Source organism: Strongylocentrotus purpuratus, unplaced genomic scaffold, assembly GCF_000002235.5.
Source record: "Strongylocentrotus purpuratus isolate Spur 01 unplaced genomic scaffold, Spur_5.0 spur5_scaffold_4, whole genome shotgun sequence".
NCBI classification, from domain to species: Eukaryota; Metazoa; Echinodermata; class Echinoidea; order Camarodonta; family Strongylocentrotidae; genus Strongylocentrotus; species Strongylocentrotus purpuratus.
This window is the reverse complement of record NW_022145610.1, coordinates 14735383-14794191: the sequence shown is the minus strand read 5'-3', so window position 1 is coordinate 14794191 and position 58809 is coordinate 14735383. Positions and strand designations below refer to the sequence as shown.

At 37.0% G+C, this 58809-nt stretch overlaps 3 protein-coding genes across 18 annotated transcripts; 1 reads left to right on the top strand and 2 right to left on the bottom strand.

Moving 5' to 3' along the window:
• The first annotated feature begins 1513 nt into the window (after positions 1-1513).
• LOC105446327 lies at positions 1514-10639 on the top strand. Of its 16 annotated transcripts, XM_030998165.1 has the most exons (6): positions 3447-3548; positions 4257-4371; positions 4644-4774; positions 5495-5584; positions 8418-8506; positions 10375-10639. In XM_030998165.1, the coding sequence occupies exons 3-6, from the start codon at positions 4713-4715 to the stop codon at positions 10461-10463; spliced, it is 330 nt and encodes a 109-aa protein (XP_030854025.1). In that variant the 5' UTR covers positions 3447-3548; positions 4257-4371; positions 4644-4712; the 3' UTR covers positions 10464-10639. The 16 variants fall into 16 exon arrangements, 10 of the variants coding, with proteins under 10 accessions (XP_030854028.1, XP_030854030.1, XP_030854032.1 ...); XM_030998168.1 differs by lacking the exons at positions 4257-4371; positions 4644-4774 and adding an exon at positions 1514-1915 and having other exon boundaries at positions 3434-3548; XM_030998170.1 differs by lacking the exons at positions 4257-4371; positions 4644-4774; positions 8418-8506 and adding exons at positions 1514-1915; positions 6205-6287 and having other exon boundaries at positions 3434-3548.
• A 1499-nt stretch (positions 10640-12138) lies between these two features.
• On the bottom strand, positions 12139-27953 carry LOC592288 (protein-associating with the carboxyl-terminal domain of ezrin). The gene is given in 12 exon segments (XM_030997588.1): positions 12139-14897; positions 15191-15906; positions 16449-16779; positions 17651-17791; positions 18669-18871; positions 20561-20692; positions 20695-20777; positions 21514-21619; positions 22179-22341; positions 23624-23740; positions 25488-25673; positions 27456-27953. Coding segments are annotated over 12 exon segments (2415 nt in total). The 5' UTR covers positions 27639-27953; the 3' UTR covers positions 12139-14843.
• Positions 27954-42142: 14189 nt separating this feature from the next.
• LOC586181 (D(2) dopamine receptor A-like) lies at positions 42143-52290 on the bottom strand. The gene is made up of 2 exons (XM_030997038.1): positions 52210-52290; positions 42143-43627 (listed from the first exon to the last, which is right to left on the bottom strand). Exon 2 carries the CDS (start codon positions 43599-43601, stop codon positions 42207-42209), a length of 1395 nt encoding a protein of 464 aa, XP_030852898.1. The 5' UTR covers positions 43602-43627; positions 52210-52290; the 3' UTR covers positions 42143-42206.
• Positions 52291-58809: the final 6519 nt, after the last annotated feature.

The window sequence follows — 58809 nt, the reverse complement described above, 5'->3', positions numbered from 1 at the left end:
AAATGCCTCAGAATGTAGGTTCAATATTTTTCAGACCCCGCACAATTTCATACATTTCACGCGCCCCTCACCCCCCTTTGAAAAATCCTGGATCTGCCCCTGGTACTTGAAAGCAACAACTCAGAATCAAGAACTTAACCCTTACTGTACTGGGCTATTTTGAGCACCCACTGACTGGGGGGGGGGGGGGGGGGGCCTGGGAGGCCCCCCCCCCTATGATCTCGGCCGTCGATTGTCCGATGAACACGAAAATTTGCATGTTTGTATATATCTACGTAAGGAACAAGATGGTATAATTAGTTTTTTCCGAATATGCAAATTTTTGTCGTTAGCCTAATTAATTATGCAAAATGCGCTAATTTTATGCGTTTTACAGAAAACGTGTCAAACTCTACTTTTTGAATGTGATAACTCATTATTCATATGAAACTTCCTTTTTAACACAAAAAAGTTATTTTAATGTAATTAATAATGATAATTTATGCAAATTTTGATGCGATTTTTATTTTTTGTTTGTTTTTTTGATGACATGCGCATACTAATTGTTATGTAACGCCTTACAGGTATATCTGATTTCGACGAAAATGGTATCAAAATGTGCGTAAGACTTGAGGGAAAAAAGTCATGAAACGACAATTCAAAATTCCAAGCGGTTGCGGCGCAATCTCCGAAAATGTCGAGGGGGGGGGGCCTCCCAGGCCCCCCCCCCCCCCCCCCCAGTACAGTAAGGGTTAAAGGGAAGGTTGAGTTCTGGGGAGAGTTGAAAAATACTTTGAAAGCATAATCATTGTTATTATGCAAGTGTGGAAGAACATCAGGGAAAAAAATGTTCCTTGAAAAGCAGGCCTCTTCGAATGCCTTCATGTTCTAAATAAGCAAAGTAAGGGCTTAAAAATGAGGCCCAATTGTTATTCTACATGTATGTGTAGTCCCATGTACCTCTTTCTGTGTACGGTGCTTGTTACTTTACCAAGACGGTCAAATTTCTTATCATTTTGACGACTCCTGGAATCTTGCAGTACACACCAATACTACATGATCAACTTTTTCTGATCTATTCCACACCGTTTCTTTAACAATGCAATCGCATGACCAGACCTTAACTTTATCTTTAAGAGAAACTCATGTAAGTCTTGGTAATTGTAAGTATTATGCAGAATATCCACTTTTGTTGGGTATGTTTGAATGTGGGTGAAAGAGTTGAAAATAATTTTTGAGAGATTAAGTGATGATACATGAATGGTATGTTGTCCAGGTCAGGCTGACCAATTGTGCTGCAGCATACTGCACAGGATTACTCCTCACCCACAGGGTAAGTCACTCTTTGCTCATCTCAAATTCAGCTCTTTACATTTCTGTGATGCCTCAGTCGCACCTTTGCGCATTGCCGAGTATCTATGGCAAGCCGTTTTAACATTTATTCCTATTTCTTGATATCAAGAAATGATCTTCCGTTGTAAAGCAATGGTAATTTTTTTATATCAATAAATTTTAGAACGGCTTGCCATAAACACTGGGCAATACGCAAGCCAGATACGCAAAGGTGTGACTGAGGCATATTGTGATGTAAAGAAAATATTAAGAAATCGAGAATCTGTTGCTGTTCTTAGACAGATGAATTTCTTCTTGTCTTAGCATATGCATTTGAAAAAAAAATAGTATTCATCCATTCCACCAAATGAGATGTAACCGAAAAAAGTTGAATTATTTTATGAAATACATATTGATTTGAGCTTGGGAGATGAGGGGGATCAACATGTGATGTACTTTTAATACAACATCTATTCTGTTAGGAAGGAAGTACATCTTTGGAGGTCACGTTGCTGACTACATGAAGGAACTCCAGAGAAAAGATGACGACTCTTACAAACGCCAGTTCTCTCCGTTCATCGAGAATGACATCACACCGGACACAGTAAGTACTCCACCGGCAACTTGTAACGTGCATGCAGTTTAAAACTTCTAGATGGGGATGCAAGTTGTAGTGTAGTAGCCCAATCAATTTCACAAATTTTACCTTATTTTTCTTATTTTACCACTTTGGATTATCGATACGATGTGAATGTGATAGACGTGATACCACCCTAGAGATAAGGGGGGTGTTTCACAGAACTTCTCATCACTGATAAATGACAGTTTTTGTTATAAGCTACTGAAATCCTTGCTTCTGATTGGTTATCGGCAGATTTGTCACTGATTTTTGTCATTTGTCATTGAAAAAAGGCTTGGTGAAACCGGTCCAAGGACGTTAGGCTTCATGACCTATCATTTTCAGGCGTTTTTAGGCTGGATATAATTTAGAACATTCAAGACTTTTAATGAGGATGATCACTGACCAATAAATCCGTTGATGAGATGCCAAAAAATAGCTGGAATTACCGTATGAAATACATTGATTCAAAGCTTTGGCGACTGAGGATAACTAAAACAGGAATGCCCTTATGACTCTCAGAAAATAGGTTGTGCTAAATAAGTTTTGTAGAATTTTTTTTTTTTTCTTCATCTTTGTTTATCATTTAAAAACATCTCTAAATCAATCCAAATGCAATCTATGTTATTCTTGTCATAGTGGTTTATTTGCAAGACTAGGGCTCAAATCTCGGTCAAACATTGAACAATTAACCAAAGTTTGCTGCTCTCCATCCAGGTGTAAATGAAGGAGGTGCAGGGCTTATCACATGAAGGAACTTCAGGGAAAAGATGACGACTCTTACTAACACAAGTTCTCTCATTTCATCCAGAATGACATCACACCGGACACAGTAAGTACTTCACCGGCAACTTGTTGTGTAAATGCTGTAAAACTTCTAGATGGGATAAATAAGGGAGTCGTGTAGTAGTTGGCCAATCGATTCAACACTACTGTGTGGGCTTTTTTTTGAGTAAATTGAGAGGCAATCCAGAACAAGGATAAACACTTAAAAAACGGAAGAATTTTTTTTGGTTAAATTAGTCATGAAATTGAGTGGGGGAAGGGATGGATGCCTTCTTCTGCCTGATGCGGGTCCGTGGAGAAAGGGCAAGGAATACTATAAAATGATGAAAGGAACAAGTTTTTTTTTCATCTGATACATTTGATTTTCTACATACTAGAGTAGGTGTATTTATAAAATTGTTTAGTAATGATCCACCCTATGATGAGATGCCAAAAAATAGCTGGAATTACCGTATGAAATACATTGATTCAAAGCTTTGGCGACTGAGGATAACTAAAACAGGAATGCTCATCTGACTCTCAACAGAAATTTGTGCTTTATAAGTTTTGTAGAATGTTCAATATTTCTGTCATCTTTGTTTATCATTTAAAAACAAGTTTAAATCAATCCAAATGCAATTTATGTATTCTTGTCATAGTGGTTTATTCTCATGACTTAGGGCTCAAATCTTGGTCCAACATTGAACAATTAACAAAAGTTTGCTGCTCTCAATCCAGGTGTAAATGAAGGAGGTGCTGGGCTGACCACATAAAGGAAGTTCAGGGAAAAGACGACGACTCTTACAAACACAAGTTCTCTCATTTCATCAAGAATGACATCACACTGGACACAGTAAGTACTTCACCAGCAACTTGTAACATGTATGCAGTGAAACTTCTAGATGGGATAAGGGAGTTCCATAGTTGTAGGCGTAAACGATTCAATACTTCTGTCTAATGAGCTTTTGATTACCGGTAGAGTGAATTGAGAGGCAATCCAGGACAAAAGATGATCACTTGAAGAAAAAAAAAGTTTTTTTTTTATTTTTTTAAAAAATTAGTCATGAAATCAGTTGGGGGAACGAATGGATGCCTTCTTATTCCAGATGCGGGTCCTTGCGTTAGGAAAGGCTATGAATATGATAGAAGGAACACAATTTTTTTTCTAATCTTATACTTTTGATTTTCCACATGTTGTAGTAGATGTACCTTCTTCACAAAGATAAAACTGTTTAGTAATTATCCACCCTGTGATGAGATGCCAAAAAATAGCTGGAATTACCGTATGAAATACATTGATTCAAAGCTTTGGCGACTGAGGATAACTAAAACAGGAATGCCCTTCTGACACTCAACAAAAGATAGGTGTGTTTTATGAGTTGTGTAGAATATTGAAAGTTTTTTTTTTTTCCATTTAAAAACAAATCTATTACAATCCAATGCAAGCTATGTATTCTTGTCATAGTGGCTTATTTGCATGACTTAGGGCTCAAATCTCGGTCCAATATTAACATCTTTTAGAAACAAAACAATTAACAAAAGTTTGCTGCTCTCCATCCAGGTGTAAATGTAGGAGGTGCTGGGCTGACCACATGAAGGAACTTCAGGGAAAAGATGACGACTCTTACAAACACAAGTTCTCTCAGTTCATCCAGAATGACATTACACCGGACACGGTAAGTACTTCACCGGCAGTTTATAGCGCATATGCTGTAAAACTTCTGGATGGGATAAGGGAGTTGCAGAGATTTCTTTTTGTTTAGTAATTATCCACCCTGTGATGAGATGCCAAAAAATAGCTGGAATTACCGTATGAAATACATTGATTCAAAGCTTTGGCGACTGAGGATAACTAAAACAGGAATGCCCTTCTGACACTCAACAAAAGATAGGTGTGTTTTATGAGTTGTGTAGAATGTTGAAAGTTTTTTTGTTTTTTTTCCTTTAGAAATAAATCTAAGGTAATACATCTTTGGAGGTCACGTTACTGACTACATGAAGGAACTCCAGGGCGAGGATGACGATTCTTACAAATGCTAGTTCTCTCTGTTCATCAAGAATGACATCACACTGGACACGGTAAGTACTTCACCGGCAACTTATAGCGCATATGCTGTAAAACTTCTGGATTGGATGAGGAAGTTGCAGAGATTTCTTTTTGTTTAGTAATTATCCACCCTGTGATGAGATGCCAAAAAATAGCTGGAATTACCGTATGAAATACATTGATTCAAAGCTTTGGCGACTGAGGATAACTAAAACACGAATGCACTTCTGACTCTCAACAGAAAATAAGTTTTGCAAAATGTTGAAATTTTTTTTTGCTTCTGTTTTTCCTTTAAAAAACTTTTGTCATAGTGGTTCATTCATATGACTAAGGGCTCAAACTTAAGTCCAACACTAACATCATTTAGAAACAAATCGATGAACAGAAATTTGCTGCTCTCCATCCAGGCGTAATTTTTTTTCCTGATATGCATGAGCACTAGATGTCAAGCTGATTGACTATAGTGTAGGAAAGTAAAGAATACTTGGAGTGTTAAGCAATTTTAGCTCCGGATTGCTCCAATAAAGCTCTGTGAAAAAAAACACAATACAATACAAGATAATAACAGATTTAAAGTGATTAAAATTGCAATGAAGTCTTGCTATTTAATAGTAAATAACAAAACATTTCATGTAGATAAAATAAAAAATATTTGGTATTCTGCTCGGCAATAAACAGATGGGATATTGGAGCACGATGAGAACTTTACAAGAAGCTTGCAATTACTATGGTAATGTTTTTGTTGTTTTCAGGTTGAAGCCATGTACAAAGAAGGCGCATGAAGCCATCGGGGCCGAACCCGACGCAAAGGCTAGGAAGGAGTTTGCTGGCAAGACCAAGAGGTGAGAGCTCCCTCCTCCCGTTTTGAACACCTTGTATTGAAATGAGATCAGATTCAGTAGAGCCCCTATAACTCTAACAAGGTTTTACAACTGTGCGAGGCCTTATTTCCTATACTAACCTCGAGCTCTGGACCCGACACTATACCTCACCCTAAACCTTTGCTGAAATAAAGCCTGGAGCAATTGTTGGAAACCTCTACTAGAGATTGAATCAGACCAGTTATGAAGAGAAATGAGAGTGAATTTTTTTTTTAAATTTATATACATATAGGACAGCAGTAGACTAAATATCTTGGACATGCCCTACTTGATTGGGAAGTGTGCTATTTGTTATCTCTTGAAATGCTGGAAATTCCCCTTGAATGAGTTGCTGTATCATCCACCCTGTGATGAGATGCCAAAAAATAGCTGGAATTACCGTATGAAATACATTGATTCAAAGCTTTGGCGACTGAGGATAACTAAAACAGGAATGCCTTTCCGTCTCTCAATAGTAAATCACACTAAGCTCATGTAGACCAAATGTATTTTGTATTCTGCTTGGCTATAATCAGATGGTGTGACATAGTACTATACAAGAAGCTTGTAATTACTATGGTGAATTTTGTTTTCTTCTTCAGGTTGAAGCCATGTACAAGAAAATGCATGAAACCATCGGAGCCCAGGTCAAGTCTAGGAAGGAGTTTGCTGGCAAGACCAAGAGGTGAGTCTGAGAGCCCCTGTTTGGAACCCTTTGCTGTATCATCCACCCTGTGATGAGATGCCAAAAAATAGCTGGAATTACCGTATGAAATACATTGATTCAAAGCTTTGGCGACTGAGGGAAACTAAGACAGGATTGCCCTTCCGTCTCTCAACAGAAAAAAGTTTTTTTTTTTTTCTATATCAATCCAATGCAATCTATGTATTCTTTTCATAATGGTTCATTCGTATGACTAAGAGTTCAAATCTCAGTCCATCATTTATATCCTTTAAAAACAACCAATTTACAGAACTTTGCTGCTCTCCATCCAGGTGCAAATTTGTATCTGTTATGCCTGAGCATTAGATATCAAGCTGAAGAACAGAAAATAAGATAAATGAAGCGATAAGCAATTTTAGCATAGATGAGTACTATACAAGGAGCTTGCAATTACTATAGGATATTTTTTGTTTTCAGGTTGAAGCCATGTACAAGAAGGGGCATGAAGCCATCAGGGCTGACCCGAGGCCAATTCTAGGAAGGAGTTTAATGGCAAGACCAAGAGGTAAGAACTCCCATTTTGAACACTTTGCTGTATCATCCACCCTGTGATGAGATGCCAAAAAATAGCTGGAATTACCGTATGAAATACATTGATTCAAAGCTTTGGCGACTGAGGGAAACTAAAACAGATTGCCTTTCCATCTTTCAACAGAAGAGGGTTTTTTTGTTTTTTTTTTCCTTTAAAAACAAATCTAAATCAATTCAATGCAGTCTGTTTTCTTGTTATAGTGGTTCATTCGCATGACTAATGGCTCAAATTTCAGTCCAATACCTACATCCTTTAGAAAATATATTTATAGAAGTTTGCTGCTCTCCATCTAGGTTTAAATTTGTATTTGATATGCTTGAGCACTAGATATCAAGCTGAAGAAAAGAAAACAAATATATGGAGCGATAAGCAATTTTAGCCCTGGAATTGCTCCAATAAAGCTCTGTGAAAAAAAAAGAATAAAAATACACAAGATATTAAAAGGCTTAACCCTTACTGTACTGGGGGGGGGGGGGGGCCTGGGAGGCCCCCCCCCCCCTCGACATTCTCGAAGATTGCACCGCAACCGCTTGGAATTTTGAATTGTCGTTTCATGACTTTTTTCCCTTAAGTCTTGCGCACATTTTGATACCATTTTCGTCAAAATCGGATATACCTGTAAGGTGTTACATAACAATTAGTATGCGCATGTCATCTAAAAAATGCTATAATTGCATATATTCATGTACAAGCAGAAATGCGAAGATATGAATTGATATCAAATTGCTTTTATATGTTTCTCAGAGTAACTTGATGTATTCCAGAACAAAAGAATACATTAGAAATAAAACAATAGATATAATAAGAAATAAAAAACAATAAAATACATAAGAGAATAAATAGTTGAAAATTGCATCAAATTTGCATAAATTATCATTATTAATTACATCAAATAACTATTTTGTGTTAGAAAAGAAGTTTCATATGAATGATAAGTTTCAACATTCAAAAAGTGGAGTCTGACAATTTTTGTAATGATTCTAGTTCCCTAATTATAGTTCCAGATTTGATATTCATGAATGCGTAATTTGCATATTCATAATTTATGCAAATTAACCTATGAATTTTCAAATATCATAAAAATAATGAAACCTCATGAATTTGAGATGAAGGAAACATTTATTCAATACATTTTCAAGATTCTTTACAAGTCTACGGACAAATATGTAGAGTTTTCTGTAAAATGCATAAAATTAGTATTTTGCATAATTAATTAGGCTATAACGACAAAAATTTGCATATTAGGAAAAAAACTAATTATACCATCTTGTTCCTTACGTAAATATCTACAAATATGCAAATTTTCGCGTTCATTGGACATTCGACAGCCGAGATCATAGGGGGGGGGGGGCCTCCCAGGCCCCCCCCCCCCCCCCCCCCCCCCAGTCAGAGGGTGCTCAAAATAGCCCAGTACAGTAAGGGTTAAAGTGATTCAATTGCAATGAAGTATTCTGCTTGGTTTTAATCAGATTGGAGCATTAGGAGCATCATGGTGTGACATAGATGAGTGCTATACAAGAAGATCGCAATTACTATGGTGAATTTTTTGTTTTCTTCAGGATGAAGCCATGTTCAAGAAGGCGCATGAAGCCATCAGGGCCGAACCCGACGCCAAGTCTAGGAAGGAGTTTGGTGGCAAGACCAAGAGGTGAGAGCTCCCTTCTCCCGTTTTGAACACCTTGTTTTGAAATGAGGTCAGATTCAGTAGAGCCTCCACAACTCTAATAAGGTTTTACAACACTCGCTTCTACGACTGTTGCTTGGCCTCAATTTCCTACACTAAGTGAAAAATTACAACCCTAAACCTTGAAATAAAGCCTTGAGCAATTGTTGCAGGAGCAAATGTTTCGTCACCAGCTCAAAACTTTCACCTACTAGAAAGAGGTGTACAAATTTTGTGAGTGGTTCAGTATTGAAAAGCATCATGCTGCAAATTTGTGAAGGCCTGCGTTCTAAATTTGTAATGGTTTCGTGCTGTGAGAAAAAAAAATTGTATTCGTATATTTTTTTACAAATTTAAGTTTCTGGTGTGACAATTGTACATACTTCTATTTGAGTACATTGTGTTGGAAGTTAGATCAGATTTATTACAGCCTCCATAATCACTAAAGCTGTTCATTGCATCATCATTTTGATCCTTGATGATTCTATTAGGTCCAGAGCCTTACTAGAGCTTGAATCAGACCAGTTGTGAAGGAAAATGAGGAAGAAAACAAATCTGGCAATTCATATACATATAGGATAGAAGTAAACCAATTACCTTGGACAAGCCCTACTCAATTGGGAAATGAGGGAAACTAAAATACAATTGCTCTTCTGTCTCTCAACACAATTCCAAGTGTTCAAATCTCAGTCCAACACTAACATCCTTTAGAAACAATCAATTTACCGAAGTTGGGTGCTCTACATCCGGGTGTAAATTTGTATCTGATATGCATGAGCACTAGATATCAAGCTAAAGTAAAGAAGAAAAAAAAAATATGGAGCAATAAGCAATTTTAGCATAGATGAGTACTATACAAGAAGCTCACCAAAGGTGATAATTTTTTTTTCTTCAGATTGAAGCCATGTTCATGAAGACACATGAATCCATCAGGGCCGGACCAGAGCTGGCAAGACCAAGAGGTGAGAGCTCCTTCCTCCCATTTAGAACATCTTGTATTGAAAGTTGATCAGATTTATTACTGCCTCTATAATCCCTTCAGCTATATATGACAACATCATTTTGTTTTGGATCCTTGATGAGTCTATCAGTTTCTCAGCCCTACTAGAGCTTGAATCGGACCAGTTATGAAGAGAAATTAAGGGGGGGGGGCATCTGGTAATTTATATACATATAGGACAGCAGTAGGCTAAGTACCTTGGACATGTAGTACTCGATTGGGAAATGTGCTATTTTTAATCTCATCAAAGGCTGTGAATTCCCCTTGAATGGGTTGCTGTATCATCCACCCTGTGATGAGATGCCAAAAAATAGCTGGAATTACCGTATGAAATACATTGATTCAAAGCTTTGGCGACTGAGGGTATTTTGATCATGAAAAACTTGAAAACTACAATGGTTAATTACAATAACCATTGTATTACATGCCATCTGTATTGAGATCCATGTGCTTGATGGGTGCCCTGCCAATTGCTCCAGGCTTTATTTCTTGAAAAGTGCAAGGTAAGGGTTAGAGTTGTGATTGAGTCGTAGGTTGGGCTTTATAGGGTTAAGTTTAGTGTTTGATCCAAGGTTTTGCTAAGAAATTTGGTTGGTATTTGAAATTGACCTAGCCCCCGTTTCCTAAAACTTGTTATTAATATCAAGTTACAATAACTGTTACAAGCTACTGATATGGTGGTTTCTGATTGGCTGAGAGCAAATTTGTGAAAGATATTTAACATTTGTTAATGATAACAAGTTTTATGAAACAAGGCCCTGGAATAATCATCACAGCAACACGTGTCGTACAATCGCTAGATACCTTGAAACAAATCATTTTCATTCCGATTTCTTAATTTTTTTCGCTTCAGATGGAACCAAGCTCTCCCAGCTCCAGCATAAGGACCGCGTCCGACTGAAGAAGAAATCCTTCCTCTACGCCAACCAATCTCACGACTAAGTCATCCACTCCTCTTCCCCAATGATATGGACAATCTAACCCAGGACGTTGTATATAGATACTGGCCAACAGTGAACGAATTAAGTAATTGACTCGTGCCTACAGAAGAGATAACATCGGTGACTGGCATTGGGCTGGTAAAGCAAAGCAAATAAATACTGGTGACAGATGTATATCAAAAACATTATTTGTGTGTGGTTTCATTTCATAATGGCAGAACTTCTTTAATCTGTAGTAACCTTTGTAACCGCAAAGAAAAGGCACTATGTCAAATATCTTTTGATTGATTGAATGATTGAATGATTGATTATTTTTGATGAATATAATCATTACCGATGCAATGTGTGATACATTACCAAATTAGTGGAAGTACTGGAAAGCAAGAGCCCAGAATACAGCACTTACAAGAAACTCTTGTATGTGTTGGTAATGGCAAGTGTTATGCGGAAAGTCCCTTTTTGTAAGGCATGTTTGAATGTGGGGTGAACGAGGTGAAAAAGAACTTCTGAGAGATTTAGTGAGCATACATGAAGCATATCTAGGTGAGAAGAGCAAGGCTATGCATTCCAAGTATAAAGAAAAATCTAACCTAAATAGCAAATCGCTCTGAAAGATGGTAACAAAAGTTAAAGAAGCAGATTGGTAAAAGTTTGAACAAAATTGGACAAACGACAAGAAAGTTATGAATTTTTAAAAGTTATTACCATTTTACGAAACTAAATTTAGAATTTGTTCCTACACACAAAAAGACTAAAATATAAATTTTTCAATACATGTATGTCCGACCCAGGGAAGTATGTATTCTGTTTAGAGGCCCTACACTGTATGATTTGTTTTGAGTAGTGGCCCAAGGGATTTGGCAAATTTGAACAAGTTGCAAATGTGAGAATCGCATAGATTTAATGATGTCATATTTCTTTTAATACATACATGTATATGTCCAATTTATTTCAAACCTTTTGCATTCTTTTTCTGCTTTTATATACTAATACAATTATTAAAAGGGCTGGATATCTATTTTGCAGCATGAATCTTGCCGAAACTGAACCATTTACAAAATTTGTAGGTTCCTGGGTCGGTGTTGAATTCATTCATGTCAGAAATACAAGTATGATAGTTATTTACTTTTAGGCTCATGCAAAATACTGGCTTAATCCACATACTGAATTGAATATGGCCTCTAGTTTTACAGTAAGGTGTATGAGTGTACATGTAAGAATGGAGCATGGATTGAAAAAGAATGAAAGATGTGGCAAAGAAGTCTAAGAGAGATTCAGTGATCTATGGAAAAGAAGAAAAATGTGTGAACCTCGAAGCAAAAACCAAATGCTGATTTCATTTAGATGTCACTCTCTATATGTTTTGTACACGGATATCATTTATGTGTGTGTGCAAAACATTTCTTCTCCACAGTGCCCCATATTAGTCACTGTAAGAGTTTTTTTCTCTGTGATATAAATTGGTTGTGGATTTAAAAAAAAAATTCTGTACAAAATAAATGCTTTAAAAAAGAAATGCTTCAAGGGGGGGGGGGGGGGGGGGAGTCCTGATTTGTCTCTTGTTGAAGAAAGGAAGCAAGATATAGAACAATTTTGGTGGCAAATTATTTGATTATTTTTTAGAAAAACACAAGAAACCTTGCAATTAAATAAACAAAAAACGTCCCACAAATCTTCATTTGGAAATGCCTTTAATATAATATTCATCTATTCATCTGTTATTTACAAAAATTGTAACATGTGCCTGCATTATCATAGAAGAGGATATAAAGGGAAAAGAAAGAAAAAACGGCGAAGTATATATTCTGGAGCCAATATACACAACATCTTTACTTTACTTTAACATGATAATGTCTTTTAAAAACATTATTTCCTTCTTATATACACAATTGACAATACAAAGTAAGAAACAGAAATTTGCTAGAATTAAAGTTCCATTGACCTAATTTCATCAATATAATATTTTCTGTATTTAAAGCTTAGGTTGAATGATGGTTGCAATACATGTACATATTTTTGAATCGAAGTCTGACTGTCTTTTAATAAACTTTCACAGAATCGAATGTGAAATTTATATTATATCAATATTATCACATTGAAAATTACAAATGTATACAGTGGAAATTACCTAAAATAAAAGAGATTTGACCATTAAAATCACCTTCTTATAACAGATACCTCGTTATATCAGAGATTTTTATACCGAGTTCACACTGTACCAGCTAATAGCTCAGAAATTAACAAATGATGTTGAAAAAAAATAAACCTATTTATCATGATTGAAAATAAAATAATTGTCCAAAAACACTTCAAAGTTGCAGCATTTTGATTATGATACTCCATGATTATGAGACTCCTTAGCATGAAATTATACAGCTTTACAAATAACCACTAAATTTTATATTTTGTACAGGAGATGTTGTTGTTGTTCCTTTCATTGGAGTTGTGTTAATAATAATTAATAATAGAAAATTTATATATCGCTTAATACTAATGTTTCTAAAGTGTTGTTCCATTATTGCCACAGCCATTTTTATGTACACCAACCTGTTGATACAATTATAAAAAATCTGCAGACTTTGTACAGAATGTTTGGACATACACTTACAACCTACATCAACAAGTATATATAAATAATGGGGAAGCATAACTTGAAGGCAACAAAATACTTGATTGCATTGACAAAAACACACATTAATATACTGTATTATGAAAATAAAAATGACATGTAGTTCATATTTGATAGTTCTTAGCAAGTCTTTGTTAAACCACACTTTTCTACTATTCATGATTACCAGAATTTTTCAAACATTGAAAGTAGTGAATTTCCCCAACACCAAAAATTAAAGCTTTCTCTGTACATGTATTAGTATCAAGTAATTAAAAAACATGGCATATAGTGATGTGAAATGCCAGGAATAAGTTTTTTAGTCTTCCTACATCTCCATCATGATATCTGGGAACACAACAAAGGTATTCTCTTGCTTGCAACACACAGGAGACTTCTTTCCTTTTCACCATTGGTGTACCTAATACTAAGTGACAGGTATTGTACTTCACGAATGAGCCATAAAAGGTTACTTCATTAACACTTTTTGGTTGCCTTCTCACCTATTTGCACTGTCGCTTCTTTGACACATGTGCAAGTTTGCACAAAAATGGGTACCAATTGACCGAAGGATTGCTTTGTGCTATACAATCATTTAACCCTTTAACACCTGTACATAAATCTTGCACTGGAAACAGATGAATAATCTTGTAGCCTTTGGTATATCGATCTAATGATAAACAATGTGGCACAGGGACACTGTTTTGGGGGCATATAAAGAGTTAAATATATCTATGAAAAAAGTAATAAATTTTAGTCTACCAAAATTCAAGATGAAAATTTTTGTTGTTGCTAAATGTATGTGTTACTTCAGTATCAACCTCGAACCCTGTCGATCGATTTTTACATACGGTAGATGTAAATGAATGAATCGAACCCTGCAACTTTACTATCTGGCAATGATGGCATTTTGATGTAGATTACAATAGGATTATATATGATATTTAAAAAAATGTAAATATTATCCAATTGGGGAGCTAAACTTATTGGTTTCTCTGTGTATCAACAATGGCTACTAAAAAAAAATGATTCCACCATACATGTATATAAGTTTGTACAATGAAACGGGTAATTGCACATGGATCTAATTACAAATTAATATATAAACTAGTAGTGTGATTTAGCTTCTGGATACTTCTCGATGGCCACTGAACATCATAATCGATGCCTGACTCCTACACTACTGGTGATCTATGTCTAGTCTCACTACATGGAATAAAGCAGGGTTCCAAAAAAACTTTTTTTGGAAGGGGGTCCGGTATGCACTTTTTAGGGTGTCTACGTACGTACACGCCCACTTTTCAAAAAATTTGGGGGCTCCGGACTTGGATTTTGAGCACCCATGTGTCCCAGTCACCTCTTTGTGTCGAGGCCTGAATGAATAATACCAATATTGCATTCATTTATAGAGCTCAAATCAGTGACACTCCTAATGCTCCAACATTATTACATGTACCCCGGTCATAGTAGAGCAGCCTGGGTGGAGAAAGGCATACATGAATTAATGTCACACCCAAGGACATCAGTACCAGGCTGGGATTTGAACCCTCAACCTTTTGATTGAATGTCAGGTGAATGTCCTTCAGTGTTCATGGTCATTGGTTAATCGACATAAACGCCTGGCTATTTCATTTCTGGTGATCGTTGGTCATCAACATGCTGGCTTGACTACTTTATTCTTGGAGCACCGGTGGCTATGGGTCATCTACATCGATGCTTCACTACATGGCATTGGTCATCAACATACTGGCCCGACAGCTGGGGCACCGGTGGTCATTGGTCATCTACATCAATCCCCCAGTCATCATCACCCCATCCTTCGGCATCCTGTCATAATGAAAATAAGACAGCCTCAGATTAAGCAGACAAATGGATGGACAATCCTATAAATAATGCTGGCACGACCTTCGGCATCAAAATGGACAGATTACTCTAATGTATTAATTGTTTCACACAATAGATAAACTGAAGTCCACATTTTTGAAAAATAATTTGTTTCAGAATTTTTTTGTCACTAGCTATAGACAGACCATAACTATGCCTAATCTAAACCCTCGAGAGACATTGTCTATGATTTTTAAGTTAAACAAATTATTATTGGTTAAGATTGAAAGTATTACCTCGTCACCATCATTGGCCACAGCAAAGGACAATGCTCCAGCAGAATGAGTTTGGTCATCTTTGGGTGAGTCTTTCTTTTCTGCTGTCTTTGCTGAGCCTTCTAAAGTAGTCTTTGAAGAGAAACTAAGTTTAGGCTCCATCTCTGCAAAGAGATCATCCTCGGGGTTTGGCTTCGACTTGAGCTTAACTTCAGGTATATCATAGATACCAAAGTCTTGATTCGGATCAAAAGTTCCTTTTTTCCATTTCGTTGTTGATAGGGGCGCACTTCGTGTTGCTGCTGCTTTGGTCGTTTTAGAGTCTTTAGGTTTTGCTGTATTGGCAGTCTTTGGCACAGGAGTTTCCTTTTTAGGAGGCACCATGTCTTTGAGTTTCAGGGGTTTGCCAGTCCCTTTGAGCGATGAGATGAGGGTCTTTGGTGGTGATGACTCGGCAGCTGTTCTAACGGGGCTTCTGATTGGCTGATTCTGTCCGGGTGCATCTGCATCCTCCCAGTCCGACCAATCCTCATCGGTTTCTGTCCCATCTTGCGTTGGGCTCTTTCTTGTCAATTCCTCGCTCTCAAGTGCTTCATCAGGATCTGCCGCTGGAAAGTCTGTTGGGGATGCTGTCGAGGGATCCACTCCAAGAGGAAACGAACCATTGTCAATGCTGCCCTCTGGTGACAGACGATGGGAAAGACTACTGAGCTGTTCCTTATCTGGAGACAGTGGAGCTATAAGTGATGTGGAAATCGAACAGATGAAAAGCATTATTAAACATATATCACCTGTTTTTTAAATTTTTATCGGAACACATAAACCAGCCCCTACATTGTATGCAGCAAAAAGATCAACTGTCACAGAATGAAAGCTGGTATAAATAACCAAATGATTAAAAGTGGTGTCTAACATGGTATAGAGTTAGCTTGATACAACCAGAATAATGAGGGAACAGAATTGCAAAACTCTAATGAATATCAAATCGGGAATAGGAGAGTTGTTTTGTCCTACAAATAAATTATTTCCATATTTATTCAATGAAAACATTCTATGTAGCTTGGAATGCAAATGATGAACATGGAACTAAACAATAATACCAGTGGTAAAATGATCCCCTATGAATGTGACAAAGGTATTGGCAAGGTTAATGACTATGTCACTGCATATTTACAACCTTCACATCTTTGAATGCTTTGGGTTCATTCTTGGATGCAACAAAGAAAACTACAACCACCCCCTCCCCCCCCCCCCAACAAAAACAACAGTGAAACCTTACCTTTGGCTTTGCTTTCCATCATCTTTCTCTTCTCCTCCCTCTCTCTCCTCCTCTGTTCATTCTTTATCCTCATCTCCTCTCTCCTCTTCTCCCTCTCCGCTTTCCTCGACGCAGAAACCATCGCATCCTCTCCCACGGCCACGCCCGTCTCGGAGGATGTCTCCTCTTCCAGCTCCAGCTTGCCTACCAACGCTCCGCCCCCCTTGGTGGGGTAGGATCCGGTGGGAGAGGAGGGGTTGGGGGCCATCCCGGGGAGGGTGATAACGCCACTCACCGCCGTTAGCTTAGGAATGTTGAGCATCTCTTTGGTATTGCTTGGTTTGGTTGGAAACTGATAATGAAACACATACCAGGGTGCATTTCAGTCAGGATGAGTGAACAATGAAAGATTTGCTATCAAGCAAGTCGTTTTTAAAAGTCAAGTAAGTTATTTTCAAAAGTCAGACAATGGAGTCAAACAATGGGAACGAAGTGTTGTTTCTTTCTGTCTTTCCCTGTTTAGATTTACAAAGTATTTTTTTAAAGAACGTCAAGTTCAGATGAAAAGGAAAATATTTTGAGAGCTTTTCTCATTCTTTGTTTGTCAGTTTGGAAGACTCTAACAGTAGAAATATCTGCTGAAAACGATTGCTTTTCAAATGACCTTACATTTGAAAATTTGACAGTAGTTGAAAAGTTTAAACCAAACTTTCATGCCTCGATCATGTATGTGTAGTCCTATATACCTTATTGTGTGTGTGGTCCATATGATTTTCAACAAGATTGAGTTAATTTCTTTTCATTCTTATCACACCAAGACCTAAAAATACATTAAATCAACTGTACTACATAATAAACCGTCCCCAATTGCTTCATACAGGTTCTTCCAAAAGGACATGTACTCAACTCTATCTTAAAGCCCGTCTGTACTAGTTTGGCCAGGGGGGATTAGACCACCCTGCAAGGTCACTGACAGGAGGTTATTTCATCAAATCAGCTCTCAATAAACATAAGAAAAAGAAGATCATGGGGGACCAAAAGGCACCAATTAGGCATTGTTTGCCATATACAGGGCGCAAGTAGCCAGAAGTAGTGCAGTGGGGCTTTAACAATTAAAATTTTGTCCCAGAAAAACATTTTGGCACAAGAAACTTTCATAGTACGGTTAAACTAGCTATATAGATACCAAACACTGATAAATACTTCACTTAAGCAACACATACCTTGGGACGACCTTCGACAAAAAATTTGCCCCGTTCTCCCCCGACAACGACCTCTGGCCCCAAGAGATGGACGAGTTCAGCCAAGGCACGCAGACTGTCTGCTACGAGATTGGTGTGATGGTCCTTCAAACCCAAGAGAAGCTAGAGAGGAGAAGGAGAGGTCAAAGGGCTAGGGCATTGCTAACCACAACAGTATAGTGTATACATGTTATTGACTAGAGTGTGGAATTAACACTGCCATTTTTTTTCATTTTTTTAAAAACTTTTTAAAATCCAATTTATCCAAATCTATACATTAAAAAAGTAAGGAATACAAATCTGAAGAGAAGAGGCATAAATATTCACTTCTGAATGACAAACGCCTATAAACTAAAACAACTACAACAACAATGTTGATTTTATTATTCCTGATGAAATGCACACAAGAACTGGTGTCTATGGAGTGGTCACAAAATTTACTATATTACCGTATATAATGTACTTCCGTGTAGAAAAACTTCACACCACTGAACATTATTTGCAAAAGAGTGCATGTATTGTTTCATACAATTTAGGTCTTGTTTGATTGTGATTTCAGTCAATCAGGTAGAAGTTCAGTCCCTTATAACCATAGGACAGCAGCTTTATGTATCATGAGGTAAGTCTACCTCGTTTGAACTTTATTGATATGTTATTATTGTAAATATGCTACCGTATGTCATTGACTTTTATCTTCAATAAAACAAAAAGTTCACCTCGTTTGCAGGCACAAATCCTTGTGGGTGGTTGACCTGTTGTGCTTAACAGTATCTGCTATATTGTTATTATAATTATTATCATCATCATCACCATCAATATTATTATCATAATTATCATAATCGTCATCATCATAATCATCATTATCTTTATTTCATTATATCATCATCACCATCGCCATCATCATCATCCTTATCTTTATTTCATTATATCATTATCATCATCACCAACATAATTATTTTCATCACCACCATCATCATCATAATGATCATCACCCTGTTACCTGAGGTAGTATGGTCCTTTTCAGAGTTCCTTCGTCAAAGAGGTCCACAAAACCGGGAAAATACATAAGAAGGAGGCTACGGATGTGCATCTCCCTCGACGGGAAGACCTGAGCAATGATGGGGATCATGTGACGCTGAAACATATCCAGGGGCAGTATGGGATTGATACGACCGGGCAGGAACTCTGGATTCTTCTTGGACTCTGAAACACAAGATAAATAAAATTTGTTGTTCCGTTTAAAATTAAAAATGGGTGATTTTGAATTAGAGGAGGCGCAGTGGCTCAGTAGTAGAGCAGTGGTTTTATAAACGGGAGGTCTCATGTTCGAAACCCAGGATGTGTTAGGGCCCTTTGGTAAGGTATTAATCTTCATTACCAAGTCCCTCGGAGAGAACGTAAAGCCGTCGGTCCCCTGGTTGCTTTTCTTAGCAGTCAGAAACCAACCAAACACCCAAATGCATTGAATTGTGATTGATTAAGTGAACAATGCAAAACCTTTGTGTTTATAATTATTGGACCTTATCATCATGTGAATTGATACAGAGTATCTTTAAAGTCATGATGCACATTTGAAAACTTTGTGGCACTCTAAGGGTTAAAACATTATTTTGTCCTGCTGTAAATGGGGTAAGAAATCAAATAAAACATAAAGCCTCTGAATACAAAAACATGTTCTACGGGAAAATCATTATAAAATTGACATTTACCAGTGCAACTAGGCATTTACTTGGTACACAGTTGGACCAAAGGCAATACTAAAGCACAGCTTGGGCACCTATGAAAATGTTATCTAAATGTGCTCCCATGACTTGGGAACATGAGTGTACCCATCTCCTAAAAACAAATTTGTGTACAGCTAGATTGAAAGAAACAAAGATACCCAATCCTTAAAAAGAGTATGAAGAAAATAATGGATAACACAAAACTACGCACACAGAACCTAAATCAGACTTGGGTTCAGTGCGGGCCATATTTCATGAAACTACTAACATACAAACCTAATATTTTTGTTTTGGGTGATTGGTACACTTAAAAACCTTTAGAGCTTACAAGTAGATAAAGAGGGTATCCAACTTTATATCCATTAAACTGTCTATAGAGTACTGTGAATTTCTCTCAGTATACAACACACAGTGGCGCTTTACCAAATTAGGTCATCCTATTGACCTTTTAATCAAATGATTAGGGGCTTGACCCTTGGCTTATTCCTAATACTAACAGATAATGGATTTATATGCATGCTCTCTCTCTCTCTCTCTTTCTCTCTTTTGCTCCCTGTCTCTCTCTCTGTGTCTCTCCCTGTCTCTCCCTCTGTCTGTCTGTCTGTCTCTCTCCCTCTCTCTCTCACTCTGCCTCTCTCTCTCTCTCTCTCTCTACCCAAGTTATTATCTATCAATCTTTGAGATTGTGTGCACTGTAAAATGCAAGATAACAGAATCCAGTGAGCGGAGTGATAGTGCTGTATAAGCACTTTGGTCAGTTCTCAGTTGCTGGAACTGTAAAGCACTTTATAAGAAATAGTGCTGTAGTTATCATCATCATTATTATTCTTATTATTACTACTATAACCATCATCATCATCATCATCATCATCATCATCATCATCATCATCATCATCATCATCCTCATCATTATCATTGTCATCATCATCATCATTATTATTATTATCATTAGTACTATTATCATTATCGTCATCATCAACATCATCATCATCATCATCACCAGCCTCATCATTATCATCACCATCATCATCATCATCATCATTATCGTCATCATCATCATCATCATCATCATCATCATCATCATTTTCTAGAGCTCTTAATCAAAAGTTACTGAGCCAAAATATGGGCAATTACTCCCCGGCAAACAAGTTAATCCCTAGGACCTTACCCCTGCGTGGTGTAAGTAGATGAGGAAAGAGCATGTTGACTGCGACGGGTTCGGCCATGACGAAGCTGTTCATGATCGGGGTGAGAAGCCTGGAGGCGACCAGCTGGGCAGGGAGGCGGTAGAGGTGAGGGCCAAGCCTTCAAAGAAGACCGTCTTCTCGACCTCGCTCTTCAAGACCAACTTGTGCAGGAAGCTCATGATGTCGAGAAAGTCATTCCTGGAGGCAAAAATAAAGAGAAAAAAGGGTGTAACGTTTTTTAACAATACATAGAGTACCGAAGTGCTAACGTTACACTCGCTCGTCGTCCTGGTTACTGGTTCTAAACAACAAAGCCTGCACATAAGGTTCATTTGGCGAATTCAATGTTTGGAGCTGGTGTGATCACCACACCATTGTTTAACACAAAATTGTTTGGAACCAGCAACCTTGACAACTTGGCCAGTATGACGTCACACTTCGGTAATCTGTTTAACCTTTCTTTTCTTTCCTCCTTCTTTCATAAGGGCTAGACACCAATACTGCCATCTCATGTTCATACACCCACACGCATGTTTTCTCTTTGTCTCTTTCACCTTCTCTCTCATCAGTCCTATCTCTCATATCTCTCTTGAATATATTTCTGTTGCAGGTTCTTTCTTGTAACTTTGGAATTTCATTTATCTGCTACTCTTACTTATTATCTATTCTGGCTCCATATCATAGCATGAAAGGAAAACCTCAAGAGCAAATTGCTTTGAAAGAATGTTGAAAATAATAGTGTTTTAAAAGATGGCCGTTTTCTCCTCTCTCCCCCCCCCCCCTCTCTCTCTCTGTCTGTCTTTCTTTCTCTCTCTCTCCCTCTTCATCTCCCTCTCCCTCCCTCTCTTCTCTCTTATATCTTCCTTCTCTTTCTGTTGCACTCTCTGCTAAGAACCATGGGTGGGGGCATTATGAAGCATGAATGAGTTCTTACTTGAAGATTTCATCTGGGAGGAGGGTCTTCAGCTTTGGTCTAAACTTTGGATCTGGATTCAGAAACTGCTCTTCAATATTTGCAGAAAAAGATGAACTTATACTTCCTGTTAACGAATGAAAAAAAGAAAGAGAAAAATAAGTTGGTGCATAATGTACATTTAATAATAATAAGAATATTGGATATTTATGTAGCGCACATATCTATCATGCATGGTGTTTAAGGCGCTTCAACGATTACCGCAGCTCTGCTAGGCAGCCGATTTCGGTGCTCACAGCATTCAAAGAATTCCTTCCTACCAGTACCCATTTAACACCTGGGTGGAGAGTGGCTAATGTAGATTAATATCTTGCCAAAGGACATTAGTGCCATGACGGGACTCAAACCATGGACCCTGTGATCCACAATCCGACGACTTATCCACTAGACTACAACACCTCTACCATTTAGATTATGAATAAAGGCATTCAGATTTAAAACAGCAAATTATCACATCAGAAATGTATAGTGAAGTTCAAGACTGACATAGGTAATTTGGCAAAGCCATTTTGTTGTGCAATAATTCCCTCAATTGACGTGCCTATTGTTTTGTGCAAATATGCATGTGCGGCAGACAAGCAATCATGGAGAGAGGCGAGGAAAGCAAGTAAAGTGTTGATAATTACCTAGATCACCAAGGTATTCCAGTAGGGTCAGGGCCAGTGCACCGAACCCAAAGGCATCTCTAGCGTGACCCATACTAGGACCAATGGACGTCTTCAATCCTTCTTGTTTCTCCTCGGGAGGAATGGCTTGAGAGTTCCTCAGTGGTCTGCTCTGGTTTAAAAACTACCAAAAGAAAAGAACAATGATAAATGTGTAATAATCATAATAATTGACAGGTTTTGTATAGCACATATCACATTTTGATATATATTCTGTATAAAAGGTTTTGAGCTAACCAGAAAAATCAGCATATCCTAAATAACATCCTTTCATTTGAATGGTTTGTTAAATTGTTTGTGATAGGATTTTATTTGAATTGATTTCACAATCCACAACAATGAAAAAGGAAATTCCCCGAAGAAGAAAAAGACACATAAAGTGAAAACAGAAATCTCTAGTAAGACAAATAACCCCAACCTACATTTTCTACGCGTGTTGTGTAGGAAAAAAAGAGAAAAACAACAACAAATACATTTGGGCAATACAATCACATTACTTTTATACCTTAAATTCATGACCCTGAATGTCTGTCAAAGGTAAATGACATATCTCATTGTAATTGTTTAAGCAAAGAATTTCATATTTAAGTAGTTCCATCAAACTTTACAGAACAGTACAGATATTGCCTCGATTCAAAGGAATATTGCAGCAACATATCATTCCTGTCAAGACGTATATACAATACATGTATGTACATGTAGCTGCAGGATCAAGGACTGACATGTATAAAAACTAATTATAGCACCTCATATTGACAAAAGAATGTAAACAAGCATCGCCTAGGTGACAGATGGCTATTAAAACACTGTAAAATGATTTTTAGTGGACATACTATGCGAGACAGATGTTATTGATGACAAAATCAATCATTTTCTTCTGGAGATTGATATCACAAACTACCTGTTCTTGCATATTTCATGTTCTGTGTTAAAAGATTAAAAGACCATCAAGCACAGGAAATTACCACTTAATGGTGAACTCTAAACATCTTGAATACGCAACTTTCCAAGCAACCCATAAAAGTCCTTCATGATGATACGATATGTTTTGTGTTTAATAAAGATTAAAGACCATCACATGTACCTGTGGTTGCTATTTGCTATCATGAAGTACAGGAAATTGTCACTTAATGGTGAACTCTAAACCTCTTGAATACAAAACTATCCAAGCAACTCATGTAAGTCTTTCATGATCATACAATATGTTTTGTGTTTAATAAAGATTAAAGACCATCACATGTACATGTGGTTGCTATTTTGTCATGAAGCATTGGAAATTGCCACTTAATAGTGAACTCTAAACCTCTTGAATACACAACTTTCCAATCAACTCACGAAAGACCTTCATACGTTCATATACAAGTATTAAGCTAATACACAGTATATAATGGCAAAGATCCATTTACCTGTAATGTTGCATCTTCAAATTTGCATAGATGCTCCATGCCTCCTAATCTCCATCCACCATCTGTGCAGCTCACATAGATGGATGACATACACACGTTGTTATGGGATACTCCTCCCTGAAATAAAAAAAAAATGATAAATTTCACATAAAATGAAATGTAATGGTTTTCCCATTCATATGGAGCACCAATTTTTACCTCAGATCCTGAGATTTACACAGAGCACTAATACTCACACAAGACCAGAAAAGTAGAGCCCTGAATGTAATTTCAATTTTCAAGTATTAACTAGACAGTAATCAATTTTGAAAATTAGGACATTAGCTAATTTCTCATCTTCAAAATCCAACAACCTCCTCCCCTCCCCCACCCCCCCCCCCAAAAAAAACAACAACAGTTGAGCAATAGCAACAGTTTGTTCTAGTGATTGGCATTGGCATCTACCTCAAGTACCTCAAGTATTATATTCCCTGCTGCCTGCTGGGATCTAAGTAAAACTTTCATCAGCCCTCACTCTGCCCCATCTATCTCTCTCCTTTCTGTTTCTCTGCTGTTTCAATGTACTTTTTACATTTTTTATGCATCACAACTTCCAACAGCTGATCCTTTATTGTCTGATCATGTAACTGAATTTAAGTGTTTTGGAAGTGTGAGCTGAAAATGTCATTAAAGCCCATCTGCACTAGTTTTGCCAGGAGTGATTAGACCTCACTGCATGGTCACTGACAGGTGGTTATCTCATCAAATCAGCTCTCAATTAAAATAAGAACTAGATGGAATTCGACTGCGTGCAGTCGAAAATGATGCCTCCGTCATAGAGCAATTTTACAAACCAAAACAGAAGAAATTTTTCGGATTCAAGTTCAATTGTAATCCGTTGACAGGTTCTCAGAATATCGTGATTACAAGCAATTTCTCATATACATATATGACCCTTTGATCTTTGACCTCATGACCCTAAAATCTACTCAGTTCATTGGCTCTGCAAGATGTCCTGAGTTAAATAGTAATCCATCTGTCAGTTCTAATGAGAATGTGTTCACAAGCTATTTTTGCATACATAATGAGCCCATGATCTTTGACCTTTGACCTTATGAACCAAGAATCTACTCAGTTCATTGGCTCTGCAAGTAACATACATGACCTAATTTTGGCAGGAATCCATCAATCGGTTCTTGAGATAACGCGATCACAAGCTGTTATTGCATACATAATGTGTGCTGTGGCCTTTGACCCTTGACCTCATGACCACTAAATCTAATCAGTTCATCGGCTCTGCAAGTAACATACATGACCTAAGTTTGGCAGCAATCCATCAATCGGTTCTTGAGATAATGCGATCACAAGCTGTTTATGCATACATAATGAGCCCTGTGACCTTTGACCTTTAACCTCATGACCCCAAAATCTAATCAGTTCATTGGCTCTGCAAGATACATACATGACCAAAGTTTGGCAGGAATCCATCAATCGGTTCTTCAGATAACGCGATCACGAGCTGTTTTTGCATACCTAATGAGCCCTGTGACCTTTGACCTCGTGACCCCAAAATCTGATCAGTTCATCGGCTCTGCAAGATACATACATGACCAAAGTTTGGCAGGAATCCATCAATCGGTTCTTCAGATAACGCGATCACAAGAACGGGACGTACGTACGTACAGACGTACAGACGTACGTACGGACGGACGGACAACCCGAAAACATAATGCCTCCGGCTACTTCGTGACGGAGGCATAAAAAGGGGACCATGGGGGACCAATGGTCACCAATTAGGCATTGTTTGCTATATAGAGGGTGCAGGTAGCTATAAGTAGTGCAGTGGGGCTTTAAACAAAAATCATCTTTCCTTAACAACGCTTACCCTATCATGAAGGAAACCGAGAGCCTCAATGATATTGTACATCCCAGCGCAGATCTCCTCCGGACTCAACATCTCAATAACCAGCTCCAACGGTTTGACCTGCTCCGTCACCAAGTAGGTGCTGTCAACGTTGTTGCAGGATGCGAAGAACTTGAGGATCGTCGGGTGTCGCAGGACCTTGAGTTGCTGTATGGGCAAATATAACAGGCATATAAAATGAAATTGCTCTACCCAAATAATGAAGGCCCCAAGCCCAGTTGGTCTACCGATTGTTCCGAGAGTAAATCTAAGTAGACACATCAACACTATTCAGTTCCATTTATCAGGAGAAAAAAACAAACAATATTGACTATCCAACTTTCCTTGAATGTAATAGATGGAAGTTAAAAAATGCCCAACATTTTGTAACGTACATTTTTTTCATGTTTTTTTTTTAGGTTTCTTTCCCTTTTTTGTTAACATAAAGAATCTAGATGCAGGCTATGTTAAGTAGAAAACACTATGTCCCTCAGATAGAATGTTAAATGGAGGCTCCGTGTAGAGGAGAGTCACCACCTTTGCCTCTTAAGAACCCACTGCACTGTTCGTACATTGTATATAAGAGTATAAGAGTAAAACCCCGGTGTAGTGATCCACATGCACAACCCAGTATAATCTTAGGTATTGAAGAAGGCAGATACTCCATAAGAAGAAGAAGAAGAAAAGTCTATTCAAGGAATCGCATGGAATTATTATAGCTCCAAAAAAAGGCTTCACGTTCATGGTCCATCATCCATTTTCCTGAAGTCTGAAGATCATGCATGGAAGATGGAAATATTGCTCAATTTTCTTGGTCTATTTAAGTTGAACTAACATGAACAATTTGCTAATAATAGTGGATTTGTGATTGTGAGAACACTGAGAAAGTTCAATTAGTTTGTAGACCTAGATCTATAGTAGTACTTTTGCATTTGAAATATTAATTATTTAATTAGGAATTAGTCTAGACTCTAGTCTAGGGTCTAACATTCTCTGTTGTATTGTCATAAAATGTGCTCATCTGTTTTATGCCATTGCATCACAGCACAGCAACAGCTCATGTGCAAAACCATTCACTAAAAACTAAAGTCCCCCACACTGCCAAAGACAAATTCAAGATCAAGTGAGACTGAGATTGAATCAGAGTGAGAGTGAGGGTGAGATTAGACCGAATTTTTCGTCTCTTTCGTTCGTTAGGCTAACGAACGAAAGAGACGAATAAGAGGCTAACGAACGAAAGAGACGAAAAATTCGGTCTAGGGTGAGATTAGACCGAATTTTCCGTCTCTTTCGTTCGTTAGCCTCTTATTGGGGTAGGGTCGGCTCTCTCTTTAGAGACGGAAGCCGTTTATACACATGTCCTTGCTAACGCCACGGCCAGTTCTGGTCGTAGCGTTTTGCCCCCAAAATCCCACAAAATGTCATTTTACCTCGAGCATGTTATATTGTAAATTAGGCCTAGGCTATAATAAATCAGTTCCACTTACCAACTTGACTGAAATAATCAGTTTAATAGTCCCTTTTTAGGAAATTATGGGTCAAAATCGAAATCCATTTTGAAAATCTTTTTCAACATGGATTCCGATTTTGACCCATAATTTCCTAAAAAGGGACTATTAAACTGATTATTTCAGTCAAGTTGGTAAGTGGAACTGATTTATTATAGCCTAGGCCTAATTTACAATATAACATGCTCGAGGTAAAATGACATTTTGTGGGATTTTGGGGGCAAAACGCTACGACCAGAACTGGCCGTGGCGTTAGCAAGGACATGTGTATAAACGGCTTCCGTCTCTAAAGAGAGAGCCGACCCTACCCCAATAAGAGGCTAACGAACGAAAGAGACGGAAAATTCGGTCTAGGGTGAGATGTGATTGTGACTGAGCTGCGAGAAGTGACTGAGAGGACAAAAATAGAGAATCATATTAATAATTATCATAATGAAATTACATTTGCTGCATGTTGATAAATGTCCTGCCTTGATTTCTCCTCATCATATTTGTGAACAAAAACAGATACTCTGGAACCATCTGGCCTCTTGGCAGGGTGAATTTTCCAATCTTGCGCCGATGCAGATTCTGGCAATGGATCTTCCAGCGTACAGCCGGAGAGTGCACTGCTCTCCACGCCCATTCTTCACCGCTAGCGTCTCGTCCTGTTTAGTAGTTTACGCTGGTGTTTTCTCCTTTTTGGCGACAACGCCTACGTCTACGTGGAGGAGTCACTTACTGACTGTATTAGCCTTTAATAATACCTTGTTCAACAAGGCACTATCCACTAATATATCAAGTAGGTGTAAAATGATACGTCGTGCAAAAGATAGTATCAAACTTGTATTATTCCTTCAACGAAGTCGGTTGATGAAGCTGAAGCCTTATCTTAACCCCGTGCAGTTTTTCAGTGTCGTGGAAGTCGCCATTTTTATTTTCCAAATTAACTGCTGTAGCGCCCTCCCACGGCCACTCGTCGTAGCACCGCGATCATGAGTCATAAAAGTTTCGCACGTCCCTCGAATCTCTATATACTTTTGAGAATATCCCATTTTTCTTTCAACTTGTTTTGTATTTGTATTCCTGTATTTCCATTTTCTCCATCTACACAGTAACTCGTCTCAAACGTTATTCTTCTCTTATAATAATTAATGGCTTTTCCTTAACCATTTTTTTTCTCTTCTTCTTCTTCTTCTTCTTCTTCTTCTTCTTCTTCTTCTTAAGTTCTTCTTCTTCAGTTCTTCTTCTTCTTCTTAAGTTCTTCTTCTTCTTCTTCTTCTTCTTCTTCTTCTTCTTCTTCTTCTTCTTCTTCTTCTTCTTCTTCTTCTTCTTCTTCTTCTTCTTCTTCTTCTTCTTCTTCTTCTTCTTCTTCTTCATCTTCTTCTTAGTATTATCCGGGAGTATTATTAGTTTCTTCGTATATTACTATTCTTTTTTGTTTTTTTCACTGTTTTTCTTTATATTTAGTTTCTTTTTCTTTTTCATCTTTATAGGCTCTTCGTCGAATTTTTTTTCTCTCCCCTCCTCCTTTCAGTCGACCTTCTCCTTTTCTTATAATCCTCCTCAGTCCTATACATCATCCTCTGTTTTCTCTTCTTATTCTCCTATGGCATCTTATTCAGGCTCTTCAACTGATGCTTGTATAGATAGGTACGGACTAGAGCCGTACGGGGTCGCCCTGTCCACAAAAAAGAAAATATTCCAAATTAGGGAAATAAGATAAGTAAAGAAAGGAGGATACTGAGAGAGGGGGAAGAGAGAGAGAGAGAGAGAGAGAGAGAGAGACAGGCAGAGAGACAGACGGACAGAGCGTGAGGGCTTTGACTCCTCTTGCCCGACAATCATTATCCCCTACGGCACTTTTATTGATGGTAAAAAAAAGAAGATATTTAGTCGTTTGTCAATCTAATTTTGATATAAAAGTACCCAAAAATGAGGCTACATTCGGGAGCCATGCATGATGCATTGCACGAATCATGACGAAGACATCATCATGGGGATATTCATGGACCTGCCTGAAACCACCCGCTTCTAAATTTTGCGAGCGAGTGAGGAAAGGGACACTTTGCTATACATAATTATATCAGAAATGTTATTTCCTCATCAAAATACGTACCCAAAATACATATGTCTGAGCATCAATTAGCGGCTTCTGATACTTTGTTTTCATGAAGTTGACGTTATTCCGGCCAATTTATCTCCTTATTATTATTTCAAATTCTTTCGTCCATTTCCTTCATCTCTGCCCTTGCTCTCACCTCTCTGTTTGCTTGCCATTTGATTATGGGGCATGTGCCATAATGTGCCCCCTCTCGTACCCTGAAGCTATAAGCCACTGCACTATATAATCACATTGGAATAGTTTAAGATAACGTTGGGACGTCTTCTGAAAACTTATCATCTTCAGTATTCTTATGAAAATGTTGACTGCCACATTTTTTCAAAGGCAGGTATGACCAGGGAGAATGACATTTCTTGTCTGTGATGCATCGTGTCAGGTTCATAGCGCTCCGAAAGGGACTGTTCATCAATGTCAAATTAGCTAAAAGGTTGGTTGCAGCTAGGCTGCTATAAAGAGTACCGAACGAATTCGCTCGTCGTCCAGGTTACCGGTTCCAAACCACAGAGCCTGCACATGAGGTTCACCGCGAAATCATTCAAGCAACGGGCTTGAGCAGGGGGGATTCAATGATTGGGACTGGTGTGATCACCACACCATTGTTTATCACAAAATCGTTGAGAACCAGCAACCTTGACGACTTGGCCTGTATGACGTCCCTCTTGGGTACTCTACGCTAGCTGTGCACAATGCCATCTGAACATAAAAGGCGTGTCAATCAAAGAAAAGTGCCCCTTTAATGCATATAATCTTTTTGAAGGACCCTTGGTCTTCTTTTCGAAATGTCATGATAAAAATGGAGTTAAAAAAAACTGTTCAATCAAGATGATTAAGGTTATACATTGAAAATAAAGCTTGGTTAAATTAAGATGATGATGCATTTTGTATGGGTAGCTCATTATCATATTCCATTACTCTATTAAGACCTTGATTTTCACTGTTTCATCTTTTTTTTCCCTTTTTTTTTTCGTCCTTAAAGTCAATCACATGGCGAAAAAAAATAATAAGATAAATCTGCCCTCTGCGGGATTAAGATGATTATAGGCCTTTGCATAATTGATAGTTCTTCATGATGGCGATCAAAATTAAGTGCCTCTTCAAAAGTATACGGTCTTTTTCCTGGCTTGACCCAGAGTATGTCCATGCTTGAACTAACACCCTAAAGCTCGGAGGCCCCAATAAAGGTATCTCACTCCCCCCCCCCCCCCCTTGTATTTGATTAGCCGGGCTATTATGATGCACACTTGCATTATGAGAGGTTCCAATATTGTTAAACTCATGTTCAGTCTGACCCTTTAAACAAAATATTGATCATAATGTACTAAAGAGTGCAAGTTAGTCTTTTTCCCATTGAAGCAGGATGTCAAATCCACAAGCCTCGCAATGGATGGAGGCTGTGACCCTCCTACACCCCTCATTCTTAGTCCACAAGCAGAGACTCCAATTTGACACTGAATTCCTAAAGCCTTATAGAGTCTAGATATTATGTCAGTTTCTGGCTGTTTCGGCTAACAGAGCCTATAAGTATAATAGTCTTATTTTGCAGACACTGTTATGCACAGCGACTGGCAATGGATTGTGCCTGCAAACCACCCCCATCGTAAAAAAACTCACTTCGCGAACCACGCCCCCACCCTTCCCCCTCCCCCTTCTTCCCCCCCCCCCCCCCAAAATTGGAATTCTGACTATGCAGGCGTCTTAAAATTCCTTCTTTAATTTTTTTGTCATTAATTTTCTTTCTTTTTTCTTCTTCTTTTCACTTCTTCTTCTCCTTTTGCTTCTGCTTCTCCTTCTTCTTCATCTTCTTCTTCTTCTTCTTCTTCTTCTTCTTCTTCTTCTTCTTCTTCTTCTTCTTCTTCTTCTTCTTCTTCTTCTTCTTATCCCCATTGTAGTCCTCCTCCTCATAATCATAAACAAAAATTCCTCTTTTCTTATTTTCCTCCTTTCTCCTCCGGCTAATTATTATCCCACACTCCTCTTCCTCCTTCTTATTCAACATCCTTCCCCGCCTCTTCGATCATCCCCTTCTCATCCTGCTCCTTATCTTTCTTGTCTATTCAGTCTTTTCCATCCATTCAGTTACATTTCATCTCTTGCTTTGGACAAACTCATCATTATTCCGACATGATCAATTACCTGCAAGACCCTCAAATCCACCGTTTCACTTTCAGGCCGCAAGCTACCCACTTTTTCCTTTCCTCAAATTGCCGCCTTTCTTCTTTTCCCTTGGTTCTCAAAACGGGGGCAGCTCTACCCTTTGGCTATCCCTGATGCGCACACGCCCATCCATTTTGATCAACTGCTTTCTACATTTTTAATGAGGGCCCTTTCTTCTATTTCAAGTGTCTCCTCCTATCCAGGGTATAGGTCTATCGTGTATGCCTGTATTATACTCCTTTTAATAAATTATAGGCCATTATTATTATTATTTCGTTTCGATCTTGTAATCTTTAATGGATATGTCAGTACATATTGTATGAGGAGCTTTTTGAAGCGAGACCGGAAGCGATAATAATGATAGTACCGAGCTTGCTTATGGGGGTGCCTTTTTCGCTTCAACGTTCTCTGACAATCAACGAAAAAGGGAATCCTTCAAGTTTTATCATGGTGCCCTTTTACCTACTGCAACACCCCTTTAGCATCACAACTAGCATGTGAGGTAGGCAGCCCCCCTACCTCGTATGTGTTTGTATTACCTGTATATTATTTCAAAATTGCGGGACAGTATACCATTTTATGTACACGAGTTCAATGTTGACCCTGATACTGCTAATATAAATTGAAATTGGCGTTAGATGTTTTGTATCGAAATCAATATCCATTTCAAATCGGGTCAATTAAACGTTCGACGATTCGTCAGTAACCAATAATCATTAATTCGAAAATGGGTCAATACAACTAAAAGTTAAAGATCAGCGGATGATTTGGGTGAATTCCAATGAAAGACCAGCAAACATTCATATTAGCGCATTTCAAGTTCCTCCATTTTCTACATGTTAATCAGTGGAGCAGTTTACCGAATGCGTTCATCAATTACATAGAACGGTATGTGGGATGGAATGGAGGTGTCAGTTTTATTTTAAAGGCTCTTACGAAATATCCATGAAACATTTTTTTTGAGACATCAAGATGAATAAATAAAATCAGGCACCAGGAGAAAAAAGTACCTCATGTTAGATAAACTTCCCATGTCCACCGATTAACTCTCTAAAAAAAAAAACTGAGGGATCACTGACGGCACTCCTCTGGAGAGTGAAAATGTAGTGAAAATAGATTGAACATTCACTCTTTTCTTCTTAGAGAGCACTCGAAAATCCATCGATATTCACTCCTAAACAATTAGTGATCCCTGTGAAAAGTGAAAATTCACTTTTTTTTTAGAGAGAGAGTATGTAAGCGTAACGCACAAATCAAAGAAATGAAGAGAGAGAGAGAGAGAGGGGGAGAGAGAGAGAGAGAGAGAGAGAGAGCGAGAATTCTCTTCTTGTTCTAACTGGTAATCTTGATCTGAACAGATAATTTTTCAACTGATAGCGAAAAAAGATTTTCAAGCTACGGTCTTTGTGTTTTGTTCTCCTTGAATCATTCAAAAAGAAATTCAAACACTTTAAACGATATCTGACATTTAAAGTCACAGCGGAAGGATACGACTTTGTTAATTCATTTTTCTTAGAATGTACAATGGCAAACAACACCACTGAAAGTTTCAAGAGGTATGATCAACATTTGGAAAAGGAAAATCATTTTTCAAAGACTAGTGACATTTTAAGAAGTATATTCGTACCATGGTACTATTTATACGAATTAATTAACTTTTGTTAGTACGACACATGCTTCTGCGAAATTTGCTCCGAGGTCAATTAATACACAAGCCGAATTTCTAAATTCAACACTAAACTAAAAGCTATAGTATACCCTAACCCTAAATCTAAAACTAACTTTAAAAAATCTAAACTACAACCGTTTACACTACCTAACACTCTATTTCTGACGAAATAAAGCCGTCCAGAGCAAAAGTCGGAGGACCTAATATTTATGTATCGTCAATTTCGTCTTAACGAGAAGACTATAATACATTTTCGAAGAAATGTCATACAATAAATGTCACAATAATTATTATGAGATAGAGACCTTATATTTTTGTACGTGTTGAATTTTTTTTTCTCCAAGGTTTAATTTGATTCTGAACACATGTTACACAATGTCCTTCCCAAATCTAAACTGTAGTCCTAAATTTAAAGATGACACTTAAAAGATTGGCTGTTGGCTTGTTATCAAAGTACCCGTTCCCACATTACATGATTTACATAATTATTCGACCACACATACCACAGAGAGAAATGGAGAGTGTATGTGGTTTTAAATGTAGTTACGAAGACTGACATCTAAACTGAAGTGAACGTAAACTTCCTTTATACATTTGGTCTATCTGATACAGATGTGGTTTGAAGATGATGTCAAGAAAACAGAATCATGTGGCACAATTTTGACACACATTTTGATAGTCAAAATGTTAAAGTTCAGATCACTGAATCTACTTCGATGGCAAGCTTGCAACTTATTAGTCATTCAAATGTATTTAAATTTGGATACAACCCTTCCATGTTTTATTGTACGATTGTGTAGATGCAAAATATATTGATTGGCAAGTCGAAACAATTGAAACATATCATTTCATTATATCAAAAACTGACAATTTCTTGCAATTAAATGAAAATAGACCCCAAAAAAGATTTATATGTTTTCAAGAGTATCTGTTTATGACGCCGTAATCAGCAAAAGAATATAGTTTATTTTTAAGTTGTAGAAAATATAGGCCTACTTATATGGAAGCAATATAGAAATTGTTGTGGACAGAGCAGTGTAATTTAGTTCACGCGAAAGCTAGAATTGATTTGATTTTGATTTGATTTTGATTTATTTATTTCTCTTCATGTTCTTTGTCCAAAGCTACAAACTAATTACTACATAATCATGATAATAAACAAATGACGTAATTAATACATCATCAAGGTTAAATATTTACTTTGTAATACTTACATGAAATATTCATGAAGAAAGATTGCCACATGAGCTAAGGTTGAAGACCTGGTAATTATTTTATATAAAACTTAATAACTCCTGTATACAAAAAGGATGTTGGAGATAGGTGTGAGGAAGATGAATAAGAAGATGACAGGAGGATATGGTACATAGAGCAATACAGATGATGGTTGTGTTGAAGAGAATTGAGAATTAGGCAGAAGGCAGATGAACGGGATGAAAGTGCGGGAATTACATATTTAGAGGGAGATAGAGAGGGAGAGAGAGAGAGAGAGGGGGGGGGGGCAGACAGCCAGACAGACAGAGATAGAGAGATGCACAGAGAGACAGAGAGACAGAGAGACAGAGAGACAGACAGAAAGACAGACAGAGATGGAGAGACAGAGAGAGAAGATACATGTAATTAGGTCCAGAATAAATAGGAGGTACCTTTTTGCGGCTCTTTTGAATAGAGAGAATTGTGTGACTTGTATATGCATCTGCACTGGTAGCGAGTTCATTATGTCAGGGCCAGTATGCCTGATAGATCTGTGTGCTAATAAGCTTTTGGGATTATTCAATTATATTTAAAGTAGGGATATGGTGGTAAAATTAATCAAGTGGCAAAATAATTTGAACGCGTGCCTAACGACCTCATATTTGCTCCTGTCCCAGATCTTCACGTTCATGTCTCTCATTTATACATCTCTCTCTCTCTCTCTCTTTCACTCTCCCCCTCTTTCTCTCTCCCTCGCTCTCTCTCTCTGTCTCTACCTCTCTCTGTCTCTGTCTCTCTCTCCCTCTCTTTCTCTCTCTCTCTCTCTCTCTCCCTCTCCCCTCTCTCTCTTTCTCTTTCACTCTCTCTCTCTCTCTCTCTCTCTATCTCTCCCCCCCTCTCTCTCTCTCTCTTATTATAATTGTACTATACTTAGGCATACCGTAAATTTGTTTGTAACTTTCTGTGTTTTTTTAATTATACTGTTTGTGCTTTTTTTTTGGACCAAAACCCTTTATTATGTGACTAAATTTAGTTTTAAGGGCTTGCACCATTAAAGCATTCTTTAGCACTCCCGTATAGGCCCTATGTGTTTACCTATATTAACAATGCTCCGTTATCTGTTCCATATTTCCATATTTCCATATTTTGTTTTGTCTTGTACACTAGTATTATCACATTGTTTTATTTCTTTATTGAATTTATATGTACTTTGTACATGTTCAAATATGTTCATAATGAAACGTAAAAATATAAATATTTCATATCATATCATTACTGGGGTTAATGCGGAAATCTGTTCGGAAACTGTTTAGAGAGAAAACAATTCCGAAGACTTACCATGTACTAATGCATCAATAAACAACCATATTTATAATTTATGACCCGTTGGCACAAAACAAGTGCTAGACTGTAAAGTGTACATTGTGAAAGATCAGGTTGACCAAGGAAAATAAATGCGACCTATTTCAAAAGCATCAGAAACAAGAAAATCACATGATATGGAAAGAGTATCCTTGTCATATTATAGCTTTGAGAGACGTTACAGAAAAACATGTTTATTTTTTGTTGAACGTTTTTCTCAGTTACGTATTTTTCCATCATCAAATGACAGCATTTGGTGCCTGTTACATCAGCATTGTTCCCTCAGGCGATGTCAAGTTTAGATTTTAATTGAAGAAAAACAAAATACACATTTCTACGGTTGCAAACAAAAAATGTTTATTTCTTCTCATGTTGTGCAAAAATAAAAAGATCAATCGATTCCAATTATTGTCTAGCCATACTCTCCATGGAGATGAGTGAAAATACAATGTTTATGTGTCATTATATAAGGTATCAAATCGTTTTAGGTCTGAACCCGCTCTAAAATAAAGTGGATTTCACTCTAATTTTGTAGTTTGAATTACTCTTTAGAGAGTTCATTCCCCTCTTCTAAAGGGAAAGTCCACCCTGATATTAAATTAGTTTTAATAGAAGTAGAAAAATGAGAGGAACAGGTCGGTGAAGGCTGAGCAAATTCCCATTAAAAAATAAGAAAGTTAAGATTTTAAAAAGTTGCGATCAATTAAACACACCGCAAGGTCCTCTTCAATTTGCTCTATACAGAATTTTCATGAAGAATTTCGCTGGAACTTTCACTAACCTCTTCCTCTCATTTTTTTTGCTTTTTTCAAAACCACTTTTTTACACTTTACAAAATAGTCAATTATATAATCTAGATACAGCGAGATAAACATTATTTAAACATATGATACAGGGAAGAAGGCGTAAATTAAATTTAAAAAACAGCGGCTAGTGCCATGCATGCCTCCGTTGTGAGGGAAAGGATAACGGACTTTGAATACATAACAGAGGAAGGAAACTCACTCCAACACATTTGTATTATAGCAGTGAAATTAAAGGTATAACTCTCCCTTCAAGGTACTTTATCCTTTTGAAAATATTTGTGAATACCATGGTGTATAGAGGAAAATACTCTTTAAGAATTCTACCGAGAATAAGAACAAGAAACGAATTTTTATTAAATAATTTACCGTTAGATATCAGATTCCGTTTTCGTTATATTTTAGGTCAGTTGGGAAGTATATCATAGAGTAAAAAATGTCCCCGTTAATACAAAGATAGTTCTTTAAATGCCCCCAAATTAGAAAATTCGGAAAAGAAATAGCTGTGGTGTCAGTTTCAACAAACTTTCATGCCACATGTATGTGCAGTCACATTGACACATTTCTGTATGCAGTGCATGTATAATGACTATCAGCAACAGTAAGTCAATTTATGTTCATTTTTGATGATTCAAAACCCTACACCAAGTCTTATGTACAACTACATGATGAATCCTCCCCAATTGCTTCAGGGCAGTTTCTTTCACAAAGGAATCGCACGAGCAGAACCCAATTTTATCTTTAACTTGAACGAAATAGATAAGATTCACAACCCAACCATAGTTTACACTGAAAAGGAATAAATCATCCTCAGGCTAGGCACTTGTTCACTCAGACATAAATTTGATTACGCTACTAACTGTGGGCAAATAAAGAGATCAATAATAGCGAGGAAGCGTCTGACATTTTCAATTGTGTATGCAAATTGATATGTTTCGTTAAAACCTACATGATTTGACTGCACTTAAAGCCCCTCTTAAGTAAAGAGCCCCACAAATTTGGTTGCAAAATTTCATTTAAATTGTATTATAAAGTGAAAGAGGATGTCATTAAAAACACGTTTCTGCAATGATTTCAAAACAAATATGTTTGAAGTCGAATATTGATGCAAGAATACAAAATGCAGGTTTTCTGCTGCATACAACAGACAGCCCAAATTATGTATTCACTATCAATATTTGTCTCTCTCTCTCTCTCTTTTTTTTTTGGGGGGGGGGGAATCTTTGCAGGAGTGTATTTTAAATGACATCTTCTTTCACATTATGATACAAATTAGTTGAAATTTTGCCATCACATTTTTGGCGAATTTGGGGCTCCTAACACTTCAGAGGGGCTTTAATGTTCTGCGGGGAAAGAAATACATCAAAGTGTTCGTGGTGGGTTACGTTAATGACGGATCTTAAACAACCTGAACTAAAAGCGTACAACATGGCTAGAAAGCCTAGGTTGTAATTACGAAAATATATTTTATTCATAATTCTGGTTATTCTAGCTAGGTCAATAATGTGTAAAATGGCATCAGAATACGAGTCAGACGCCTGGGTACTGTTTTAAGAGTGGTTTCGGGGAGGCCGAGTACAAGGGGCGATTTTCAGACATTTGAGATTAAACATGAGGACATTTTCTCCCTTTCTTTTCGCATTTCACTTCCTCCCTAACTGCTAAGTTTGATGGTTCTTTCCCTTTTTTTGTCAGACCATCTAAATTTGTTACAACTCTATTTCTTTTATAAATGTAATGCTTCCTGGGAGAAATTTCTGGTTTCAAGCTTTTTTCTGACTTGTTTTTCAATTACAGATCGATCAATCGATCTTATTTACTGGGTGTAAGCCACAAATATGTTTAAACTCTATTTCTGTAGCATCTAATCTGTTGTCGTATTACGAGTCATGTTATGAAGAGGGATTTCTTTTTAATGTGTTCCCGTGATATAGCAACTGGAGTAATAATTATACTCCAAAATTAATCATTTTCATTTACATTTTACATTATGCTTAATTTGTATTGCTTAATTTTCTGCTCAATACCATATCCTCATATTTTTCTTTAAAATTTTCCTTTATTTTTCCTCCCATCGTTTCTGTTAATCTCAACAGAAACACATAAATTCAACTGTTATCTCTTCAGTCACTGCGTTACATATCGAACGTCAATTTAAGAAATTGTGAACATAACGACCCGAATTCACAAAGGAGGTTTGTCGACTAACCTAGTTTTATGTGCGTCGACAAACCTCCTTTGTGAATCTGGGCCAATTTGTTTCATCAAAAATAATACGCATCAATCACTGTATTACAACGCCCATATACCTATACATAAATGTGCCGTAACAGACGTGATATCCCCCGTAAGATTCATGAGGGAAAATAAACCTTTCTTCCACTATACTTTTCCCACTTAAGGGATCTAGATTGGCATAATAAGCTATACATTAATGGCGCTGTTCGATACTGCATGCTAAATTTAAAACAAAAAGTCTCTTGAGGTATTAAAGGGAAATTCAACCTTGATAGCAAACTAATCTAGACTTGAGGAAAGCAGAAAAATCAAAGAAGTAGACTGCTAAAAGTTCAAATGAAAGCGGTGAAAATGAGAAAGCTTTGATTTTTGTGAAAGTTATAATCACTATTATGTATGGGCTCCTTAAATTGGCGGAACAACTTTCCATTATTTTGTTGCAACACACAAAATGACTACATGTAATTTGTTCACAAATAAATATGAATCAGGATGGTCTCTCCTCTTTTGAAGACCTAAACTAATAATGATATCCATCATGTCATGATTAGTGTTTCCAAGGGAGTAGGCATTTAGGAGAAGAACACTAGTTATTGATATTTTTGTACACTAAAAAGAGAGAGTTATCCGCGACTACGTCACAATCTACTCACCAAACTGCCAATTTTGAGCTTCGCATAGACTTATAGGCCCGAATTCACAAAGGAGGTTTGTCGACAAACCTTGGTTTTCGTACGTCATATGACGCGTTTCGACGCGTTTTTACAAACCAGGTTTGTAACAAACGCGTAAAAACGCGTCATATGACGTACGAAAACCAAGGTTTGTCGACAAACCTCCTTTGTGAATTCGGGCCACTGTGTTCTCATATTTCAAACATTCACAATTTCTAATTATTATCCGACCGATTTATTTCAAATTTTTGCCTTTCTGTTTATCTTATGTTTCTGCCGTTCATACAAGTGAACTTAATACAATTAAAGCTTATCTGCCGTAGGTTACAGGAGGGATTAGACCGCTCTGCAAGGTCGCTGGACAGGTGGTTATCTCATCAACTCAGCTCTCAGTTAACATAAGAAAAAGAGGATCATGGGGGACCAATGGTCACCGATTAGGCATTGTTTGTTATATAGAGGGCGCAAGTAGCTACCAGTAGTGCAGTGGGCCTTTAAGGTTTGGATTGCCCTTTAAAATGATACAGCGCGAAGTGTCATCACGTTATGTGGAAGCGGCAATTAATGTCTCATCATGAAATGAACGAGATGGGGGTCATTGTACCAACATAGCTCAGCGTTTTTATTAATAAAATACCTGCGCCCTTTTCCATTTGTTGCTATGGTTACGTGATTGTTATTTTTTTCATGACACCGTCGAGCTTTCGAAGCTTGGAACTCTAGGCTTTAGAGTGCGAGGATTAATACCGTTTTCGACCAATGCTACATTTATTAAGGAAACGAGGGGCTGGAATTAAACCTATTAAAGCGCGATTTATATCCTTCAATGGTGCGAAATCCTACTGTACTTCATTGAAGTGCTGTTACGTTGTGGCGATTCAAAATTTAGGGACCCCACTGTTCAAGCTGACTTATTTTTGATCTGTTATTATTGTATATTGTTGTATGTTGGAAGCTTGTCGAATAAATATCAATCAATCAATCAATCATGTTAAAATCCATCTCCCACAAAAGATATTAAAAGTGATGCAAAATAAGACAATTTTAATTACCTCAAACCGATTACTGTGTAAAAGATGAATTTACTCCATCAATCATTTTGAACGAAAATGAAAAGATCAATATTGAAACCAAATGTGCATAGTGTACATACCACAATGCATCGATACAGGTTAGACATAAACCGTATGGTGCACGCATGTAGATATCAACCTTGACAGGGTAGCTGAATAATTCATGTTCAATATACAGAAGCATTCCTGCGTTATAAACCAAGAAGCCAACTAGAATCGTTCGCTCTAACTTTATGAATTTAGAATCCCTTAGAACATAAGCGAATATCAAATGAACCCATGGGTATCTATGTTCGATATAGTTTTCAGTCAGGTTGTCTGTTGACAAGCCTCCGGATGATTTGATGAAGCTGAGGATGGGGGGGCAGGGGAAATAGTTTGGAAAGCTTTAAGAGAGGGAGAGAGAGAGAGAGAGAGAGAGAGGGAGAGAAGGGACAGATTTAAAGGGAGGAATGGAAAGGAAAAAAAGAAACAGATGATAACATAATAAGGCAGATAAGAACAAAAAGATATAACAGAGAAGAAAGATTACTTTAAAATGAAATAAAGACAAAGGCCAGAGGAAAAAGCGAAAGTTCAATTTTTTGACCCAGTAATCATAAGAAGTTCGCAACCTCTGGTTCTGAAGTGCCCCCAAGGAGTAGACCCAATGCTAACCAAATGTATATTTTATTCATCAGTCATCACTCATCAACAGGCACATCTCTCTTTTGATAATTTGCATATTACAATGTATCTTATAAATGCTGGCTGTATTTGACTTTATGATGATCTTTTAATGAAAGTGTCATAATACCAGAAAAGACAACATCCCATAATAATTTTCTCGATAAACTTTGAGACTTAACGTCTCTCTATCATTCGCTTCCCTTCCCATATTGCCCCAGTCAGTCCTGGCCCCAGTAATATCACATGAAGTTCACACCCCCTGATTCTAAAGTGCCCCCAATGTGTAGGCCCCATTCCAAGCCAACGGATTATATCCGTTGGCTTAGAATGGAGGACTATTATGGTATTCATATTATGCTAATCACCAACTGCCACATTAGTGATTGCCCAATAGATATCAGCTGAAGCGAATTTCCCATCGAAGTTAAACCATATCAATTTCCATTCCGAGACATTGAACCTCTGTTTTTATTACAATCAGTGATGAATTTAACAGAGCACTTAAGGATGTGCACCACGTACCACCCTAGACACAATTATTTTCTCATTATTCAGACGAACTTTTCGACTTAGGAGGGGACAAGCGATACCTCTTTTTAGAATTTAGAACCCTTTTTGAGTTAACAATTTGCTTGCAACGTATTTTGACCCATACCAGCATCTTCCCTCTAGCAATATGTATCAATACCGTCTTTAATTATTAGCGACTTTCATTTTGGTAGCAATCTTAATGACGTAATTGTAATTGTTATTCTCACAGTGCAATAATTATAATACAATCAATACTATACGATATCCGTTGATTCGTTGGACGATATAGCCTACAAAATTAATGTTACATACAAGTCATGTACAAAGGCCGATTTACACTTATTAGGATTAAAATAACCATCCTTATAATAATCAAGAAAAGTTACACACAATTTTACCAAGCTGTTACACCAGCTGTCCTCAAGCAGGTTCATCCAGATACCGGCATCTCCAGTCGGGCCATGATCATCATGAACAGCTTCGTCAACGACATCTTCGAGCGAATTGCCGGCGAATCTTCCCGCCTCGCTCAGTACAACAAAAAGTCAACCATTAGCCCTCCCCTGTTCTCTATTTCTCCCCCCCCCCCTCGCGCTCTCTCTCTCTCTCTCTCTCTCTCTCTATCATTCTTTCCTACTTTCTTCTCTCTCTCTCTCTCTCTCTCTCTCATTTTCATTCTCTTTTACTCTTTTCCTCTATATCAGTCTCTCATACAGTCAGTGCTAAGGGAGCCATCGCCGTGGCAGATGCAGAACTTTGATAAACCCTCGCCTGAAATGAACGTTAGTCATTCCGTAGAGGGCGGGGTTTATAAGAGAGTTCAGGTACAGGGTTCCACTAATCGCTTCAAAAACCGACGAAGAAACAATATCAGGGTAGACAAGGAATATCAGAGAGAGAATGACGTAAGGCAACCAACAGATGGCAAATGCTGCTACGATGGCAAAGAGCATGATGGCAGCTTTGCGATGTCCTCTGATAGAGTCTTTGCCCGATTGCGGAGTGGTTTTGTTTCCATGTTCCGCCATTGTGCTTACGCGATTCTTTATAGAACTGCCTCCTAACACGGCACGAGATTCAACACGAGAAATGGTACTTGCAGAGCTTTGTTGAGGAGGGGGAACTTTAGAAGCCTCAAAATGGTTTCCCGTATTTTTACACAAAAAGATAGTTTCTTTCACTTGTAGATCAGGTTTTTCCTTTACCTGAGTACACATTTCTTCAATTTCGTGGCTTTCCTTCCCATTGCATAAACTAGCAGTCGAAGCCGATTCACCCTTTTCCTGTAACTCCATTACATGCAAATTTTTAACAGAGTATTCTGACGCCCGTCTTTGACCATTTGTACAGCAATCCTGTTTTCCCACTTGTGCTGGATCGGGCGATAAAGTTCTAGGTGGGGTGATGTTGGTGCACGTCTCGGTCATTCGCCAGGAAGTGTTCCTAACACCTCTAGATCTCTGGCGGATCTTCCAAAACAGGCCAAAGCTGATAGACAGCAAGAAAACGAAAGGAATCACGAACTCAAAGAAAATCATGATAAGCGACATTTGCGTGTGGTAGACGTATTCCAAGAGACACTCGGAATCGTAGTCCACGACTTCGTTTCCAGTGATGCCCGGCCAGGCAAATGCCAGGAAGAGGTAGATGCTGATGGTGGCCGCCCAGAGAACAAAGATAACCCACATCACGTGCTTACGCTGGACGACATTCTCCCGGCTGAAGTTTGTGACGAGGAATAGTCGAAAGGTAGTGACGGCCAGGATGAAGAGGCCAGGTATGTAGGTTACCATGTAGTTGAAGGCGCTCAAGATCTTGCAGGGGATCTCACCGAAGGGCCACCGACCTGCCGACATGATCGAAATGGTCAGAGGGAAGATGGAGAACCCCACCAAGAAGTCTGCGATGGACAAGTGAAGGATGAAAAGATGAGAGATGTTCTGCCAGACGCGACGTTCCGTCCAGTAAGTCACCATGACTACGGTGTTAGAGAACATGATGGTGATTCCCAGGAGCGAATAGGTGATCATCCCCAGGATGACTCCGACGTCGAGAGTGTTTGATCCATCTTCCGGTAAATAGGTGGAGTAAGTGATGGTACTCAGGTTTTCCATCATTCCAAAGTGTATGATCAATGTACGACCTATGACGATGAAGAAAGAAAAGTAGTTTGTTTAAATAGAACAAATATTCAGTCTCGTTTTAAATACCTTTGAATGACTACTTTAATTTGAAAAAAGTACCTCTAATTCAAGCCCTATAATATAGCAACAAAGTAGACGGTGAAACTTATCTGCCCACTAAACATTTATCTCTGTTTGAATAAATGCAGTTTTGCCTGTCAAGAATTCGTTATTATTCTAAACTTATTAGTACCCGATATGCTGGATCGCTACATATATTTGCCCGACAGCGGGGTAATAATAGTTTCCGAAGTGTCACAGCGTGACCGACATGACTTGTGCGCTATTGGGATAAACAAGACACGTAAATAAATCAACCAGTACATCTAAGAATATTATAAAATACAAGCATTTTTCAAACTACAACCATAAATTAGTTGAACTTACTATAATGATAATATTTAGTTGGAATACGAGATGTGAAAGAGTGCGAATATGGTAGAGGGAGATTTGAAAATAGTCATAAAATGAGAAACTTATAGAGGAAGAGAAAGTGAGATAAGGAAGGAGGAAAAAAGTGCGTGGAGCTAGAGGGAGAAAGAGAGAGAGAGAGAGAGAAATCAGAAACCGGTAAAAGCATGGAATGAGATCAATATGGGAAAAGAGAGAGAGAGAGAGGGAGAGGGAGAGGAAGAGAGGTAGAGAAAAGTGGGGAGAAATATTTATTATAGACTACACTTTGTATAATCTCCTACGTCATCAAAATTATTCTTACATGTGTGATGCATGATCATGCGATAATGCAAGAAAAGTCTTAAGGAGAGAGAATTTTTTTTATGACGCAATAAAAGAGAAGAAACTAATTTGTTATTCATTTGGTCAATGATGAGAAATTGAAATATTGTTAAACAGAATAGCAAATGAAGGGAAATGACCATAGGTGTAATTGGCAATCCCTAGCAGCAGGAGAGAACTCGAACCAAAAACAAAGAATCAAAGAAGCGGACAATATTCAATAAAGGTACTAATAAAAGTACTAAAATGTGTACAGGACATGAAAAAAGGTGTGGAGGAAGACCCGACATGCATTGCAGCGAGAATAATCCAATAGGACGCGTTAACATGGTCAAGTTCATTTGAAAGTTTGCGGACATTAAACACCGGGGGTGGTGTTCACCGAAAATATGAAAAACGAGAAAAAAATGAAAATTTGAATAAATCAGTTAATGGACTCACCAGTCCGATCGTAAAAGAGAAAATTACTGTCAATAAAAATCAAGTGCACGGTATATTTAAAGTGACATATACATGCTCCTCAAGAGGTAGTTGTACTTTATATTGTCTCTATTTATTTAATCAGTGTTATTTTAGGCCTATCTATTCTGAGAGTACAAAATATGCACTGTAGTTTCCTATTTTGAAAATTAATTAAATTATCTTGTTTTGATAAGAGGAAATGAAGAAGTAAAGAGTGGTGTACAGTTAATTAGTTCTAATTCATAGTATTACATATAGGCCCTGTGGAAAACGTGATGATTTTATTTGGAATGATAATAGGTTAAGATAAAACAACGTTTCGAAGGTGTTGATATAAATTGTTGAAAGAAAGAGTAAGGCCTGTTTAATACATGGCAACGCATGTAGAGCGCCAAAAATGAATAATAATATTCATGTTAATAATGAATAAATCAATAAATAAAATTATATGTATATATATATATATATATATATATATATATATATATATATATATATATTATATGAATAATTAATTAGTGGGTAAACTAAATAAATGTAAAAATAAGCTACACCAACTATGCAATGACACTAATATTAATAATAATAACAATTATACTGATGATAATAATTTTAATAACAACAAGTAATAATAATGATAATTATAATGAAAAAGAAAAGTCTTCATAGTGTAATTCTTAGAGCATAATTTTGTTTTGTTTAAATAAATAAACTATATAGTTTGAAGATTAAAGTTTTGAAGTTTTATTTATTCCATATTTTACATAAAAACAGTTTATATATATATATAAACATATATATATATATATATATATATATATATATATATATATATATTTATTTATATATTGTATACAGGCGTATATTATATATTGCACTTGGTACGTTCACATTTAAGTATATTTCCAATGTAAATTTGCTTTTTTGACCCCGACATTTTGCACAATAGATTCAACAAATCTAATTAATAAACACTAGGAATAGTATGCACTACGGAGCTATATATTTGAAACATATAGGTTCAATACCACAATATCCATATGATTGTTATTTTCATTTTATCGTTTCTATGTCATTCTTGATAATTGCAATTCATTACTCTTTCGACTACCCGCCAACCAAATTAACCGATTGCAAAAAGTTCAGAATTCTGCTGCTCGACTTGTAACTAACACCAGAATATCATCACATATCACTCCTATCTTGAAATCTCTGCACTGGCTCCCTGTGCAACAGCGTGTGATCTATAAAATTCTACTCTTAACCTATCGTGCACTAAATGATCTAGCTCCAGAATATATTTCATCCCTTCTATCACCCCACTCTGCAGGTCGTTCTGGTTTACGTTCATCACATAATATTCGACTTAAAGAAATACGTACCAAAAGAAATGGGTCAATGTCGCTATTCATAAGGACCGCTATTCATAAGGTCCGCTATTCATAAGGTCCATTATTCATAAGGACCGCTATTCATAAGGTCCGCTTTTCATAATTGGAGAAAAGGGTCATTATTCATAAGAGTCATTATTCATAAGGACCGCTATTCATAATCAAAGAAGAGGGTCGGTATTCATAATATTAGAAGAGGGTCGCTATTCATAATAGGAAAACGGGGTCGTTATTCATAAGGGTCCCTATTCATAATATTACAAAAGGGTCGGTATTCATAACACAGAAAGAGGGTCGCTATTCATAATACGAAATGAGGGTCGCTATTCATAATACAAAATGAGGGTCGCTATTCATAATGCAAAATGAGGGTCGTTATTCATAAGGGTTATTATTTATAAGGGTCATTATTCATAATAAGAAATGAGGGTCGCTATTCATAAAAGGAGAAGAGGGTCGCTATTCATAATAGGAGAAGAGGGTCGCTATTCATAATAGGAGAAGAGGGTCGCTATTCATAATAAGAAATGAGGGTCGCTATTCATAATAGAAGAAGGGGGTCGCTATTCATAATAGAAGAAGAGGGTCGCTATTCATAATACGAGTAGAGGGTCGCTATTCATAATAAGAAATGAGGGTCGCTATTCATAATAGACGAAGAGGGTCGCTATTCATAATAGGAGTAGAGGGTCGCTATTCATAAAGAGAAATGAGGGTCGCTATTCATAATAGGAGAAGAGGATCGCTATTCATAATAGAAGAAGAGGGTCGCTATTCATAATAGGAGCAGAGGGTCGCTATTCATAATAAGAAATGAGGGTCGCTATTCATAATATGAGAAGAGGGTCGCTTTTCATAAAAGGAGAAGAGGGTCGCTATTCATAATAGAAGAAGAGGGTCGCTATTCATAATAGGAGTAGAGGGTCGCTATTCATCATAAGAAATGAGGGTCGCTATTCATAATAGGAGAAGAGGGTCGCTATTCATAATAGAAGAAGAGGGTCGCTATTCGTAATAGGAGAATAGGGTCGCTATTCATAAAAGGAGAAGAGGGTCGCTATTAATAATAGAAGAAGAGGGTCGCTATTCATAATAGGAGTAGAGGGTCGCTATTCATAATAAGAAATGAGGGTCGCTATTCATAATAGAAGAAGAGGGTCGCTATTCATAATAGGAGAAGAGGGTCGCTATTCATAATAGGAGAAGAGGGTCGCTATTCATAATAGAAGAAGAGGGTCACTATTCATAATAGGAGAAGAGGGTCGCTATTCATAATAGGAGAAGAGGGTCGCTATTCATAATAGGAGTAGGGGGTCGCTATTCATATCATATATTCATTTCTCTTCAAATCCTCTTCTTTCTCTAATAATTTAATGAAACATCAAAGCTTCCACGTTTTGCGCGGGAGGGGGGAAACTGAATTCAGACAAGGATTAAGAGTCGAGAATGGAACAACGAATCATCTTCTTTCTCTAATAATTGCATTAAACAATGAAAGGTCAAAGCTTACGCGCTTTGCGCAAGAGGGGGGAATAGAATTCAGACAATTATTAAGAATCGAGAACGGTACAACAAATCGTAATTTTCTCTAATAATTAATGAAAGGTAAAAGCGAGGGGGAAAACTGAATTCAGACAAGGATTAAGAGTCGAGAATGGTACAATAAATCGTCTTCTTTTTCTAATAATTAATGAAAGTTCAAAGCTTTCGCGCGTAATGGGTGGGGGAGGGGAGGGGGGGGGGGGGACAGCAAGCTGCCCGAATATGAATTTTTGATATCTTTTCTCGTTTATCTTGGTGATAAATAACACTTTCACAAAAAACATATAATGCTCAAATTTTTGCTCGCTCGTTTCGCTCACAAGCAGAATTGTGAACTAGAAAATAATCGGGCAAGAGGCTTTAGCCCCCCCCCCCAGATGAAAATGTCAAAAAAATGTATATCTTAAAAACGGGGAATGTTGATATCGGACAAGAGACGTGAAGTGAGCTTGCACCCCTTTCCAAAATTGTTCCTGCTTCTAGGTACCCGTATCGTGCTTCTAATATGACCTTGTCAGTATTGAAGTTGAAAAAACGGTCTGCGCATTTTTCAAATTTCCGTCCCCCCCCCCCAATTGGAAAATTCTGGATCCGCGCCGGGGCGTACTGATGGGGGGGGGGGGGGCTCGGGGGATCGGTAGATACTGGGCTTAGGTCCAATTGTCAGGTCCAATTCCGCTCAGTAATTTGTAGGTCCATAAGTCCTAATAAAAATTACTTTCTACAAAAACATTATTGTCGTATAAACAATTACTAGTTTCTTAAATAGCAAGCTAAAATGGATAATGGGCCTGCTTGGCGTACTTAATATCTCAGTGGCGTAGCCTGGATAAGATCATTCGGGGGCAGGGTGATGGGGCAAGAATTCCAACAAGGAGGAAAATTTACGATAGGATTACATGTGTGTTATGTTTTACTTTTTTTTCGTCACCACATGAGCGGGGGTTGGCTTTATATAATTATCAAAGATAACAGATAAAATTTAGTTACTTTAAAAAGAGACAACTATTCAGGGCTATATATCGCCCCCCCCCTACAGGACCAGGAACGTAGCCGAGGGGGGGGGGGGGCCGTATTATGAATAGCGAACCTCATTTCGTATCATGAATAGCGACCGTCTACTCCTATTATGAATAGCGACCCTCATTTCTTATTATGAATAGCGACCCTCATTTCGTATTATGAATGGCAACCCTCATTTCATATTATGAATAGCGACCCTTATTTCTTATTATGAATAGCGACCCTCTACTCCTATTATGAATAGCGACCCTCTTCTTCTATTATGAATAGCGACCCCCTTCTTCTATTATGAATAGCGACCCTCATTTCTTATTATGAATAGCGACCCTCTTCTCCTATTATGAATAGCGACCCTCTTCTTCTATTATGAATAGCGACCCTCATTTCTTATTATGAATAGCGACCCTCTACTCCTATTATGAATAGCGACCCTCTTCTTCTATTATGAATAGCGACCCTCTTCTCCTTTTATGAATAGCGACCCTATTCTCCTATTACGAATAGCGACCCTCTTCTTCTATTATGAATAGCGACCCTCTTCTCCTATTATGAATAGCGACCCTCATTTCTTATTATGAATAGCGACCCTCTACTCCTATTATGAATAGCGACCCTCTTCTTCTATTATGAATAGCGACCCTCTTCTCCTTTTATGAATAGCGACCCTCTTCTCCTATTATGAATAGCGACCCTCATTTCTTATTATGAATAGCGACCCTCTACTCCTATTATGAATAGCGACCCTCTTCTTCTATTATGAATAGCGACCCTCTTCTCCTTTTATGAATAGCGACCCTATTCTCCTATTACGAATAGCGACCCTCTTCTTCTATTATGAATAGCGACCCTCTTCTCCTATTATGAATAGCGACCCTCATTTCTTATTATGAATAGCGACCCTCTACTCCTATTATGAATAGCGACCCTCTTCTTCTATTATGAATAGCGACCCCCTTCTTCTATTATGAATAGCGACCCTCATTTCTTATTATGAATAGCGACCCTCTTCTCCTTTTATGAATAGCGACCCTATTCTCCTATTACGAATAGCGACCCTCTTCTTCTATTATGAATAGCGACCCTCTACTCCTATTATGAATAGCGACCCTCTTCTTCTATTATGAATAGCGACCCTCATTTCTTATTATGAATAGCGACCCTCTACTCCTATTATGAATAGCGACCCTCTTCTTCTATTATGAATAGCGACCCCCTTCTTCTATTATGAATAGCGACCCTCATTTCTTATTATGAATAGCGACCCTCTTCTCCTATTATGAATAGCGACCCTCTTCTCCTATTATGAATAGCGACCCTCTTCTCCTTTTATGAATAGCGACCCTCATTTCCTATTATGAATAGCGACCCTCTTCTCCTATTATGAATAGCGACCCTCATTTCCTATTATGAATAGCGACCCTCTTCTCCTATTATGAATAGCGACCCTCTTCTCCTATTATGAATAGCGACCCTCATTTCCTATTATGAATAGCGACCCTCTTCCCGTGTTATGAATAGCGACCCTCTTCTTCTATTATGAATAGCGACCCCCTTCTTCTATTATGAATAGCGACCCTCATTTCTTATTATGAATAGCGACCCTCTTCTCCTTTTATGAATAGCGACCCTATTCTCCTATTACGAATAGCGACCCTCTTCTTCTATTATGAATAGCGACCCTCTACTCCTATTATGAATAGCGACCCTCTTCTTCTATTATGAATAGCGACCCTCATTTCTTATTATGAATAGCGACCCTCTACTCCTATTATGAATAGCGACCCTCTTCTTCTATTATGAATAGCGACCCCCTTCTTCTATTATGAATAGCGACCCTCATTTCTTATTATGAATAGCGACCCTCTTCTCCTATTATGAATAGCGACCCTCTTCTCCTATTATGAATAGCGACCCTCTTCTCCTTTTATGAATAGCGACCCTCATTTCCTATTATGAATAGCGACCCTCTTCTCCTATTATGAATAGCGACCCTCATTTCCTATTATGAATAGCGACCCTCTTCTCCTATTATGAATAGCGACCCTCTTCTCCTATTATGAATAGCGACCCTCATTTCCTATTATGAATAGCGACCCTCTTCCCGTGTTATGAATAGCGACCCTTATAAGTAATGAACCTTATTTCGTATTATGAATAGCGACCCTCTCGTCGTATTATGAATAGCGACCCTGATTTCATATTATGAATAGCGGTCCTTATGATTAATGACCCTTAATGTGAATTATGAATAGCGACCCTCATCTCACGTTATGAATAGCGGTCCTTATGATTAACGAACCTTATTTCATTATGAATAGTGACCCTCTTTTGCCATTATGAATAGCGGACCCGGAAGTACGGGAATTTACACGTTATGAATAGCGGTCCTTATGAATAGCGGACCTTATGAATAGCGGTCCTTATGAATAGCGAATAGACCCCAAAGAAATTGGGGAGGATAGAGCATTTGCATCAGCAGCTCCTTCTTTGTGGAATAAGTTACCTTTCTCTATTCAGATGGCCAAAACTCTCTCTACTTTCAAAACTGGGCTTAAAACTCACCTGATGCTCAATGCATATTGTTAAATTTCAATGTTCTTTTTATACAGTGCATGCAAAACAAGCAATCGCACTGTGCCACATTGTATGTACCTTGGCACCATGAAGTTGTATGATCTAATGCAAGTTAACATTTAATATTTTTTTAATCTTAAGTATGTTGAATATTAATTTAAATTATTTGTATGCGCCTTGAGCATCTCTAGAGATGGATATGTTGCGCTTTATAAATATTGTTATTATTATTATTATTATTCAAATTCTACACTGATTATTTGTAATGTTTATATCTGCTCTAAAATTATCAACTTCCCAAATACTGCACTATCGTCCACATCGAATTAAAATTCGATTAAATGATTACAGGTAATGCACTCTCAGTGTTAAAAGCATGGAACGATATGTTTTGCAATATATATATTTACATAGACATGATATAATTCTTAGCATGTAGAATAGTTTTTTTTTAATGACTTTCCTTTCAACTGCTTGCATTGGCGTCTACATCGGATAATAATCAAGATAATGCACTTTTAGTTGTAAAAGCGTGCAACGATAAATTTTGCACTATGCAACAGTATAGATTTAATTAATGATATAATTATCAGAAGATAATGTAGGGAATCCAAATTTACACCTTCCTGCCAACCGCTTGCATTAGCGTCTACAGCGAAATAATGATTAAATGTGATGCACTTTTAATTTTAAAAGCACACAACGAAAAATAGTCTAGTCTGCAACAGTATATAAATTATGTAGGCTTATATATACAAATGTATTTAATGATATCATTGTTAGCGAATATAATGTAGAAAATCAAAATTTCTCACCTTCCTTTCAAATGCTTGCCTTGTGCTTGGAAAAGCTTTTCTCCTGGAATTGAATGCTCCTTGCGTCCTCTTCCCCCGCAGCGATACCTAATCAAAATACAATTAAATTGATTAAGTAATCAGTTCGTAATAATTAAGTACTATGGCAAGGGCAGGCCTTTGTGCTCGTACCATCACGGGGAATTGTTTCCCCAGCACACTAATATGTAATTGGTTTTGTTTCCAAAAAGGCATTGTATTTGGAACCGCGTTCATTTTTCTTAGAACGAAATACCTGGCTTAGAATCAATTTTTCAATTTTATTCAATTACGTCTGTTATCTAAATAGAAGTGCAAATGTGATTATGAACTCTTGAAACTTCGATAATTTGAGTTTCATTTTATTAGAAATGGCAGTTTCTTTAATAATCTTTTTTGAAAGATTTGAGATTTTTTGTTCATACATTAATAATAACATAAGGTTCATTAAAGGTGCTATGTCCCATTTGCAGGCCAACACAATGAAAAAGTTAAATTCCAATGGCATTTGAAAAATAATACTAATTTAGAACTCTCCTTAAAAAAAGGGGGCTTGAAAATATCTTTAAGTGGGAAAATAACGACTATTAGTTGTCAAATCGACTTAGGAGCTATAGGGCCAATAAGTAATGGTCTTGATTTTCAGACCATTGTACAGCATGGTCGTACGTTTTATGCTGCACAAAGATTCAATCAGTTTAATTTTGGCCATTACAAGAAGTGGGTTATTGACGTAGACAAATCCTTTACAGCTCATTTTATGTATATTATTACCAAAGAAGAAAAAAAGCCAGTCAGTTACTCAATACTTACAATATAGTGTCTGACAGTGAAGTCTAGCAAGTAAACGGGTTTCCTTGCATAATTTGAATATTAGGACAATGTTAACGTTTAAATTTCACAGATAGGACATACATGACATATTCATAATTCCTGCAAAGTTCTACAGAATTTGAGGTTGGCTGCAAAAGGGACATAGTATCTTTAAGATGTAATGCTTTAAATGAAACTACATCATGAATTACGTTAAATTTCATTTTATAAAAATGAAACAGCCAAGCACATCAAAAATTCACCTTCCACGAAGCGTCAAGTCGAAAAGGTTACTGTGTGGTTTTCCGAAGTGTAAGGAATCAACATGAGGACACCATATCTACTCTTCCGAATCCCTCTCTTAAAGGTAATACAAAGTTTTGGTATGGGGTCATGAATTTGGTTCAAATGAACATATTGGAAGCATATGCAATCCTACAATATTCAGTGATCGTTGTCGCGGTTGAAATCGAGTCTTAAGTTATGAAATTGTAAATAATAAACTCTTTATGTTGTACAGCTCCCTATAAAGGTCAAGATATTAATTAACCTATAAAACAATGTTTCTTGATTAAAATCGACTGATTAGCTATTCCCGTTTGAAAATTATATATCACATCTACCTATTCTGAGATTTTCATGGTCACAGCTATCATTGTATGGCCGCAGGCGCCATTTCAAATTTATCAAAATTTACCGGGAGCACCGGTAAATTGTTATATTAACTTTTCTCGAAAGCAGAAGTGTTTTAGGGGCTAAATTTTCTAATGCTTATAATACATCCACAGGAGCATCCAAATATATCGAAATTGTAAAGAATCACTATCCACCCAATTTTCAAAATTTCCCAAAACTTTGTATTACCTTTAAGTTACACACATGCACACACATTATTCTGCATGGCGCATAATGGCGCACATAAACACACACACACACACACACACATACACACCCGCATTTCCGCCCTCACCCTCGCGCACGACCCGAACAAAGCACTTGCACCTGTAAGGAGTGGGTGCTCTATGAAAGTTTATATTTTTATCATAATCATCCGTTCCTATGCCTTAGTTAAACTATTCCCCGTTATTCCTCTCTCCTCGTTAGAGAATTGCGCGTTACTTTATATTTATGGGGACTTCATGCTTTCATTGATCAAATTAAGAGTCTCGGGTGAAAACGGGAGCACAAGGGCAATTCAAGATGTATTTTATTCAATACTCGCAACCTTTACGGTTGTATTGTTACTGAATTCACATGTTTAAAAACTATAGATGGAACAAAAAGAGAACCAATTATAAAACAAAAACGTACACGAATTTAAAATTTGAAATGACAATAGAACTTAATCTAAAAATGGGAAACCATGGGAATTCCTTTAAAAGAGAAACCAGTTGAAAGTAATTTAGAAAATATAAAATCCTATCTAGAAAACATATATACAAATTACATACAAGGGAACAAAAACAGATCCAAGCCAAATACAAGGACAAAAAAAATAAATGTGTACAGAAATTGCATATTTAAAATGACAATAAAAATTAATCTAGAAAAGGGAAGCCTTGGGAATTTCAATGAAATAGAAACCAGCTGATAGTAATTTAGAAAAATATAAAATAAATGTATTAGGATATTTTTTATATGAATTCTAATTCAATCATGACTACTAAAATATTCACCGGTGAAATATTTTCATCGTTTAATATGTATATATACATGAGTTGCGTAACGAAAATAAATACTCTGTTTCATATTAATGGTAACTGAATCGCATGAAATTTTTGCGAAGAGATGAATTAAATTGGCATCGATTAATAATAGCTTCTCATTAGTTATACATCTACATTGTCAGGTGATGTCATTGCTAGATGGAATTTCATTTTTTCGTTGAATAAAAAATGTGTCACAGGCGATGGAAACTGCAGCCGCTAATAACTTTTAAAATTTGCAATATTTAGGCAGCCGTTACTTCATATTCTGGCAGCCATGTGGCCTATTTTCATTTTTTTTAAATCTCTTATCATTTTGCTTTCCATAACAAAATTGCGTTTGCAACTTTTAATGAAGCGTCAAAATTTGCTTCCTCAATTCGCTTTTAGAAAAATAATGATATTTATATGTATTTAATTCAAGTTGCAATACATTTTTCTTTCGAATCTCAAAATTACGGTTAATAAAATGATCGCATGATAGCATTGTAGAGATTTTTTGAAGGTCAATGTACTTACGAAATGTAATCCTCCTATAAATCTCCCACGTGAAATTGCCTGTCAAATATGGTGCATTTCTGCTCATCGGCATCTGAATACTTTTTTTAATGTCGCTTGAGCTTCTTCTACTTACAGTCCTTCGTGGTTCCACTACTTTTTTTTTCACAACCGCATTCTTAAAGGTTTTATAAGTATGACATATTCCCAAAGAGTGTTCTTTTTCTTGCGGTAGTGATAATATATTGATGAGTGTGTTTATCAGTATATCTTCCATGACATGTGAGCCTCTTTATAACCATTAGCAGTGATCCTCTCTCTGTTATGATTACCATAAGATTTTGAAGGTGCATAGATTACCGCAGTAAAAAGAGTGGTTTGCAGACACAAAACCCTTGTCAGTCGTTCTGTCGTGACATATGAAAATGAACTTTCTGGAAATGTGATTTTCTCTTTGAAATTCAGATACAGTTCACCAAATGACTTTCTGGTACCTTTTCCTCAAATGTGTCATTTATTCATTATAACTGTGATTAAGTTATCATGATAAAACATCGATAATTCTCGGTGTCGGTTTTTTTTCTGGGACGCACTGCATATATTTTAAAACGAAAATAAATAATTGAACAAACATAAAATATTTAAAGAAAAAACATTCCGATTTCCGGCTAAAAGCCTTCGACAAGTAATGTGACAAACTATATCGAAAACAAGCGTTCTTCACAACTTAAGAAAGGCGCAGTTGTTGATATGCACGCAAAATTCAGAAATGAAGAGGGAAGTCTGCCCGACAAAAATATCAATTAAATATATGTATGCGTGTGGGTATGTGGGGGGGGGGGGGTTGGTTCTAACTGCATCTTCTTCATCAGCGAGGCAAAATGTTTCAGTACAAGATCAAACACTATAAGTCCTGTATTTCACATCTTAATTATTAAAATCTCCTGGGTATTAACCCTGATAAGACAAAAAGAAAGAAGTAGGATTACTTTGCACGTTTCTTCCTAATAATGAATCTGTGTCCTCGATTTTTTTTAAATAATTTGTATTATCTGTGTCCTCGATTCTACGACATCCACTCTCTAATCTATCCTCCACCGCTAATATTCTACTTAGATGAGGAAAATGGGTACCTGGTGGGATTATTCCTTGAAATTCCATGTGCCTTGATAACGGGTTGTGGGTGTGGCATTTTCACAGCTCTGAGGAAGAGCATATACTATGGACGGTATTTCAGGAAGTAAAATACGCTAAAGAAAAACCGAATATTCTGATCATAATTGTTATTATTATTCGTAGCAGTACTACTAGTAATAGTATCATTAAAAATGATTTGTTATCATCAAAATTGACAGTAGTAGTAACAGTAGTAGTAGTAGTAGTACTTGGATCATCATATTACCATCACTATTATCATCATCATCATCATCATGCATCATCATCTTCATTACAATCATTGTTAATATTCGGTAACATAGTAAGCTTAGAGAAAATGAACCTGATACATTCCTTCTCGTGTAAGTGTTTGCTTTAATTTTATTTTATTTCATTATCATCCCTTTCCTTTTCTTTCCCTTTGTCTCTATTTCTCTCATTTCCCTTAATTCCTTAATTATCGACATATTTCTGACAGAGAGTTCCACTTGGTGTTACCGAAAGCCTTCATTCACTTACCATGGCCACCGTTAAAACATACATAGAATATTTGATATCCACACGATTTCAAACAGAATGAAGCATGACCTTTCCCCCAATGTTGTTCGCTGTCGAGTTTAAACCTAGGAAATCCGTAATTAAGTTACGGTTAATGCATCTTCATTCCAGCAGTATTCCTGGTAACGATGTCCCAAACCCCATGTTTTCTACAAAGAAAAGAGAAGGGGGAGTTTTTCGTAAGGAAGAAACAAATTGGGAGCTTTCTACTTCTCTGTTTGTCAGTCGGGAAAAATATTATGGTAATAATATCCCCTGAAATGGGTTTGCTCTTTGAATGCCGTCAAATTTGAAATTATGACGAGAAATCATTAAAAACTGTGGATGAAAATTTCATGCAACACGTTTTTGTAATCTGTGTGTAGTGCGTGTGATTTTCATCAAGATTGTCATTTAGATCACCACCGAACCTCAGAGCATACATTAATTGGTATGTATGTTTATAATTAACCTTTCATAATGTCTTCCAGGCAGTTTCTTTCACATTGTGTTATCGCATGACCAGGCCCCGTTGCATTAAACTTACTACTAAAGATAACCTTGCCAAGTCCACTCCAAAAATAACTTACTAAGCAGAAAAATCAGACTAACCAATAACAAAAAGTCTGAGCAAAATCGAATAACTAATAAGAAAGTTATGAATTTGTAATGACATTAAACAATTTGAAAATCACTAGACAAATTGGCAACTCACACATGAGTCCGTGATTTCATGTCCTCACTATCCACTAATTATTTTCGTTATATTGATGATATAAATTTCCTTTTTTCTTCTTAAGAATCTTATTTCTTCACACCAGCATCCAAGTGAGATTAGTAGTTATATGTTTTTGTGTGGATGCACTAATATAGAGTTTTTTTTTCCAGTTAAATCATGAAAAATATGAATTTTGATAAACTATTTATATAAAAATTAATAATTATGAATATACAATATTCAGAAAATAGTATAAATTATTCAAAGTTCAAAAAAGATTTTGTGAAATATCATGCACGCAATATGATACAAATCATACAACCTGGGCAAAGGCATGGGGAAATCAAGTTTTGGGGAATAAAAAGGGAAATTAATGGAATTAAACCATATAGAGCAATTGATAAATAGTGAGGACATGACGTCTCAAACTAATAACCATCTTGGCAATTTGTGTTGTGATTCTTATTGTTCCATAGTTTGACATACTTTTTCAAAAATTCATAACTTTCTTATTAGGTATCCGATTTTGCTCAAACTTTTTTTGATTGGTTTGTCTGATTTTTCTGCTTTTATTGAAAGTAAGTTATTTTTCGAGTGGACTTGTCCTTTAATGGTAACTTCCACGTAAATCTTTCTTTGTATGGCTGATGAGTGATGTTGCCATGGTACTTAATATTGATTTTAAAGTTACCATCAATGTTATTATGCAGCGAAAGCCCAGTTTTCAGACATGTTAGATGAACAAACGAACATTTGAAGACAAGTTAAATCAAGTAAGATTATTCAAAATGAAAGGGAGAAAACGAACTGCACTAAAATTAACGAGGGGATTTATGTAAGCGGGTCTTTAAAAAATAAGAACAATTGTAAATGAGAAGAATGAAATAAGAGAGAAATATTCACGTTTGAGAAAGCTTTTCATATTTAAAAAAAACCCGTGGATAATTGCATTTGTAAGAGAAAAAAAAGACTATTGCGTCACTTCACAACTGATTGCCAATCAAAATGCAAATCGATGGTTTACAAATTCAATGGAAATGAATGATATCGATTAGAATTATTAATGGTAAATAGTCATTGTGTCTTCCGTTTCTTTCTGGCTTGAGAACACAATCCAATATGCACTTCTTTTCCTCTATGTCTCTCCTTCCTTCA

What these genes read in the sequence shown, in the direction of transcription:
- LOC105446327 (XM_030998164.1), top strand. Translation starts at nt 2,701, where the DNA reads ATGACGACTCTTACTAACACAAGTTCTCTCATTTCATCCAGAATGACA. An exon ending in ATGACATCACACCGGACACA is followed by an intron (nt 2,763 to 5,494) that starts GTAAGTACTTCA and finishes TGTTGTTTTCAG; the next exon opens with GTTGAAGCCATGTACAAAGA. An exon ending in TTTGCTGGCAAGACCAAGAG is followed by an intron (nt 5,585 to 8,417) that starts GTGAGAGCTCCC and finishes TGTTTTCTTCAG; the next exon opens with GATGAAGCCATGTTCAAGAA.
- LOC586181 (XM_030997038.1), bottom strand. Translation starts at nt 43,601, where the DNA reads ATGATGGAAAACCTGAGTACCATCACTTACTCCACCTATTTACCGGAA.